The 63,485-nt window shown below is 51.3% G+C and overlaps 1 long non-coding RNA gene and 1 pseudogene across 2 annotated transcripts; one reads left to right on the plus strand and one right to left on the minus strand.

Moving 5' to 3' along the window:
- Positions 1-3,822: 3,822 nt before the first annotated feature.
- On the minus strand, positions 3,823-6,937 carry LOC140456882 (cyclic AMP-responsive element-binding protein 1 pseudogene; annotated as a pseudogene).
- A 3,298-nt stretch (positions 6,938-10,235) lies between these two features.
- Positions 10,236-55,374, plus strand: LOC140456833 (uncharacterized). 2 transcript variants are annotated; one of them, XR_011953171.1, is made up of 4 exons: positions 10,236-10,484; positions 10,940-11,073; positions 13,604-13,726; positions 55,251-55,374. It is a non-coding gene; the product is annotated as an uncharacterized lncRNA (long non-coding RNA). The 2 variants fall into 2 exon arrangements; XR_011953170.1 differs by lacking the exon at positions 55,251-55,374 and adding an exon at positions 19,012-19,032.
- Positions 55,375-63,485: the final 8,111 nt, after the last annotated feature.

A 63,485-nucleotide genomic window follows, 5' to 3' on the forward strand; every position in this document is an offset into this window, starting at 1 on the left:
CAATTAATAATCACACAACACCAGGTTATAGTCCATCAGGTTTATTTGGAAGCACACTAGCTTTCAGAGCACCGCTCCTTCATCAGGTGATTGTGGAGGGCACAATTCTAAGGCACGGAATTTGTAGCAAACATTTACAGTGTGATGTAACTGAAATTATCCATTGAAAAATACCTTGATTGTCTGTTCAGTCTTTCATTTGTTCGAATACCATGATAGTTTCACTTCTTTCATGTGTAAATTACAAATCCTTTTTTTTTTAAAGTTGCATTCCTGACAGTGGCCCACCAAATCACTCATTGTATTAGTCACTGCACAGACTCAACAAAGAAATGAAACTGGATGGACCACATTGTATTTTCTCGTGCACTGGAAAATACAACCACACAATCAGCCCTCTTGACCCTGCAACTTCTGTCTCACTGTGGTCCAACAGCAGCAGCAGAACTGTACTCCAGCCCAATCTGAAATCTCATGGCCTGGTATATCCCCCACTCAACCATTAACATCAAGTCAGGGGAATCAACCCTGGTTCAATGGAGAGTTCCGCAGGGCATGCCAGGAGCAATACCAGGCATACCTAAAAATGTGGTGCCAACCTGGTGAAGCTACAGTGCAAGCAACACCAAATAGAACTATGTGATCAAACAACCAATGGATCAGATCTGAGTTCTGCCACACCTAGTCAGGAATGGTGATGGACAATTAAACAACTCACTGCAGGAAGCATCACAATATCCCTACCCTTACTAATGGAGGAGCCTCACACATTCATGCAACAGATAAGACAACAGCATTTGCAGCAATCTTCAGCCAGCAGTGCCAAGTGGATGAGCCTTCTCTATTGGTCCCTGACTTCACAGATGTGAATTGAATTGGTTGAAAACTCATTTCAAATCAGATCAAGAAATTGACAAGTAGTGTAAAGGCTATGGGCCCTGCCGCATTGTGGCAATAATACTGATGGCTGTGCTCCAGAACTTGCTGTAAATGTGTTGCTGGAAAAGCACAGCAGGTCAGGCAGCATCCAAGGAGGAGGAGAATCGATGTTTTGGGCATGAGCCCTTCTTCAGGAATGAATTCCGGAATGCTGCCTGACCTGCTGCTCTTTTCCAGCAACACATTTTCAGCTCTGATCTCCAGCACCTGCAGTCCTCACTTTCTCCTCCAGAACTTGCTGCCCACCAAGACAAGTTGTGCTCCAGCACTGGCATCTGGGAAACATTTCCAAATGTCAGTAGTGTTGTTCAACACAAAAACGCAGGACACATTCAACCCAGCCAATTTCCCTCCATCAGTCCACACTCCCTCAGCAGTGAAGTGTTGGAAGTTGTCATCGATAGTGCTGTCAAGCACATGCTCACAATAACCTGCTCAGTGACACCCAGTTTGGGTTCTGCCAGGGCCAATCAGCTTCTGAGCTTGTAACAGACTTGATTCACAAACTGACAAACAGCTGAATACCACAGCTGAGGGCAACAGCACAGTCCCACTCCAAGACCACGATTTCGACTTCATTGATATCACCTGACCTCACCACAGTCTCAGCTCATTTACTGAAACTCTCTTTCATTATCTAAACCCACTCCTGACCAGCATCCCACAATCACCCTCCCTATAATCTTCAGAATATTGAGAACTCTACCGCCCAAGTATTCACTTGTACTTGCTGATCCATCAAAATGCTCCCATTTATAAGCAACAGCAATTTACTTTCACACCCTTGACTTAATTCCTGGCTGTAATCATTCCTATCTTCCTGCACCACACACCCTTTCACATCTCAACAACTCATTTTAGTTCAGACTCTCAATGATGTGTTTATTTTTGGGTTCAGCTGTGTGACTGTTTCTATAGATTCCAAGGCAAAATGGTCTGGAATTCCTACCCTCTAAGATCTGCTTTCTTCCTTGAAGTCATTCCTGAAAAATTGCTTATTTGGTAATGGTTTTGGTCACCGGATATAATATTCTCCATCTGTGGTCTTATGTCAAAAGTTCTCAATATGTTTGTGAAATTAAAAATGTGTTGATTTGTACAGATATCTTCTACTCTTCACTATCTCTGAGTGAATAATCTGTAATATCTCCTACCCAACCACGTCGTGGGAGCACCTTCACCATACAAACTGCAGCAGTACAAATAAGTCAAACATCACCTTCTCAACAGGCAAGAGAGCTTTGGCCTTGATCACTGGTATCTGTGGAAGGAGAAATACACATGATGTTTCAGGGAGTGCAATATGAATTATAGGGAATGAAAATGGTGCAGAATTTGACTGGCAGAAATGGAAGGAAAATCCACTCACTTATTGGAAAAAAGAACTCTTGACTGTCAAAGATATTGTGGAAAAAATAACCTGATAATGGGGCATATGGTCAGGAGCCGGGCAGCAGTGGACAATTCATTTACAAAGAGGTCTGTGAACGTAATAGTAAAATACTACACAGAACAAAAATACACACGAGAGACTAAGGAAGCTAACAAACAAGTGGACATCAAAGAGCCCAGAGATGAATCAGAGCAATGTTCACTTTTATGATCCCAAAGTCAGAGATGTCTAGCACAGAAACAGACTCTTCAGTCCAACCCATCTGTGCCAATCAAGTATTCTAACCTAACGTATTCGCATTTGCCAGCACTTGGCCAACATCCCTCTGAACACTTCCTATTCAAATGCCTTTGAAATGTTACAATTTTAGTTGCCCTTTAGGCTCCTTTTAAATTCCCCCCCACCCCCCACCCTAAACCTCTATCCTCTAGTTCTATGCTCCACCAACCCGTGTCTAGTTACGGTATCCATGTCCCTCACGATTTTTGTAAGCCTCTAAAACATCACACCTCAGCCTATAACACTGCAGCGAAAATGGCCCCAGCCTATCATGCCTCTCCCTGCAACTCAAATCCTCCAACGCTGGCAACATCCTTGAAAATCAATTCTCAAACCTTTCAAGTTTCAGTGCCTCCTTCTGAAAGGAGGGAGACCAGAACCGCACACAATATTCCAAAAGTGACCTAACCAATGTCCTGTCCAGCTCCTTTACTCAATGCTCTGACCAATAATGGGAAGCATACGAAATGCCTTTTTCGCTATCCTATCGACCTGCGACGCTACTTTCAAGGAACTATGAACCTGCATTCCAAGGTCTCTTTGTTCAGCAAGACTCTCCATGACCTTACAATTCAATGTGTGAGTCCCGCTCTGATTTGCTTTTCTAAAATGCAGCACCTCACATTTATCTAAATTAAACCCTATCTGCCACTCCTAGCCCATTGTTCCATCCGATCAATATCCCATTGTACTCTGAAATACCCGTTATCACTGTCCACAATACCTCCAATTTTGGTGTCACCTGCAAACTTACTAACTATACCGCCTCTGTTCACATCCAAATCATTTCAACGAATGACAAAACAAATCCAGAAAAAGATCCATTTCTCTGTGTGTGAATATGCTCTGTGTAAATCCTTTCCTTTGTCTCTCTACCAGAGAAGGCTGCACATGCCTCCCACTGAACTTTGCCCCCTACAAAGCTGGCGGCTGCACAAGTCCAGTTAATCGTTGCCCCGAATAAAGATGGTGGCACTTACTCGAGTCAATCGCGAGATGAGGCATTGTCCCGTTTACTGCAAAAACGGGACTAAGTTTCAAATTTGTATTTTCCGATGTGCACCAAATGACTATAAACCCTCTCAACCCATACCAACACCATTTCCCTCCCGCTTGCTGCTGTTTATTTCTATCTTTACCAACGGCTCTCCGTCCACACATCCCGAACCGATTGCGAGGATGATCACGTGGTATAGTCTAGTCCCGCCCCCTCATTCATCCTGATTGATCGGAGGACCAACTGCCTCGCAGGTCCTCCAGCGCTGTCTCTGCCTTTCCATTGGTCCGCCTCTGACATCAATCACCCGGGGCCCATTGTTGGCTGGAACATGCGGATTGCTTCGTGGCTTTTGTTGCTGTTCATGAATTACAAGAGTTAAATATGAAAACACCATCTCAAAACCACCTGATGAAGAACCAGCAAATCTAGTGCTTCCAAAGAATATTGTTGACCAATAACCTGGTGTTCTGTGAATTTTACTTTTGTCCATCCCAATCCAACACCTCCAAGTCACGAATGAGGGAGAGATAACGTAAGAAGTAGGAACAGTAGAAGGCCGTCCTGCCCTTCGAGCCTGCTCTGCCATTTAATAAGATCATGGCTGATCATTTCGTGGACACAGAACCATTTACCTACGTTCTCACCGTGTCCATGAATTAATTACGTTTTTAAAAATCTAACGTAGCTTTAAAAACGTTTTCTGAACTAGCATCAACTACTTCCCTGGGCAATGAATTCCATAGAGGTCAAGAAGTTCCAGCTCAATTCAGTCTTAAATTTGCTGCCTCTAATTTTGAGGTGATGCCCTCTTGTCCTGGCTTCACCTGCCAATCGAAACATCTCTCTACTTCTGTTTTATCCATTGCATTAATTATTTTATATGTTTTCCATTCTTCTGAATTCTGATGAATATAATCCCAATCTACTCAGTCTCTCTTAAACTAAACCCCTCAACTCCGGAATCAACCTAGTTAACCTCCTCTGCACCACTTCTAGTGCCGGTACATCCTTTCTCAAGTAAGAAGACAAAAACTACATGCAGTACTCCAGGTGTGGCCTCACCAGCACTCAAATACAGCTGGAACATAACCTCTGCCTTTAAACACATTCCTTTCAGCAACGAAGGACAAAATTTCATTTGCTTTCTGAACTGATTGTTGTACCTAGTGACCAACCTTCATGCAGAAGGATGCTCAGGTCACTCTGCAAAGCAAATGATGCAACTTTTTAAACATTCAAGTTATTTTATTTTTAAATGTTACTACAAAAAAAGAGTATAAATTTTATATTTACAATCATTCTACTTAATTTGACAGACCATTACCCACTCAATGTATCTACGTTGCTCTGCAAAGTTTCACAGTCCTCCGCTCACTTTGTCCTGCTAATCATCTTAGTGTCACATGCAAACTTTGACACCCTACATGTAGTTCCAACTCCAAATCATCTGTATCAGTTGTAAATAATTGCAGTCCCAACACTGATCCCTGAGGCACACGACTTGTCAATGATTGTCAGCCAGAATAATACTCATTTGTCCCCAACGGTTTGCTTCCTATTAGTTTACCAATCTTCTATCCATGCTAATACTCTACCGCTAATGCCATGCACCCTTATATTGTGCAACAGCTTCTTGCACAGCACCTTGTTGATGGTCTTTTGGAAATCCAGGTACACCACATCCACTGGGTCCCCGTTGTCCACCTTGCTTGAAATGTCTTCATAGAATTCCAAAAGATTGGTCAAGCATGACCTGCCCTTCATGAACCCATACTGCATCTGTACAATGGGACAATTTCTATTGAAATTCTCTGTTATTTCTTCCTTGATAATAGACCCAAGCATCTTTCCCACTACAGAGAATAAACTAACTGGTATATAATTCCCCACTTTTTGTCCACCTCCTTTTTAAAACAGTGGTGTAACTTTTGCTGTTTTCCAATCTGCTGGGACTGCCACAGAGTCCAGTGAATTTTAGAAGATTACTGCCAGTGCATTTGCTATTTTTCCTGGCATCTCTTTTCGTACCCTGGGAGGCATTCCATCAGGGTCAGAAGACTTTTCTATCATTAGCTCAATTACCTCCAAACAGTCTAAAACTAGCTGTTCCGTAATAATGATAGTTTCCAAATCCTCACCTACCTTTGTCTCTTTGCTAGTTACTGGAAAGATATTAGCATCCTCCACTGTGATATCCCATAACTAAATGCTTCTTCTCATTTTCCAAAGGACCAACATTTAATTTAGCCACTCTTTTCTCATTATATATATTTATATAAACTTTTGCTCTCTGTCTTTATAGTCTGTGCTAGTTTATTTTTCTCATGTTCTATATTAGTTTTCTTTATAGCTCTTTTGTGGCTTTCAGTTGACCTTTAACGTTTTCCCAGTTCTAGTTTCACGCTGTTTTTGGCCACTTTGTACACCTTCTCTTTCAATTTGATTTTCCAGAATAGCAACCCGATTCTCCAAGCATTTCACATACTCTTTCTTCTTGCGACGGCACTCTCGAGCTGCTTCCCTGTTTTTCATGAGGCAGATTTCACATTTATGAGTGGTTTCTTCAGCATTCTGGGACTGGCTTTGCAGGACTGGTGAAGATGCCATAACCATTCCCTGGCCAGCAGTGGAGTTAGGAGTTGTACGGATCTTATAGTTTTGGACATCTTCAGCAGCACCTCGTACAAGCACTTGGCTGCCTGGCACAGAAGGGCTTATGCCCGAAACGTCGATTCTCCTGTTCCTTGGATGCTACCTGACCTGCTGCGCTTTTCCAGCAACACATTTTCAACAAAGATTTGCTGTCCATCAGGGCTTGTGCATACAGTACAATGGCTGCTCCAACCTTGGCTGTAGCTGCGTTGGTCATTGTTAGTGTCTGCAGTCCTTGCACTCCATCTGAACCATTGTTGGCCAGCTGAATTACTCCCCCGCTGTGTGATAGCAATGTATTGACTGCTGATAGTCTGATAGATGGGTGTCTGCATCGTCATTGTAGTAACAGTTGAGACAGACTCTTCTTCTGATTTTTCCTCATCAATTTCTTGGCATACCGGGGGATCAGAAGAAAGTTCATTCAGGATTTTCCTGAATGAAGGCCGTCTCGATAGAATTTCTCTATGTTTCTGAGAGTCAGTCATGCTATCCACAGATTCCTGGGAGTCCTCACATTCAGATATAGTAGAGATCTGAACAGTCTAAACTTGAGGGGACTGTATGACTGAGGACTGAGCTGCTTCGATAACTCCTTGCACTTTAACAGTCTTCCCATTCAGCAAATGCACTGAAGTTACTGCTGGACATGTCGTTGATTGGATCCCAGGCATGGTTACCTGCGTGGTCATGTTATATATTAATTATTCGGATGAAGGGACTTGGGGCATTCTAGCGAAGTTTGCCAATGATACAAAGTTAGGTGGACAGGCAGGTAGTACTGAGGAAGTGGGGAGGCTGCAGAATGATCTAGACAGTTTGGGAGAGTGGTCCAGGAAATGGCTGATGAAATTCAATGTGAGCAAATGCGAGGTCTTGCACTTTGGAAAAAAAGAATACAAGCATGGACTACCTTGTAAACGGTGAGAAAATTCATAAAGCCAAAGTACAAAGGGATCTGGGAGTGCTAGTCGAGGCTTCTCTAAAGGTAAACATGCAGGTTGAGTCCATGATTAAGAAAGCGAATGCAATGTTGTCATTTATCTCAAGAGGGTTGGAATACAAAAGCAGCGATGCGCTACTGAGACTTTACAAAGCTCTGGTTCGGCGCCATTTGGCGTACTGTGTCCAGTTTTGGTCCCCATACCTCAGGAAGGACATACTGGCACTGGAGCATGTCCAGCGGAGATTCACATGGATGATCCCTGGAATGGGAGGTCTAACATACGAGGAAAGGCTGAGGATCCTGGGATTATATTCATTGGAGTTTAGAAGGTTAAGGGGAGATCTAATAGAAACTTTCAAGATAATACATGTTTTGGAAAGGGTGGATGCTAGGAAATTGTTTCCGTTAGGTGAGGAGATTAGGACTGGTGGGCACAGCCTTACAATTAGCGGGGGTAAATTCAGAACAGAAATGCGGAGACATTTCTTCAGCCAGAGAGTTGTGGGCCTGTGGAATTCATTGACATGGAGTGCAGTGGATACTGGGATGCTAAATGTCTTCAAGGCAGAGATTGATATATTCTTGATGTCACAAGGAATTAAGGGCTACGGGGAGAATGCGGGTGAGTGGAGTTGAAATGCCCATCAGCCATGATTAAATGGCGGAGTGGACTTGATGGGCCAAATGGCCTTACTTCCACTCCTATGTCTGATGTTCTTCGGGTCTAATTTGATCACTTTCCTTAGATACCCATTGCCGAGTATACCTTTTCATCCAGTCCTTCCGTTTCACTGGAATATATCTTTGCTGAGCACTTTGTAAAATGTCTTTGAAAATCTTCCACTGCTCATCAACTTCCCACCATAAATTTTTTGTTTACAGTCTACTTTATCCAGATTCTCTCTCATTCAATTGTAGTTCCAGGTGTTCAAGCACAGGACTCAGTTATTAGATTTTATCTTCACACTCTCCATCGGTATTCTAATTCAACCATACGGTGATCGCTTCTTCCCAGGGGATCCCGAACTCTGAAGTCATTAATTATTCCTGCCTCATTGCACAGGGGCCAGATCTTGGATAGCTTGCTCCCTTGTAAGTTCCATTTCATACTGTTCAATAAAACTATCATGAATACACTTAGTGAACTCCTCAAGGCTACCTTGACTGAGCTGGTTTGACCAATCTACATGTAGATTAAAATCACCTACGATAATAGCTGTACCATTTGTACAGGCATTAGTTATTTATTTGTTTATTGCCCATGCCAATGGGATGTAATTATTTGGTGGCCTATACATTGCACCTATCGGTGACTTTCTTGTTAGAATTTTGACTGCATCATTCCTGTTTCTCCTAATGTATGGCAATACCAACAACTACTTGCATTGTATGGAACTTTCACAATGGCAAATCTCCTAAGGTGCTTCATGGATGATCAAAACATTGATTAAAGAGAATGTTTTTAAAATACATCTTAAAAGGAAGATAGAGAAGGTTAGGGAGGCTATTCCACAGACTTCTGCCCTTGACAGCTCCAACTGTGGAATGATACAGGTGGGGTGGGTTGGAAAGGGAACGTGCAAAGGGGAAATGGATAAGTGCAAGCAGTGCATAAAGTCTTAAGGATAGAGGAGGTTCCAGACCGAGTCTGTCATGGAGTTTGAAGCACTGCAACAGGTTCATGTATGTCATGACTATAGTGTTAAAAGAGATTTCTGCTGTCTTAAACAGAGTGACGGATCTTGTGTTGTGAGTTTATGAAATGACAGTGATCTCTACCAAACACGTACGAGGTAGAGTTAGCGCAGTAATGAGATGCTGCAGCAGGAGGGGAACAGGTAACTCCATACAAAACCCTACTCTTTCTCACCCATTTTAAACTCCAAAACCGAGTGAGTTCTAGAAAAGCACCTTTATATCCCACTACAACACTTTACCCCACAATCGTGGTATATGTGCACAAGGAGGAGTGGTACAGACTGTATTGGGACTCTGAAACAGTTGGTAAAGACTAAAATCATCTGACTATTGAGAACACCACCACATTGTATGGGTTTTCTATTGTTTTTACTCGGTTCCTGACTTCCCTTATTTTCCCTCACGAACTGTTCAAAGTTGTTTTTACACACACCTGCACTACCTGTGAATTGAACGCCGGTCTCTCGGTCCAAGATTCGGGATATTTTCCCTGCATCACAAGGCATCGACTCCAACTTCCCTTGTCCCTTAATGTTTCTGTTGCTTAACTGCTGAGTCGCACCTATCACCTCTGCTTTTGGAAGGAAGGGGCGGAACTGGAGGACCGAGCAGAGTGAGTGAGATTAGATTAGATTAGATTACTTACAGTGTGGAAACAGGCCCTTTGGCCCAACAAGTCCACACCGCCCCGCCGAAGCGCATCCCACCCATGCCCCTACATCTTCCCCTTACCTGACGGAGCGGGGCCAATGCATTCTCGGGAGTGAACGCTTCAGGATTGGTCAGAAGGCAAACTGCTTTGCAGGATTGATCATTGTCACGGCATAGCGGAGCATTAAACACCTCTCATAAACCAATGTGTTTTTTTAAAGAAATAATTAAGATGAAAATCTGACAATGAACATATTTCCATTCGATTTACACAACTCGACTAACAAACTTATTTGCAAACTCCCAGAACGATTGGTAATTTAGATACCTGGCCGGTATGGTAAAGTTAGACCGAACAATCTATTTACATATTAACCATCTCAATGACTGTAACTCGACAGAGCAATTGTTAATGTCGAATATTTCCCCCGTGATTATGTGCAGATATGAATATTCTCTATGAACTCACTGACAACCTCCGACGCACGCGCAGTTTGGTTTCTATGAAGGGCATGCGCAGTGTCACATTAACCAGGACACGGCGAGTCATGGAACAGCTTTCTCTGGGTGCGGTTACGATCGGCTTCAGAGAGCGGCGTGTGGGAGATTCACTGGGAGAAAGGAGCGGAGAGAATTCACAAGACGCGGATATAGGTGAAAAAAATCCCAAAAAGACCCTGCAGACCCGGATAAGGAGATGATGGTCTCTGTCGGGAAAGCGGCCCAGGGTCAAGGCCGCCATTTGTTTGAGGGAAGAGGGAGCGCGGGCTTCAGAGCCGCCATCTTGAGAAGGTCAATGAGCAGGAGGGCGGGGCTATCGGGGTCGAGGACAATCGGAGGATAGACCCACCTGAGATCACTTCACTAAAGACATGAATGCACACGGTGGATTTTTCTTAACATCAACAATTGTTTAATACTCACAGGTTTTTAATTACATCTTCTTTGAAGCATTTAATTCTCATTTTCTCATTTGCAATGGTGGGATTTGTACCTGTGTCCAGTGAACATTTGCTGAGTTTCTGGATAAATTGTCTCACTTAATGCCACTGGACCATCACTTTGCCTGCTCACAGGTTGCCCATCCCAGTGCAACATGAATCAAAACCCTTTCTTCCTGCACAATTGTTTGATCTTGCACTCTGGTGATATCACTTAGTATCTCTCCATGTGGTATCCCTCACTGTGTGGGTCTAATTGCTGCATCTGTCAATGTCCCTCGCTCTTGCAGCTACTCCAGATCCTGAGCAAACAGAATTCTCCACTCCAGATAGACGATGGAGACTGGGATGTTCCAGATTTCTGTGGGAGTCAGTGTCATTTGACATTTGTAGCCCTCACTGCATCAGCCTAATTTCCCATTCTGTCTATCTGTCTGTAGGTACTCAGGAAGGTCCTGACCTAATAGACATCCCAGCTGCTGGGTGTCTCATACATCCCTCATTGAAGATGGTTTGTCAGCCAGAGAGACACAGGGCAGGGAGATCTGGAGCCTTCAATAAATCCTGCAGTGAGGTAAGATCACACTCAGTGCACAGAACAGAGAGCAATGAGAGGGCTCCAAACATCAGCTAACAGGACATGACATAGCTGCCGTGCTGGAGGGGGAGCACAGTACAGACACACCCCAGGTCCAGTCACCGCCTTTACTTCAAGTTTTGTTGTACGAAGACAACATCGGGAGTGTCACAGTTTTCAATCCAAGCCTGTGCTGTCTTAGTGAGCATCAGTACAAAAGAGGGGAAAGCAGGCTTTCCACGAGCGGGTGGGAATGCTGTCTGGGAATGTTCCATTCTGTGTTCCCTCTCCCACACTGTATCTATGGCTTGTCTTGTGGATCAGTGTCTTCAATCATTCTAATGCCAAAAACAGTTCCTATCTCTGTACTTTCCTCCCCTCTCACCAATCACTTCACACATTTGAAACCTGCTCCAGTCCAGAAGACCATCCATATCTCTCTAACTTCAGTCTCGACAACATGCCCTGTCACGATAGTCCACTCCCCCAATAACCCAAGACTTAGGGTCTGTTTCTGTGCTGCATGACTCTCTGGCCGAAGTCATCAATGCTTACCAGGTTTCCAGAACTGAATGAGTTGCATTTCCGTGTTTGGCCCATGGCCCTTCAAACCTTCACTCCTCCATGTTCCTGCCCAAATGTCTTTTCCATGTTGTAATTGTTCTTGGTTCTCCCATGTGCCACAGAACCGTCCTCTGTGGAAAATGTTGCCCCTCAGCTCTCTAAGTAAATCTTTGCTCTCAGTCACTCCTCAGGCCTTACCCATTCTGCTGTGGGACACAACCCTTCCCCAACATAGACTCCCCTCGGACATTACCCCCTTCTGTGGGACACCCCTCCTCAGTTCAGATTCCCCTCGAGCCTTACCCATCCTGCTGTGGGACCGAACCCCTCCCCGGTACAGACTCCCTTCGGGCCTTGCCCATCCTGCTGTGGGTCACATCCCCTCTGAGGTACAGACTCCCCTCGGGCCTTAACCGTCTGGCTGGGGGATACAACCCCTCCCCGGTACAGTCTACCCTTGAGCCTTACCTGTCCTGCTTTGGGTCGCATACCCTCCCTGGTACAGAGTACCCTCGGGCCTCACCCTTCCTGCTGTGAGGCACAACCCCTCCCCAGTACAGACTCTTGACTGGCCTTAACCATCCTGCTGTGGGGTACAACCCCTCCCTGGTGCAATCTGCCCTCGGGCCTTACCCATCCTGCTTGGGATACAACCCCTCCACGGTACAACTCACCTCAGGCCTTACCAATCCTGCTGTGGGACACAGACCCCTTACCCATCCTGCTGTGGGACACAGACCCCTTACCCATCCTGCTGTGGGACACAGACCCCTTACCCATCCTGCTGTGGGACACAGACCCCTTAACCATTCTGCTGAGGGACACAGACTCCTTACCCATCCTGCTGAGGGACACAACCACATGTGTACAGAGTCCCCTTGGGTCTTACTCATCCTTAATCCCTCCCCAGTACAGACTCCCCTCAGGCCTTACACATCCTGCTGAGGGACACAATCCCTCCCCGGTACAGACTCCCCTCAGGCCTTAACTATCCTGCCATGGGACACAACCCCTCCCCAGTACAGACCCCCCTTGGGTCTTACCTATCCTGCTGCGGGATACAGCCACTCCCCGGTACAGACTCCCCTCGAGCCTTACCCATCCTGTTGTGAGACACAACCCCTCTACGGGTTGGACTCCCCTCTGGTCTTACCCATCCTGCTGTGGGACACAACCCCTCCCCAGTACAGACTCCCCTTGGGCCTTACCCATCCTGCTGAGGGACACAACCCCTCCCCGGTACAAACTCCCCTCTGGTCTTACCCATCCTGCCATGGGACACAACCCCTCCCCAGTACAGACTCCCCTCGGGCCTTACCCATCCTGCTGTGGGGGACACGGTCCCCTGTACAGATTCCCGTCCGGCCTCACCACCCTAACGTGGGACACAATGCCTCCCCGGTACAGATTTCCCTCGTACATTACCCATCCCCGGTCCAGACTTGTCCAAGACCTTGCCCATCCTGCTGTGGGACATGACCATTTCCCGGTACAGAGTCCGCTCGGTCCTTACCCATCCTGCTTGGGACACAACCCCTGTCCGGTACAGAGTCCCCTTGGACCTTACCCATCCTGCTGTGGGACAGGTTGACAATTGTATTGAATAGAATCCCTCCAGTGTGGAAACAGGCCCTTGGTCCAGCAAGTCCACACCGACCCCTGATACATACCCTGCTCAAAATAGCTTCAAAGTACATAGAAAAAGTGATCACTGAATTGGTTAAAATCTCCTCAGTTACATTGGGCAGTTTAAAAGTCTCTCTGTATTGGTGATATGTTCCTTTTCTTCAAACAGGTAACATTTTTATTAAAGCAGCAGATGTTCATTGTGAGAGTGTCTCTGTTAAACTAGAATCTGTTCTGTTCTCTGTGTAACAGGCTGTTGTTGTGTGCGATGGACTGTCACTAACAGTGTAATTGACCTGTGAGTCCTTGATCAGGTTTCCTTTGTCTGTAAATCTAGTGATCAGTGAACTACACATCCGCTCTTCTTAGCGAAAACAAAGAATCATTTCTCAACGAAAAAATGGCACATCACAAAGCTATTTCATGGATTTCTGGCACACCCCACCGACCAGTGTATCTGGTAAGTCTGTTTCCTGAATAATTCTGAACTCGATCTGTAACTCTGACAGTATCTGTATTGCTTGTCAGTTGGATGAGAATTCAGCCTCTTTGGTCTGAGCTGTTGTGATGCAGGCGGTGGCTTCATTCTGTCTCTGCCAAGCTTGTTTTCTCCTTCTGCTGTGATTCTGGGAGTATCCTTTCGGCAGGTTAGAATATTCAGTGACTGAACGTTGAATGATTTTGACTCTAACAGAGCAGTGGCCTTGTTTTCAGCTAATTATTCACTTTCCATTTCCTGGTTGTGTTGAATGTTACAGAAACAGGCTCTGAGCAATGTTTCCATTCCCTTGTGTTGGAGTCACTGTCAGCCACGTGGTCAGTCAGTTTCAGGCTGATGGATCAGTTTCTCTGTCCTATTAGATGGTGGTCACTTGCTCAGTTTCCGATGGCTCACCTCAGTGTCAGTCCATCAGCTGCTGAAACCCTCCATCCAGCATTTGTTCCCTCTCACCGTGACTACTCCAATACAATCCCAGCTTGTCTCCCACATTCTACCTCCACATACTCATGATCACCTCAGATTCTCCTGTCTGTGTCCTTACAGCAAGTCACGTAAGTCATCCACCTCCATTTCACACTGCTCTACATTACATTCAGTACAAATGTTATTTCAGAATTCCATTCATTGCGTTTAAATACACCCCTGATCTTGTCCAGTCCAAACATCCAGGTTCCATCAGGTAGGTGGGTGTCCGCGTGGTCGTGTCGGAGCAACAGCAGGACACACTGAGGATCATACAGGGGATAAAGATGGGGTTGGATGCGGATGTTTAAGAAGAGAGAGCTGGTGTATTGTTGGGGATAGCTTCTCAGGGGAGTAGCACAGCGGTAGCCAGGTCTATAACACCACAACTCAATGGCCTGAGTTATCGGGAGAGGTTGGACAAGCTTGGACATTTTTCTTCAGAGCATAGGAGACATAAGGAAGATCTTATAGAAATGTATATGATCATGAGAAGCATGGATAGGGTGAATGCATTCAGTCTTTTTCCCAGGGTTGAAGAATTGAGGACTAGAGGGCATCAGTTTAAGGTTAGAGGGGAAAGAATAAAAGGGAACGTTAGCAGCAACTTTCTTACACAGATGCTAATTCTCATACGGAATGAGCTGTCAGTGGAAGTGGCTGAGGCAGGTACATTAACAACATCTAAAAGGCATTTGGACAAATACATGGGTAGGAAAGGATTAGAAGGATATGGGGCATGGGCAGGGAAATGGGGTTGCCACGGATGGACATTATGGTTGCCAGGGATCAGTTTGGCTCCTGGGGCCTCTCTCTGTGCTGTAGGATTCTATGACTCTATAACTGACTCTGCTGTAGAACAAGGTCGGGCAAAATCCAAGGGAGCGAAAATAGGAGAGCCGCTAGTTGGGGGCATATACAGGTGGTACTGTGGCTGCGTCCGAGACTCCAGGATGGGGTGTTGTATCCCTGGTGCCTGGGTCAAGGACATCTCTGAGCATTTGCATGAAATTCTGAATTGGGAGAATGGGAGACCAGAGGTCATGGTGCACATTGCTACCAACGACACGGGTAGAAAGAGGGATGAGATCCTGAGCAGTAAGCACAGGAAGTAGGGAACGACTGAAAAGCAGGACCTTGAGGGTAGTAATCACTGCGTTACCACCAGTCCCGTGTGCTTGTGAGATAAGGAATTGAAAGATAGCAGAGATGAATGCATGGCTGAAGAGCTGGTAGAGGGGGAGAGTTTCAGGATCTTGGATCCTCTTCTGGAGCAGGGGTGACCTGAACTAGAGGGGAAACGATATCCTCACAGGGAAGATCGCTCCTGCTACATGTGAGGGTTTAAACTAGAATGGCAAGGGCATGAGAACTACAGTAGCAGGGCAGCACGTTGGGGTGGGGGGGGGGGGGATGAAGAAGGAAGGAAGGAAGATGTAAACGAGTCAATCAGAAAGGGAATACAGAGAAATGAACACCATAGTACGAATGGGCTGAAGTGTGTTAATTTCAACACAAGGAGCAACGTAGCTAAGGTAGATAAACTCGGATCCGATATTGTGGCCATTCCAGAAATTTGGTTGGGAGAAGCACAGGCCTGGCTGCTCAACACTTCAGGGTTTCATTGTTTCAGAATGAGCCTGGCCAGGTGACTGACCTTTTAGTGGGAGACCATTTTGGAAACAGTGATCACAACTTAAGTTTTTTTAAGGTAGCTACGAATAAGGATACGGACAGGACCCTGAGGGATGTTTCTAAATTATGGGATTGAAAATGATGGCAGTATTAGACAGGAGCGAGGCAGTGTTAACTGGGAGCAGCTGTCATCAGACAATGCCACATTGGGAACGTGGGAGTTAATTAAAGGCTTTCTGATCGGAGTTCATGACCAGCATGTTTCAGGAGGGAGGAGAAACAAGGTTGGCAATGTAAGGGCGCCTTGGATAACGAGGGAGGCTGGGAATTTAGTCAGAAGGGAGAAAAAAACAAGCCTATGCAAATTTTGGGAAGCTAGAATTGGCATGGCATGTGAGAAATGTTTAAAACAAAAGCTCAAAGGAACCCAAACAGGGAATGAGCAGAGCAAGGAGGAGCCATGCCCTTCACAAGTAGGGTTAAAGTGAATCCCAAATCGTTCTGGAGATAATTACCCACAAGAGGATATGAACATGGATCGTTACAGCACAGTACAGGCCTTTTGACCCTCAGTGTGGGACCGACCTGTGAAAATAATCTGATGCCTATCTAACCGACACCCTTCCAATATTACCCATATGGATGTCCAATGCCCATTTAAATGCCCTTTGCGTCGGCGATTCTACTACTGTTGCAGGCAGGCGTTCCACGTGCCTACTGCACTCTGAGTGAAGAAAGTACCCTTAATATCTGTCCTTAATCTATCCGCCCTCAATTTAAACAATGTCCTCTCATGTTAGCCTTCACCATTCACGGAAAAAATAGCTACCCGATCTAACCCTCTGATTATCTTATACATCTCAATTAAGTCACCTCTCAACCTTCTTCTCTCCAACTAAAATAGCCTCCATTCCCTCAGCCTTTCCTTGTAAGACCTTCCTTTCATACCAGGCCATATCCCAGTAAATCTCCTCTGAACCCTTCCCACAGCTTCCACAGAACCAGGAAGAAGGTCAGGCCAGTCAAGTCTAAAGGAAGGAGCTTGTGCTTGAAGTCACTGGAAGTGGGCGAGATCCTAAATAATTCCTTTGCATCGGCATTCACCCAGGAAAAAGATATAGAGGATACTGAGATTTGTGTGGAGCAGGCTAATGTGCTCGGGCAATTTTGAGGTCGAGAAAAAAGCGTTGGATTTCTTGAAGAGCATTAAAGTGGATTAATCCCGAGGGCCAGATGGTAGCTACCCCAGGTTATTGAGAGAGGCAAGACAGGAGATTTTTGGGGCCCTGGCCAAGATTTTTGAGTCCTCGCTAGCCACTGGAAAGGTCGTAGAGGACTGGTGTTCCTCTCTTCAAGAAGGGAAATAGGGACAATCCAGGAAATTATAGCCCGGTGAGTCTCATCTCAGTGGTTGGGAAGCTTTGGACAGAATTCTTATGGATAGGATTTATGCGCATTTGGGAAAGAATGGCCTAATTAGGGACAGTCAGCGCAGCATCATGAGATGCACAGGGTTAACGGTCAAAATGTTCTACCCAGAGCTGAAATATCTTTACTACGGAACATGCATTTAAGGTGAAAGAGGGAGAGCTCAAAGGAGATGTGAGGGCTAATATGTTTTCCTCAGAGAGTGGTAGGAATCTGGAACATGCTGCCAGGGATGGTATAGGAGGCAGATATGAGACGGGGTGTTGAAGGGATTTTTGGGTAAGCATGTGGATATGCAAGGATGTGGAACAAAGATAGGCAGAAAGGATGAGTTTAATTTGGTGTCACATTCAGCATAACATTACGGGCTGAAGGGCCCGTTCCTGTGCTGTACTTTGTTGTGTTTCTTTTGTTACAACATGACGGTGAACCCCTCTGTTAATTAAACCAAACACCCAGAAAAGTTCACCTCACCACGTAATCTGTTAAAGTCTGAGTGACAGAAAACTCAGAAATTCCACTATTTAAAGAAAATAGCATCAAATTATTTTTAACTTGAAAAGTGAATATTAAACAACTAATCATAAATCTAAGCTCCCTCTTTCTCTTCACTGTTTATTATCTGCCTCCAGCTATATAACAATATGTTATTTCAATAAGACACTTATTAAAATTACATCAACTTAATTTCAAAAGTACATAGCGCCTCTTGTCTTTTGTGTCTTTCTTCGTCTGTCTGAGGATCTCCCTGGGCCGTTGTCTTCTTTTATTCTGAGTATGTTTCACATGAAAAGGTACCCTTTGATTGAGAGACTTTCCTAATTTCTTGGCGAGCAAGATGTTAACTCTCCCAGACAGCAGTTACTCTCTGACCAATTTTTAAAAGGTCTGCACTTTATATGCTCCCAACAGATCATCTCATTGGCTTGATGCTGGCAAAACAATAAATACAAATTCAATTGGGTTTTGGAATCTTGGGGTATAATTTAAACTGATAGATTAAATTTGAATTATTGTCAAAACAGCAACCAACTCAGGTCTATATTTCACAGCCAAAAGTTACATTTGTTTGCTTTCCCAGTACACTCTGGGATTGCTGGCCAGTCATATACGGTACACAGGTAGTTATAAGCTCTCAGTTCAGAAGAGTGTTCTCTCCCTCTTAAAGATACAGTACACACCTTCAACTTTATAACACTTTGAGTATTATCTTATCAGCAAGTTCATTTATTAAAGTGACAAGCAGCAGATTGTTTACATGACCTTTTTGGCTTCACATTTCAATTTCAACATAGAACAATGGCTTGTGTTTGTGAGAAGATCATGTTGCTGTGTGCAACAGACTGTCACTAATAAGATTATGCTCCCGATAACACAGATTTCCTTTGTCTGTAAATTCTGCATGAAGTGATTTGAACACCTGGAAAGGGATTTGGTTTTCCAATGTGATTTCCATCAATGCACTTATTGGAACCTCAGGCAGACAGACGGACACAGATGGTTGCAAATTTGTTTTCCTCACTGAAGGAAGCACACATTGCCATCAGAGTGTTTGTAACAGAGGGGCACCGGCTTATTCCTGGTTCTGGAGATTGTTCACTAAGTGGGTGAGATTCAGAGATCCTGTACTGCATGTGATAAGAGCTGTTTTCATGGAACTGGATGTTATGACCAAAGAGATTGGCAGGATTGATGTTGGCAGCTGTCTCTGCTGATAGGAATCTAGAACAATGGGTCACAGTCTCCGAAATGGAGAGCAGCCTGAGTGACTGAGATAAGAAGAAATGACTTCACTCAAACACCCGGGAATCTGTGATCATTTCCACTTCAAGAACGGAATCACTGACTACATTCCAGAGAATAATTTGCAATGTTTGCAATACAAAGTGGATCAAAAGATGTTGCAGAAACTGGGTGAGTTCTGAAAAGTTAACGATGATGCTACTAAAATGAACACAAATGCTGTGGCTGCTGGAAATTTGAAACAGACTGGCAGGTAATGTAGAGAGAGAGAGAAGCAGAGTTAATGTTTTCCATTTGATTAGATTAGTTTATTTACAGTATGGATTCAGGTCCTTCAGCCCAACAAGTCCACACCGACCCGCCGAAGCGCAACCCACACAGCCCCATTCTCCTACATTTAACACTACAGCCAATTTAGCATGGCCAATTCAGCTAACCTGCACATCTTTGTGACTGTGGGAAGAAACCGGAGCACCCGGAGGAAACCCATGCAGACACAGGGAGAATGTGCAAACTCCACCCAGTCAGTCGCCTAAGGCGGGAAATGAACCCGGGTCTCTGGCGCTGAGAGACAGCAGTGCTAACCACTGTGCCACCGTGCTGCCTACAAACTTTTAATCAGAACAAAAAATGTTATAAAGCTGCAGTCAGGCTCCTGGGGCTAAATTGTAACGTTCTGTCTGTGTTGCTAAAGTTTTTTTTGGGAGAAACAATCCCCTCATTTGCTTGACTGTGGCGCTGTGATTATGCTATTGAAACAGCAAGGACTATTTTTCTATGTCTCATTGATGGCTGGGTGTAAATTAGGGTCCGTTGTTCATCACTGACTCTGGAGGTAGTTCTGATACGTGGGAATATTCAATTTAAAATGCTGATCTTGCAAAACAGGAAGATTTTCTCCCAGACAGGGAATCAGACGTCCATTACTGATCCTCACTGACCATGACAAGACTCAAACCGAGAGATTTATTTTTGTGACTGACACACTCAGATGTGGTATACACTAGCTCACACAGTCCTGTCCTTCCACACACCCCAGTTTCTGGACTCTGAATCAGAGGATCTCGATGGAGAAACACTTCCAGCCATTGGGACAATTCAGGAGATACCCACGATACACATTCTCCCTCAGGGGGAATCCCTGAAAGGTGGTCTGTCAGGTTCACAATGGATATTTCTTTAATATTTGCTCAGTGAATTCCGAGAATAGAGAGATTGATTGGAGGCCCAGATTGTCAGCTTGAAGAGTAGTCACTGCTTTGATGTAGGGAATGGAAGGGTATCATTTGGATTGTTCATTTCACCCATTTGTAGAGGGGGCTATAGCTTTCATTGTGAATGGGAGCTTGAGAGAAGCTGATTGATCGTGGTTGTGGGGATGTTTATACAACTTTCAGGAACGGATTAATACACCAGAGGAATGTGTCAGTGTTTCCAGGGGGATCCGAGGTGGGGGGGGTGAGGTGGGGGTAATGTGTCAATGTGTACAGGGGGCTCTCAGAGGCTGGGTGGGATGTACATCAATTTACAGGGGGCTCCTGTCCCCCCACCCACCCCCAACCGCGTCCAACGCTGCGCCCATCAACCACGTCTGACACCATCCCCCCAACCCCGCCCCCACAACGCCGTACCCCCAACCCCGTGCAACGACGTCCCCGCCCAACCCCGTGCAACGCCGTTCGCCACAACCCCGTTCCCCCAACTCCGTACCCGCCTCAACCCATTCCCCCCAACCCCGTGCAACACCGTCCCCCCAACCCCGTTCCCCCAACACCGTGCAACGCCATTCCCCCCAAGCCCATTCCCCCAACCCTGTGCAAACCCATTCCCCCCAACCCCGTACCCGTCCAACCCCGTGCAACGCCGTTCCCGCCCAAACCCATTCCCACAACCCCGTCCCCGCCCAACCCCACCCAAATCCGTCCCCAACCCTGTGCAATGCACCTTCCCCAACCCCGTTCCCTCAACCTCGTGAAACGCCGTCCCCCAACCCGTGCAATGCCGTCCCCAACCCAAACCTGTTCCCCCCCAACCCCGTCCCCCCAGCCTTGTGCAATGCCATTCCCCCAACCCCGTTTCCCCTCAACCCCGTCCGCCCAACCTCGTGCAACGCCGTTCCCCCCAACCTCGTGCAACGCCGTTCCCCCTAACCCAGAATAAAGCTGTCCCCCAACCCCGTCCCCCCAGCCTTGTGCAATGCCATTCCCCCAACCCCGTTTCCCATCAACCCCGTCCGCCCAACCTCGTGCAACGCCATTCCCCCCCAACCCCGTGCAACACCGTCCCCTCCCAAAACCGTTCCCCAAACCCATTCAACACCGTCCCCGCAACCCCGAGCAACGCCGTTCCCCCCAACCCCATGTAGCACCGTCCCCCCAACCCCGTGCAAAGCGGTTCCTCCAACCCCGTGCAACGCTGTACCCTCCAACCAAGTTCCCCCAACCCTGTGCAACATCGTACCCCCCAACGCCGTTCCCCCAACGCCATCCCCCCAACCATGTGCAACACTGTCCTCTCTAACACCGTACCCCAACCCTGTGCAATGCCGTTCCTCCCCAACCCCATTCCCCCCAACCATGTCCCCCCAACCCTGTGCAACACCGTTCCCCCCAACCCCGTGCAATGCTGTTCCCCCCACAACGCCGTTCCCCTAACCCCATGCAACACTGTCCCCCCCAACACCGTCCCACCAACCCTGTGCAACACTGTTACCCCCAACGGTGTGCAACGCTGTTCCCGTCAACCCTCTCCAACACTGTTCCCCCAATGCCATTCCCCCAACCCAGTGCAATGCCGTTCCCCACAACGCCGTTCCCCCCCCAACCCCGTGCAACGCCGTTCCCCCCAACCCTATGCAACGCTGTTCCCATTAACCCCGTTCAACTCAGTTCCCCCAATGCCATTCCCCCCAACCCCGTGCAACACCATTCCCCCCCAACCCCGTGCAACGCCGTTTCCCCAACCCTGTGCAACGCCATTGCCCCCAACCCCATGCAATGCCAACTGTCCGACCCCATTCCCCCAACCCCGTGCAACACCGTTCCCCCCCACTCCGTGCAACGCCGTTCCCCCTCACTCCGTGCAACGCCGTCCCCCCAACCCCATGCAATGCCATCCCCACAATGCCGTCCCCAACCCCGTGCAATGCCGCCCCCCCACAACGTGCAACGCCATTCCCCCCCAACCCCGTGCAACGCGGTTCCCCCCCAACCCCGTGCAACATGGTTCCCCCCCAACACCGTGCAAAGCGGTTCCCCCCCAACCCCGTGCAACGCGGTTCCCCCCAACCCCGTACAACGCGGTTTCCCCCAACTCCGTGCAACGCGGTTCCCCCCCAACCCCGTGCAAAGCGGTTCCCCCCCAACCCCGTGCAACGCGGTTCCCCGCCAACCCCGTGCAACGCGGCACCCCCCCAACCCCGTGCAACGCGGCACCCCCCCAACCCCGTGCAACGCGGTTCCCCCCCAACCCCGTGCAACGCGGTTTCCCCCAACCCCGTGCAACGCGGTTTCCCCCAACCCCGTGCAACGCGGTTTCCCCCAACCCCGTGCAACGCGGTTTCCCCCAACCCCGTGCAACGCGGTTTCCCCCAACCCCGTGCAACGCGGTTTCCCCAACCCCGTGCAACGCGGTTTCCCCCAACCCCGTGCAACGCGGTTTCCCCCAACCCCGTGCAACGCGGTTTTCCCCAACCCCGTGCAACGCGGTTTCCCCCAACCCCGTGCAACGCGGTTTCCCCCAACCCCGTGCAACGCGGTTTCCCCCAACCCCATGCAACGCGGTTTCCCCCAACCCCGTGCAACGCGTTTTCCCCCAACCCCGTGCAACGCGGTTTCCCCCAACCCCGTGCAACGCGGTTTCCCCCAACCCCGTGCAACGCGGTTCCCCCCCAACGCAGTGCAACGCGGCACTCCCCAACCCCGTGCAATGCGGTTCCCCCCCAACCCCGTGCAACGCGGATCCCCCCCAACGCCGTGCAACGCGGCACCCCCCAACCCCGTGTAACGCGGTTGCCCCCCAAACCCGTGCAACGCGGTTCCCCCCAACCCCGTGCAACGCGGTTTCCCCCCAACGCCGTGCAACGCGGCACCCCCCCAACCCCGTGCAACGCGGTTCCCCCCAACCCCGTGCAACGCGGATCCCCCTCCAACGCCGTGCAACGCGGCACCCCCCCAACCCCGTGCAACGCGGCACCCCCCCCAACCCCGTGCAACGCGGCACGCCCCCAACCCCGTGCAACGCGGTTCCCCTCCAACCCCGTGCAACGCGGTTCCCCCCCAACCCCGTGCAACGCGGTTCCCCCCCAACCCCGTGCAACGCGGCTCCCCCCCAACCCCGTGCAACGCGGCTCCCCCCCAACCCCGTGCAACGCGGTTCCCCCCAACCCCGTGCAACGCGGTTCCCCCCCAACCCCGTGCAAAGCGGTTCCCCCCCCAACCCCGTGCAACGCGGTTCCCCCCCAACCCCGTGCAACATGGCACCCCCCCAACCCCGTGCAACGCGGCTCCCCCCAACCACGTGCAACGCCATCCCCCCAATGCCGTTTCCCCCCACCCCGTGCAACGCCATTCTCCCCCATCCCGTGCAACGCCATTTTCGTGTGTGAGAGAATCCCAGAGTGTGTGTGTTTCCCAGAGTGTGTGAGAGAGAGCCAATCCCAGAGTGTGTGTGAGTGGGACGGAATCCCAGAGTATGCGTGCGAGTTTCCCAGAGTGTGTGTTGAGAGAGGGAATCCCAGCGCGTGTGTTGAGAGAATGAATCCCAGCGCGTGTGTCAGACTTGGAATCCCAGAGAGTCCCAGAGTGTGTGTGAGAGAATCCCAGAGTGTGTGAGAGAGAGTGAATGCCAGAGTACGAATGAGAGAATCCCAAAGTATGCGTGCGAGTTTCCCAGAGTCTGTATGTGAGAGGGAATGCCAGAGTGAGTGTTGAGAGAGGGAATCCCAGAGTGTGTGTGGGTTTCCACTAGTGTGTGAGAGAGATGGAATCCCAGAGTGTGAGAGAGAGAGGGAATCCCAGAGAGTCCCAGAGTGTGTGTGTGAGAGAATCCCAGAGTGTGTGTGAGAGTCAAATCCCAGAGTGTGTGCGAGTTGCACAGAGTGTTTATGCGAGAGAGAATCCCAGAGTGTGTGTGAGAGAGGGCATCCCAGAGAGTCCCAGAGTGTGTGTGTGAGAGAGAATCCCAGAGAGTCCCAGAGTGTGTGTGAGAGAGGGAATTCCAGAGTGTGTGTGAGAGAGGGAATCCCAGAGAGTCCCAGAGTGTGTGTGAGAGAGGGAATTCCAGAGTGTGTGTGAGAGAGGGAATCCACGAGTATGTGTGTGAGAGCGAGGCCCAGGGTGTGTGTGTGTGAGAGGGAGTCCCAGAGAGTGTGTGATAGAGGGAATCCAAGAGTGTATGAATCCGAGGGAGAGAGAAAATCTGAGGGAGTCCCAGCACGCGTGAGAGCGTGGGAGTCCCAGCGCGCGTGAGAGCATGGGAGTCCCAGCGCGCGTGAGAGCGTGGGAGTCCCAGCGCGCGTAAGAGCGTGGGAGTCCCAGCGCGCGTGAGAGCGTGGGAGTCCCAGCGCGCGTGAGAGCGTGGGAGTCCCAGCGCGCGTGAGAGCGTGGGAGTCCCAGCGCGCGTGAGAGCGTGGGAGTCCCAGCGTACCCCAGAGTGTAAGAGAGAGAGCCAATCCCAGCGCGCCCCAGAGTATGTGAGAGGGAGAGCTAATCCCAGCGCGCCCCAGAGTATGTGAGAGGGAGAGCCAATCCCAGCGCGCCCCAGAGTATGTGAGAGGGAGAGACAATCCCAGCGCGCCCCAGAGTATGTGAGAGGGAGAGCCAATCCCAGCGAGCCCCAGAGTATGTGAGAGGGAGTCCCCGTGTGTGTGGGAGAGAAGGAATCCCAGAGAGTCCCAGAGTGTGTATCAGAGAATCTCAGAGTGTGTGTGAGAGAATCCCAGAGTGTGTGTGAGAGAGGGCATCCCAGAGAGTCCCCGAGAGTGTGTGAAAGAGGGAATCCAAGAATGTGTGTGAGAGAGAGAGAGAATCCGAGAGAGTCCCAGAGTGTGTGAGAGAGAGGGAATCCCAGATGTGTGTGAGAGAGGGAATCCCAGAGAATCCCAGAGTTTGTGTGCGAGTTTCCCAGAGTGTGTATGTGAGAGGGAATCCCAGCGTGAGTGTTGAGAGTGGGAATCCCAGCGTGTGTGTGTGTGAGTGGGAATCCCAGCGTGTGTGTGTGTGTGAGTGAGAATCCCAGCGTGTGTGTGTGTGAGTGTGAATCCCAGCGTGTGTGTGTGTGAGTGGGAATCCCAGCGTGTCCCAGAGTGTAAGAGAGAGAGCCAATCCCAGAGTGTGTGTGAGAGAGGGCATCCCTGAGAGCCCCAGAGTGTAAGAGAGAGAGCCAATCCCAGAGTGTGTGTGAGAGAGGTCATCCCTGAGAGTTCCAGAGTATGTGAGAGGGAGTCCCCGTGTGTGTGGGAGAGAAGGAATCCCAGAGAGTCCCAGAGTGTGTGAGAGAGAGTGAATCCCAGAGTGTGTGTGAGAGAATCCCAGAGTGAGAGAGAGAGAGGGAATCCCAGAGTGTGTTGGTGTGCGAGAATCCCAGAGTGTATGTGTGAGAGGGAATCCCAGAGTGTGTGTGTGAGAGGGAATCCCAGAGAGTCCCCGAGAGTTTGTGATAGAGGGAATCCAAGAGTGTGTGTGAGAGAGGGAATCCCAGAGAGTCCCAGAGTGTGTGTGAGTGAGGGAATCCCAGAGAGCCCCAGAGTGTGTGTGAGAGAGGGAATCCCAGAGTGTGTTTGAGAGAGGAAATCCCAGAGTGTGTAAGGAAATCCCACAGTGAGTAAGAGAGAGTCCCAGAGTATGTAAGACAGTCCCAGAAGCCTATGGTGTGTAAGGGAATCCCAAATGTAAGAGAGATTCCCTGAGTGTGCCAGAGTATGCGAGAGAATTCCAGTGTGTGTGTAAGAGAATCACAGTGTCCCAGATTGTGTGTGAGAGAGAGAGGGGATCCCAGAGAGTCCCAGAGTGTGTGAGAGAGTGGGAATCCCAGAGGGTTTCTGAGAGAGGGAATCCCAGATTGTGCGTGAGAGAGGGAATTCCAGCGAGTCCCTGTGTGTGAGAGGGAATCGCAGAGTGTGTGTGAGGGAATCCCAGAGTATGTGTGAGAGTGTCCCAGAGTGGGAATCCCAGAATGTGTGAGAGAGAGGGAATGCCAGAGTGTGTGTGTGAGAGGGAATTCCAGAGAGTTCCTGGTTGTGTGTGAGAGAATCCCAGCGTGTGTGAGAGAGAGGGTATCCCAGAGTGTGTGTGAGAGAATCCCAGAGTGTGTGTGATTGAGGGAATCCAAGAGTGTGTGTGAGACAGAGAGAGAATCCGAGAGAGTGGGAATCCCAGAGTGTGTGAGAGAGATGTAATCCCAGAGTGTGTGAGAGAGTAAACCCCAGAGTGTGTGTGAGTGAGGGAATCCCAGAGAGCCCCCGAGTGTGTGTGAGAGAGGGAATCCCAGAGAGCCCCCGAGTGTGTGTGAGAGAGCCAATCCCCGAGTGTGTGTGAGAGAGGGAGTCCCCGAGTGTGTGTGAGAGAGGGAGTCCCCGAGTGTGTGTGAGAGAGGGAGTCCCCGAGTGTGTGTGAGAGGGGGGTCCCCGAGTGTGTGTGAGAGAGGGAGTCTCCGAGTGTGTGTGAGAGAGGGCGTCCCAGAAAACCCCAGAGTGTGTGTGAGGGAGGGAATCCCACAGAGCCCCAGAGTGTGTGTGAGGGAGGGAATCCCAGAGAGCCCCAGAGTGTGTGTGAGAGAGGGCATCCCAGAGTGTGTGTGAGAGAGGGCATCCCAGAGTGTGTGTAAGAGAGGGAGTCCCAGAGTGTGTGTGAGAGAGGGCATCCCAGAGTGTCCCAGAGTGTGTGTGAGAGAGGGCATCCCAGAGTGTGTGTGAGAGAGGGCATCCCAGAGTGTGTGTGTGAGAGAGGGCATCCCAGAGAGCCCGGGAGTATGTGTGTGAGAGGGAATCCCAGAGAGCCCCAGAGTGTGTGTGAGAGAGGGCACCCCAGAGTGTGTGTGAGAGAGAGGGCATCCCAGAGAGCCCCAGAGTGTGTGTGTGAGAGGGAATCCCAGAGAGCCCCAGAGTGTGTGTGAGAGAGGGCATCCCAGAGTGTGTGTGAGAGAGGGAATCCCAGACTGTGTGTGAGAGAGGGCACCCCAGAGTGTGTGCGTGAGAGAGGGCATCCCAGAGAGCCCCAGAGTGTGTGTGAGGGAGGGAATCCCAGAGAGCCCCAGAGTGTGTGTGAGAGAGGGCATCACAGAGTGTGTGTGAGAGAGGGCATCCCAGAGAGTGTGTGTGAGGGAGGGCACCCCAGAGAGTGTGTGTGTGAGGGAGGGCACCCCAGTGAGCCCCAGAGTGTGTGTGCGGGAGGGAATCCCAGAGTCTGTGTGTGCGGGAGGGAATCACCGAGTGTGTGGGATAGAAGGAATCCCCGAGTGTGTGGGATAGAAGGAATCCCCGAGTGTATGTGAGAGGGAATCCCAGAGAGTCCCCGAGAGTGTGTGCTAGAGGGAATCCAAGAGTGTGTGTGAGCGAGAGAGAATCCGAGAGAGTCCCAGATTGTGTGAGAGAGTGGGAATTCCAGTGTGTGTGCGAGTTTCCCAGAGTGTGTGTGAGAGAGGGAATCCCTGAGTGTGTGTGTGAGAGAATCCCAAAGTGTGTGAGGTAGGGAATCTCAGAGTGTGTGCGTGAGCGAATCCCAGACTGTGTGTGAGAGTCGGAATCCCAGAGTGTGTGACATTTTCCCGAGTGTGTGTGAGAGAGGGAATCCCAGAGAGACACAGATTGTGTTTGAGAGAATCCCAGCGTGTGTGTGAGAGAGGGAATCCCTGTGTGTGTGTGAGAGAGAATCCCAAAGTGTGTGAGAGAGAGGGAATCCCAGAGTGTGTGCGTGAGCGAATCCTAGACTGTGTGTGAGAGTCGGAATCCCAGAGTGTTTATGAGAGAGGGAATCCCAGAGTATGAATGAGAGAATCCCAAGGTGTGTGTGGTGAGTTTCCCAGAGTGTGTATATGAGAGGGAATGCCAGAGTGAGTGTTGAGAGAGGGAATCCCAGAGAGTGTGTGTGAGAGAGGAAATCCCAGAGAGTGTGTGTGAGAGAGGGAATCTCAGAGTGTGTGTGTGAGAGAGGGAATCCCAGAGAGTGTGTGTGAGAGAGGGAATCCCAGAGTGTCAGAGGGAATCCCAGAGTGCGTGTGAGAGAGGTCAAATCCCAGAGTGTGTGAGAGAGAGGGAATCCCAGAGAGTCCCAGAGTGTGGGTAAGAGTGGAAAACCCGGAGTGTTTGAGGGAATTCCCAGAGTGTGTGAGAGAAACCCAGGGTGTTTGGGCGAGGGTCCTAGCGTCCCAGATTGTGTAAGGGAATCCCAGAGAGTCCCAGAATGTGAGAGAGGGAATTCCAAATTGTGTGTGTGTGTGTGTGAGAGAGAATCCCAGAGTGTGTGTGTGGATTTCCCAGAATGTGTTTGGGAGAGGGGATCCCAGAGTGTGTGTGAGCTGAAGGGAATCTCAGAGAGTCCCTGAGTGTGTGTGATAGTGGGAATCCCAAAGTGTGAGAGAAAGTTAGAATCCCAGAGTGTGTGTGTGAGTTTCCCAGAGTGTGTGTGTGAGAGGGCATCCCAGAATGTGTGTGAGAGCGGGAATCCCAGAGTGTGTGTCAGAGTGGAAATCCCAGAGTGTGTGAGAGCGGGAATCCCAGAGTGTGTAAGAGAACCTCAGAGCGTGTAACGAAGTCCCACAGTGAGTAAGAGAGAGTCCTAGAGTAAGTGAGAGAGTCCCAGAAGCCTGTGGTGTGGAAGGGCATCCCAAATGTAAGAGAGATTTCCTGAGTGTGCCAGAGTATGCGAGAGAATTCCAGTGTGTGTAAGAGAATCACAGTGTCTGTGAGTGTGTCTGTGAGTGTCCCAGATTGTTTGTGAGAGAGAGAGGGGATCCCTGAGAGTCCCAGAGTGTGTGTGAGAATGGGAATCCCAGAGGGTGTCTGAGAGAGGGAATCCCAGATTGTGTGTGAGAGAGGGAATTCCAGCGAGTCTCTGTGTGTGAGAGGGAATCCCAGAGTATGTGTGAGAGTGTCCCAGAGTGGGAATCCCAGAGTGTGTGAGAGAGAGGGAATGCCAGAGTGTGTGTGTGAGAGGGAATTCCAGAGAGTTCCAGGTTGTGTGTGAGAGAATCCCAGCGTGTGTGAGAGAGAGGGTATCCCAGAGTGTGTGAGAGAGAGTGAATCCCAGAGAGTCCCAGAGTGTGTGTGTGAGCGAATCCCAGACTCTGTGAGTGCCGGAATCCCAGAGTGTGTATGTGAGTTCCACAGAGCGTTTGTGCGAGAGGGAGTCCCAGGGTGTGTGAGAGAGGGAATCCCAGAAGTGTGTGAGAGAGGGCATCCCAGGGTGTGTGGGAGAGAGGGCATCCCACAGAATCCAGGAGTGTGTTTGTGTGTGAGAGAATCCCAGAATGTGTGTGTGAGAGAGGGAATCCCAGAGTGCGTTTGAGTGAGGGAATCCCAGAGAGTGTGTGAGAGAGGGATTCCCAGAGGGTGTGTGTGAGAGAGGGAATCCCAGAGTGTGTGAGAGAAAGGGAATCCCAGAGTATGATTGAGAGAATCCCAAAGTATGCGTGTGAGTTTCCCAGAGTGTGTATGTGAGAGGGAATTCCAGAGAGTCCCGAGAATGTGTGATAGAGGGACTCCAAGGGTGTATGTGAGCGAGAGAGAATCCGGGAGAGTCCCAGATTGTGTGAGAGAGTGGGAAATCCAGTGTGTGTGCGAGTTTCCCAGAGTGTGTGTGTGTGAGAGGGAATCCCTGAGTGTGTGAGAGAGGGAATACCATAGTTTGTGAGAGAGACGGAATCCCAGAGTGCGTGTGAGAGAGGGAATCCCAGAGAGTCCCAGAGTATGTATGAGAGAATACCAGCGTGTGTGTGAGAGTGGGAATCCCAGAATGTGTGTGAGAGAGGGAATCCCAGAGTGTGTGAGAGAGCAGAAATCCCAAATTGTGTGTGAGAGGGAATCCCAGACTGTGTGAGAGAGTCGGAATCCCAAAGTGTGTATGAGAGGGGGAATCCCAGAGTACGAATGGGAGAATCCCAAAGCGTGTGTGCGAGTTTCCCAGAGTGTGTATGTGAGAGGAATGCCAGAGTGAGTTTGTGTGAGAGAGGGAATCCCAGAGTTTGTGTGAGAGAGGGAATCCCTGAGTGTGCGTGAGAGAGGGAATCCCCGGGTGTGTGTGAGACGGGGAATCCCCGGGTGTGCGTGAGAGGGGGAATCCCCGAGTGTGCGTGAGAGAGGGAATCCCCGAGTGTGCGTGAGAGGGGGAATCCCCGACTGTGCATGAGATTATTCCAGAGTGTGGGAGAGAGAGGGAATCCCAGAGAGTCCCAGAGTGTGTGTGAGAGAGGGGGAATCCCAGAGTATGTCAGAGAGAGAGAATCCCAGAGAGTCCCAGTGTGTGAGAGAGGGAATCCCAGAGCGTGTGAGAGAGGGAATCCCAGAGTGTGTGTGAGAAGGCAAATCCCAGAGTGTGTGTGAGAGAGGGAATCCCAGAGTGTGTGTGAGAGAGAGGGAGTCCCAGAGTGTGGGTAAGAGTGGCAATCCCAGAAGGTTTGAGGGAATTCCCAGAGTGTGTGAGAGAAACCCAGGGTGTGTGGGCGAGGGTCCTAGCGTCCCAGGTTGTGTAAGGGAATCTGAGAGAGAGAATCCCAGAGTGTGTGTGTGGGTTTCCCAGAGTGTGTTTGAGAGAGGGGATCCTAGAGTGTGTGTGAGCTGAAGGGAATCTCAGAGTCCCTGAGTGTGTGTGAGAGTGGGAATCTCAAAAAGAGAGAGAAAGTTAGAATCCCAGAGTGTGTGTGTGAGTTTCCCAGTGTGTATGTCAGAGAGAATCCGAGATTGTGTGTGAGAGAATCCCAGAGTGTGTGTGAGAGAGAGAATCCCAGAGTGTGTGTGAGAGAGGGCATCCCAGAGTGTGTGTGAGAGCGGGAATCCCAGAGTGTGTAAGGGAATCTCAGTGTGTCCCGGAGTTTGTTAGGGATTCCTAGAGTGTGTGAGAGAGTCCCAGAGTGTGAGAGAGAATTGTAGAGCATATAAGGGAATCCCACAGTGAGTAAGAGAGAGTACCAAAGTAAGTGAGAGAGTCCCAGAAGCCTATGGTGTGTAAGGGAATCCCAAATGTAAGAGAGATTCCCTGAGTGTGCCAGAGTGTGCGAGAGAATTCCAGTGTGTGTAAGAGAAGCACAGTGTCCCAGAGTGTGTCTGTGAGTGTCCCAGAGTGTGTCTGTGAGTGTCCCAGAGTGTGTCTGTGAGTGTCCCAGTGTGTGTGTGAGAGAGTCCCAGAGTGTGTGTGAGAGAGCCAATCCCAGAGTGTGCGTGAGAGAGGAAATCCCAGACAGTCCCAGAGTGTGTGTGAGAGAGGGAATCCCAGACAGTCCCAGAGTGTGTGTGTAGGGAATCCAAGAGTGTGTGTGAGAGAGGGGGTCCCAGAGTGTGTGTGAGAGAGGGAGTACCAGACTCTGTGAGTGTCGGAATCCCAGAGTGTGTATGCGAGTTTCACAGAGCGTTTGTGAGTGAGGCAGTCCAAGCGTGTGTGTGAGAGAGGGAATCCCCGAGTGTGTGTGAGGGAGGGAATCCCAGAGAGCCCCAGAGTGTGTGTGAGGGAGGGCACCCCAGAGTGTGTGTGTGAGAGGGAATCCCAGAGACCCCAGAGTGTGTGTGAGGGAGGGAATCCCAGAGAGCCCCAGAGTGTGTGTGTGAGAGGGAATCCCAGAGAACCCCAGAGTGTGTGTGAGGGAGGGAATCCCAGAGAGCCCCAGAGTGTGTGTGTGAGAGGGAATCCCAGAGCGCCCCAGAGTGTGTGTGAGGGAGGGAATCCCAGAGAGCCCCAGTGTGTGTGAGGGAGGGAATCCCCGAGTGTGTGGGATAGAAGGAATCCCAGAGTGTGTGTGAGAGAGGGAATCCCAGAGTATGAATGAGAGGATCCCAAAGTATGCGTGTGAGTTTCCCAGAGTGTGTATGTGAGAGGGAATCCCAGAGAGTCCCCGAGAGTGTGTGCTAGAGGGAATCCAAGAGTGTGTGTGAGCGAGAGAGAATCCGAGAGAGTCCCAGATTGTGTGAGAGTGTGGGAAATCCAGTGTGTGTGCGAGTTTCCCAGAGTGTGTGTGTGAGAGAGGTAATCCCTGAGTGGGTGTATGAGAGAATCCAAAGAGAGATAGGGAATCCCATAGTATGTGAGAGAGACGGAATCCCAAAGTGTGTGTGAGAGAGGGAATCCCAGAGAGTCCCAGAGTGTGTATGAGAGAATCCCAGAGCGTCTGTGACATTTTCCCGAGTGTGTGTGACAAAGGGAATCCCAGAGAGACCCAGATCGTGTTTGAGAGAATCCCAGCGTGTGTGTGAGAGAGGGAATCCCTGAGTGTGTGTGTGAGAGAATCCCAAAGTGTGTGAGAGAGAGGGAATCCCAGTGTGTGTGAGAGAGCTGGAATCCCAGAGTGTGTGCGTGAGCGAATCCAAGACTGTGTGTGAGAGTCGGAATCCCAGAGTGTGTATGAGAGAGGGAATCCCAGAGTATGAAGGAGACAATCCCAAGGAGTGTGTGCGAGTTTCACAGAGTGTGTATGTGAGACGGAATGCCAGAGTGAGTGTTGAGAGTGGGAATCCCAGAGAGTGTGTGTGAGAGAGGGATCCCAGAGAGTGTGTGAGAGAGGGAATCCCAGAGAGTGTGTGTGAGAGAGGGAATCCCAGAGAGAGTGTGTGAGAGAGGGAATCTCAGAGAGAGTGTGAGTCAGAGGGAATCCCAGAGAGTGTGTGAGAGAGGGAATCCCAGAGTGTGTGTGAGAGAGAGAAAACCAGAGTGTGTGTGCGAGAGAGAGAAAACCAGAGTGTGTTTGTGAGAGAGAATCCAAGAGAGTCCCAGAGTGTCAGAGGGAATCCCAGAGTGCGTGTGAGAGAGGGCAAATCCCAGAGTGTGTGAGAGAGAGGGAATCCCAGAGAGTCGCAGAGTGTGGGTAAGAGTGGAAATCCCAGAGTGTTTGAGGGAATTCCCAGAGTGTGTGAGAGAAACCCAGGGTGTTTGGGCGAGGGACCTAGCGTCCCAGATTGTGTAAGGGAATCCCAGAGAGTCCCAGAATATGAGAGATGGAATTCCAGTGTGTGTGTGTGTGTGTGTGTGTGTGTGTTTGTGAGAGAATCCCAGAGTGTGTGTGAGGGTTTCCCAGAGTGTGTTTGAGAGAGGGGATCTCAGAGTGTGTGTGAGCTGAAGGGAATTTCAGAGAGTCCCTGAGTGTGTGTGAGAGTGGGAATCCCAAAGTGTGAGAGAAAGTTAGAATCCCAGAGTGTGTGTGTGAGTTTCCCAGTGTGTTTGTGAGAGAGGGCATCCCAGAATGTGTGTGAGAGCGGGAATCCCAGAGTGTGTAAGAGAACCTCAGAGCGTGTAAGAAAATCCCACAGTGAGTAAGAGAGAGTCCCAGAGTAAGTGAGAGAGTCCCAGAAGCCTATGGTGTGTAAGGGAATCCCAAATGTAAGAGAGATTCCCTGAGTGTGCCAGAGTATGCGAGAGAATTCCAGTGTGTGTAAGAGAATCACAGTGTCCCAGAGTGTGTCTGTGAGTGTCCCAGATTGTGTATGAGAGTCCCAGAGGGTGAGAGAGAGAGGTAATCCCAGAGAGTCCCAGTGTGTCAGAGAGGGAATCCCAGAGTGTGTGTGTGATAGTGAATCCCAGAGCGTGCGAGAGAGGGAATCCCAGAGTGTGTGTGAGATAGCAAATCCCAGAGTGTGTGTGAGAGAGGGAATCCCAGAGTGTGTGTGAGAGAGGGAATCCCAGAGTGTGTGTGAGTGAGGGAATCCCAGAGTGTGTTTGAGAGAGGGAATCCCCGAGTGTGCGTGAGAGAGGGAATCCCCGAGTGTGCGTGAGAGGGGGAATCCCCGAATGTGCGTGAGATTATTCCAGAGTGTGGGAGAGAGAGGGAATCCCAGAGAGTCCCAGAGTGTGTGTGAGAGAGGGGGAATCCCAGAGTGTGTGAGAGAGAGAGAATCCCAGAGAGTCCCAGAGTTTCAGAGGGAATCCCAGAGTGCGTGTGTGATAGTGAATCCCAGAGCGTGTGAGAGAGGGCAAATCCCAGAGTGTGTGAGAGAGAGGGAATCCCAGAGAGTCCCAGAGTGTGGGTAAGAGTGGAAATCCCAGAGTGTTTGAGGGAATTCCCAGAGTGTGTGAGAGAAACCCATGGTGTTTGGGCTAGGGTCCTACCGTCCCAGATTGTGTAAGGGAATCCCAGAGAGTCCCAGAATGTGAGAGAGGGAATTCCAGTGTGTGTGTGTGTGTGTGTGTGTGAGAGAGAGAATCCCAGAGTGTGTATGTGGGTTCCCCAGAGTGTGTTTGAGAGGGGGCATCCCAGAGTGTGTGTGAGCTGAAGGGAATCTCAGAGAGTCCCTGAGTGTGTGTGAGAGTGGGAATCCCAAAGTGTGAGAGAAAGTTAGAATCCCAGAGTGTGTGTGTGAGTTTCCCAGTGTGTTTGTGAGAGAGGGCATCCAGAGTGTGTGTGTAAGAGGGCATCCCAGAATGTGTGTGAGTGAGGGAATCCCAGAGTGTGTGTCAGAGTGGAAATCCCAGTGTGTGTGAGAGCGGGAAGCCCAGAGTGTGTAAGAGAACCTCAGAGCGTGTAAGGAAATCCCACAGTGAGTAAGAGAGAGTCCCAGAGTAAGTGAGAGAGTCCCAGAAGCCTATGGTGTGTAAGGGAATCCCAAATGTAAGAGAGATTCCCTGAGTATGCCAGAGTATACGAGAGAATTCCTGTGTGTGTAAGAGAATCACAGTGTCCCAGAGTGTGTCTGTGAGTGTCCCAGATTGTGTGTGAGAGAGTCCCAGAGTGTGAGAGAGAGAGGGGATCCCAGAGAGTCCCAGAGTGATGGTGAGAGAGAGAATCCCAGAGTGTGCGTGAGAGAGAGAATCCCAGAGTGTGCGTGAGAGAGAGAATCCCAGAGTGTGTGTGAGAGAGAGAATCCCAGAGTGTGCGTGAGAGAGAGAATCCCAGAGTGATGGTGCGAGAGAGTATCCCAGAGTGTGTGTGAGAGAGTGAATCCCAGATTGTGCGTGATACAGGGAATCCCAGATTGTGCATGAGAGATGGAATCCCAGAGATTGTGTGAGAGAGGTAGTCCCAAGTTGTGTGGGAGAGAGGGCATCCCACAGAATTCAGGAGTGTGTTTGTGTGTGAGAAATTCCCAGAGTGTGTGTAAGAGAGGGAAACCTAGAGTGAGTGTGAGAGAACCCCAGAATGTGTGTGTGTGAGAGAATCCCAGAGTGTGTTTGTGAGAGGGAATCCCAGAGAGCCCCAGAGTGTGTGTGAGAGAGGGAATCCCAGAGTGCGTTTGAGTGAGGGAATCTCAGAGTGTGTGAGAGAGAGGGAATGCCAGAGAGTGTGTGAGAGAGGGCATCCCAGAGAGTGTGTGAGAGAGGGCATCCCAGAGTGTTTGTGAGAGAGGTAGTCCCAGGGTGTGAGGGAGAAAGGGCATCCCACAGAATCCAGGAGAGTGTTTTTGTGTGAGATTCCCAGAGTGCTTGTGAGAGAGGGAAACCCAGAGTGAGTGTGAGAGAATCCCAGAATGTGTGTGTGTGAGAGAATCCCAGAATGTGTGTGTGCGTGAGAGGGAATCCCAGAGAGCCCCAGAGTGTGTGTGAGAGAGGGAATCCCCGAGTGTGTGTGAGAGAGGGAATCCCAGAGAGTGTGTGTGAGAGAGGGATTCCCAGAGGGTGTGTGTGAGAGAGGGATTCCCAGAGGGTGTGTGTGAGAGAGGGATTCCCAGAGGGTGTGTGTGAGAGAAAGGGAATCCCAGAGTATGAATGACAGAATCCCAAAGTATGCGTGTGAGTTTCCCAGAGTGTGTATGTGAGAGGGAATTCCAGAAAGTCCCCGAGAATGTGAGATAGAGGGACTCCAAGGGTGTGTGTGAGCGAGAGAGAATCCGGGAGAATTCCAGATTGTGTGAGAGAGTGGGAATTCCAGTGTGTGTGCGAGTTTCTCAGAGTGTGTGTGAGAGAGGGAATCCCTGAGTGTGCGAGAGAGGGAATCCCATAGTGTGTGAGAGAGACGGAATCCCAGAATGTGTGTGAGAGAGCAGAAAACGCAGATTGTGTGTGAGAGGTAATCCCAGTGCTTCCCAGAGTGTGTGTGTGAGCGAATCCCAGACTGTGTGTGAGAGTCGGATTCCCAGAGTGTATATGATAAAGTGAATCCCAGAGTATGAATGAGAGAATCCCAAGGCGTGTGCGCGAGTTTCCCAGAGTGTGTATGTGAGAGGGAATGCCAGAGTGAGTGTGTGTGAGAGAGGGAATGCCAGAGTGTGTTTGAGAGAGGGAATCCCAGAGTGTGTTTGAGAGAGGGAATCCCCGAGTGTGCGTGAGAGAGGGAATCCCCGAGTGTACGTGAGAGGGGGAATCCCTGAATGTGCGTGAGATAATTCCAGAGTGTGGGAGAGAGAGGGAATTCCAGAGAGTCCCAGAGTGTCTATGAGAGAGGGGGAATCCCAGAGTGTGTGAGAGAGAGAGAATCCCAGAGAGTCCCAGTGTGTCAGAGAGGGAATCCCAGAGTGTGTGTGTGATAGTGAATCCCAGAGTGTGTGTGAGAGAGGGAATCCCAGAGTGTGTGAGAGAGGGAATCCCAGAGTGTGTGAGAGATGGCAAATCCCAGAGTGTATGTGTGACAGCGAATCCCAGAGTGTGTGTGTGATAGTGAATGCCAGAGTGTGTGTGAGAGAGGGAATCCCAGAGTGTGTGTAAGAGAGGGAATCCCAGAGTGTGTGAGAGAGAGGTAGTCCCAGGGTGTGTGGGAGAGAGGGCATCCCACAGAATTCAGGAGTGTGTTTGTGTGTGAGAAATTCCCAGAGTGTGTGTGAGAGAGGGAAACCCAGATTGTGCGTGATAGAGGGAATCCCAGAGTGTGCGTGAGAGAGGGAATCCCAGAGAGTGTGTGAGAGAGGTAGTCCCAGGGTGTGTGGGAGAGAGGGCATCCCACAGAATTCAGGAGTGTGTTTGTGTGTGAGAAATTCCCAGAGTGTGTGTGAGAGAGGAAAACCCAGAGTGAGTGTGAGAGAATCCCAGAATGTGTGTGTGTGAGAGAATCCCAGAGTGTGTTTGTGAGAGGGAATCCCAGAGAGCCCCAGAGTGTTTGTGAGAGAGGGAATCCCAGAGTGCGTTTGAGTGAGGGAATCCCAGAGTGTGTGAGAGAGAGGGAATGCCAGAGAGTGTGTGAGAGAGGGCATCCCAGAGTGTGTTTGAGAGAGGGAATCCCCGAGTGTGCGTGAGAGAGGGAATCCCCGAGTGTGTGTGAGAGAGGGAATCCCTGAGTGTGTGTGTGAGAGAATCCCAAAGTGTGTGAGATAGGGATTCCCATAGTATGTGAGAGAGATGGAATCCCAAAGTGTGTGTGAGAGAGGGAATCCCAGAGAGTCCCAGAGTGTGTATGAGAGAATCCCAGAGCGTCTGTGACATTTTCCCGAGTGTGTGTGACAGAGGGAATCCCAGAGAGACCCAGATCGTGTTTGAGAGAATCCCAGCGTGTGTGTGAGAGAGGGAAACCCTGAGTATGTGTGTGAGAGAATCCCAAAGTGTGTGAGAGAGAGGGAATCCCAGTGTGTGTGAGAGAGCTGGAATCCCAGAGTGTGTGCGTGAGCGAATCCAAGACTGTGTGTGAGAGTCGGAATCCCAGAGTGTGTATGAGAGAGGGAATCCCAGAGTATGAAGGAGACAATCCCAAGGAGTGTGTGCGAGTTTCACAGAGTGTGTATGTGATACGGAATGCCAGAGTGAGTGTTGAGAGTGGGAATCCCAGAGAGTGTGTGTGAGAGAGGGATCCCAGAGAGTGTGTGAGAGAGGGAATCCCAGAGAGTGTGTGTGAGAGAGGGAATCTCAGAGAGAGTGTGTGAGAGAGGGAATCTCAGAGAGAGTGTGTGAGAGAGGGAATCCCAGAGAGTGTGTGAGAGAGGGAATCCCAGAGTGTGTGTGAGAGAGAGAAAACCAGAGTGTGTTTGTGAGAGAGAATCCAAGAGAGTCCCAGAGTGTCAGAGGGAATCCCAGAGTGCGTGTGAGAGAGGGCAAAACCCAGAATGTGTGAGAGAGAGGGAATCCCAGAGAGTCGCAGAGTGTGGGTAAGAGTGGAAATCCCAGAGTGTTTGAGGGAATTCCCAGAGTGTGTGAGAGAAACCCAGCGTGTTTGGGCGAGGGTCCTAGCGTCCCAGATTGTGTAAGGGAATCCCAGAGACTCCCAGAATATGAGAGAGGGAATTCCAGTGTGTGTGTGTGTGTGTGTGTGTTTGTGAGAGAATCCCAGAGTGTGTGTGAGGGTTTCCCAGAGTGTGTTTGAGAGAGGGGATCTCAGAGAGTGTGTGAGCTGAAGGGAATTTCAGAGAGTCCCTGAGTGTGTGTGAGAGTGGGAATCCCAAAGTGTGAGAGAAAGTTAGAATCCCAGAGTGTGTGTGTGAGTTTCCCAGAGTGTGTTTGTGAGAGAGGGCATCCCAGAATGTGTGTGAGAGAGGGAAACCCAGAGTGTGTGTCAGAGTGGAAATCCCAGTGTGTGTGAGAGCGGGAATCCCAGAGTGTGTAAGAGAACCTCAGAGCGTGTAAGAAAATCCCACAGTGAGTAAGAGAGAGTCACAGAGTAAGTGAGAGAGTCCCAGAAGCCTATGGTGTGTAAGGGAATCCCAAATGTAAGAGAGATTCCCTGAGTGTGCCAGAGTATGCGAGAGAATTCCAGTGTGTGTTAGAGAATCACAGTGTCCCAGAGTGTGTCTGTGAGTGTCCCAGATTGTGTGTGAGAGAGTCCCAGAGGGTGAGAGAGAGAGGTAATCCCAGAGAGTCCCAGTGTGTCAGAGAGGGAATCCCAGAGTGTGTGTGTGATAGTGAATCCCAGAGCGTGCGAGAGAGGGAATCCCAGAGTGTGTGTGAGATAGCAAATCCCAGAGTGTGTGTGAGAGAGGGAATCCCAGAGTGTGTGTGAGAGAGGGAATCCCCGAGTGTGTTTGAGAGAGGGAATCCCCGAGTGTGCGTGAGAGAGGGAATCGCCGAGTGTGCGTGAGAGGAGGAATCCCCAAATGTGCGTGAGATTATTCCAGAGTGTGGGAGAGAGAGGGAATCCCAGAGAATCCCAGAGTGTGTGTGAGAGAGGGGGAATCCCAGAGTGTGTGAGAGAGAGAGAATCCCAGAGAGTCCCAGAGTTTCAGTGGGAATCCCAGAGTGCTTGTGTGATAGTGAATCCCAGAGCGTGTGAGAGAGGGCAAATCCCAGAGTGTGTGAGAGAGAGGGAATCCCAGAGAGTCCCAGAGTGTGGGTAAGAGTGGAAATCCCAGAGTGTTTGAGGGAATTCCCAGAGTGTGTGAGAGAAACCCATGGTGTTTGGGCGAGGGTCCTACCGTCCCAGATTGTGTAAGGGAATCCCAGAGAGTCCCAGAATGTGAGAGAGGGAATTCCAGTGTCTGTGTGTGTGTGTGTGTGAGAGAGAGAGAATCCCAGAGTGTGTGTGCGTGTTCCCCAGAGTGTGTTTGAGAGAGGGGATCCCAGAGTGTGTGTGAGCTGAAGGGAATCTCAGAGAGTCCCTGAGTGTGTGTGAGAGTGGGAATCCCAAAGTGTGAGAGAAAGTTAGAATCCCAGAGTGTGTGTGTGAGTTTCCCAGTGTGTTTGTGAGAGAGGGCATCCCAGAGTGTGTGTGTGAGAGGGCATCCCAGAATGTGTGTGAGTGAGGGAATCCCAGAGTGTGTGTCAGGGTGGAAATCCCAGTGTGTGTGAGAGCGGGAAGCCCAGAGTGTGTAAGAGAACCTCAGAGCGTGTAAGGAAATCCCACAGTGAGTAAGAGAGAGTCCCAGAGTAAGTGAGAGAGTCCCAGAAGCCTATGGTGTGTAAGGGAATCCCAAATGTAAGAGAGATTCCCTGAGTATGCCAGAGTATACGAGAGAATTCCTGTGTGTGTAAGAGAATCACAGTGTCCCAGAGTGTGTCTGTGAGTGTCCCAGATTGTGTGTGAGAGAGTCCCAGAGTGTGAGAGAGAGAGGGGATCCCAGAGAGTCCCAGCGTGATGGTGAGAGAGAGAGTCCCAGAGTGATGGTGAGAGAGAGTATCCCAGAGTGTGTGTGAGAGAGAGAATCCCAGAGTGTGCGTGAGAGAGAGAATCCCAGAGTGATGGTGCGAGAGAGTATCCCAGAGAGTGTGTGAGAGAGTGAATCCCAGATTGTGCGTGATAGAGGGAATCCCAGATTGTGCGTGAGAGATGGAATCCCAGAGAGTGTGTGAGAGAGGTAGTCCCAGGTTGTGTGGGAGTGAGGGCATCCCACAGAATTCAGGAGTGTGTTTGTGTGTGAGAAATTCCCAGAGTGTGTGTGAGAGAGGGAAACCCAGAGTGAGTGTGAGAGAACCCCAGAATGTGTGTGTGTGAGAGAATCCCAGAGTGTGTTTGTGAGAGGGAATCCCAGAGAGCCCCAGAGTGTGTGTGAGAGAGGGAATCCCAGAGTGCGTTTGAGTGAGGGAATCCCAGAGTGTGTGAGAGAGAGGGAATGCCAGAGAGTGTGTGAGAGAGGGCATCCCAGAGTGTGCGTGAGAGAGGGAATCCCCGAGTGTGTGTGTGATAGTGAATCCCAGAGTGTGTGTGTGATAGTGAATCCCAGAGTGTGTGTGAGAGAGGGAATCCCAGAGTGTGTGTGAGAGAGGGAATCCCAGAGTGTGTGTGAGGGAGGGAATCCCAGAGTGTGTGTGAGAGAGGGAATCCCAGAGTGTGTGTGAGAGAGGGAATCCCCGAGTGTGTTTGAGAGAGGGAATCCCCGAGTGTGCGTGAGAGAGGGAATCCCCGAATGTGCGTGAGATTATTCCAGAGTGTGGGAGAGAGAGGGAATCCCAGAGAGACCCAGAGTGTGTGTGAGAGAGGGGGAATCCCAGAGTGTGTGAGAGAGAGAGAATCCCAGAGAGTCCCAGAGTTTTAGAGGGAATCCCAGAGTGCGTGTGTGATAGTGAATCCCAGAGCGTGTGAGAGAGGGCAAATCCCAGAGTGTGTGAGAGAGAGGGAATCCCAGAGAGTCCCAGAGTGTGGGTAAGAGTGGAAATCCCAGAGTGTTTGAGGGAATTCCCAGAGTGTGTGAGAGAAACCCATGGTGTTTGGGCGAGGGTCCTAGCGTCCCAGATTGTGTAAGGGAATCCCAGAGAGTCCCAGAATGTGAGAGAGGGAATTCCAGTGTGTGTGTGTGTGAGAGAATCCCAGAGTGTGTGTGTGGGTTCCCCAGAGTGTGTTTGAGAGAGGGGATCCCAGAGTGTGTGTGTGCTGAAGGGAATCTCAGAGAGTCCCTGAGTGTGTGTGAGAGTGGGAATCCCAAAGTGTGAGAGAAAGTTAGAATCCCAGAGTGTGTGTGTGAGTTTCCCAGTGTGTTTGTGAGAGAGGGCATCCCAGAGTGTGTGTGTGAGAGCGCATCCCAGAATGTGTGTGAGTGAGGGAATCCCAGAGTGTGTGTCAGAGAGGAAATCCCAGTGTGTGTGAGAGCGGGAATCCCAGAGTGTGTAAGAGAGAGTCCCAGAGTAAGTGAGAGAGTCCTAGAAGCCTATGGTGTGTAAGGGAATCCCAAATGTAAGAGAGATTCCCTGAGTGTGCCAGAGTATGCGAGAGAATTCCAGCGTGTGTACGAGAATCACAGTGTCCCAGAGTGTGTCTGTGAGTGTCCCAGATTGTGTGTGAGAGAGTCCCAGAGTGTGAGAGAGAGAGGTAATCCCAGAGAGTCCCAGTGTGTCAGAGAGGGAATCCCAGAGTGTGTGTGTGATAGTGAATCCCAGAGCGTGCGAGAGAGTGAATCCCAGAGTGTGTGTGAGATAGCAAATCCCAGAGTGTGTGTGAGAGAGGGAATCCCAGAGTGTGTGTGAGAGAGGGAATCCCAGAGTGTGTGTGAGAGAGGGAATCCCAGAGTGTGTTTGAGAGAGGGAATCCCCGAGTGTGCGTGAGAGAGGGAATCCCCGAGTGTGCGTGACAGGGGGTATCCCCGAATGTGCGTGAGATTATTCCAGAGTGTGGGAGAGAGAGGGAATCCCAGAGAGTCCCAGAGTGTGTGTGAGAGAGGGGGAATCCCAGAGTGTGTGAGAGAGAGAGTATCCCAGAGAGTCCCAAAGTTTCAGAGGGAATCCCAGAGTGCGTGTGTGATAGTGAATCCCAGAGCGTGTGAGAGAGGGCAAATCCCAGAGTGTGTGAGAGAGAAGGAATCCCAGAGAGTCCCAGAGTGTGGGTAAGAGTGGAAATCCCAGAGTGTTTGAGGGAATTCCCAGAGTGTGTGAGAGAAACCCATGGTGTTTGGGCGAGGGTCCTACCGTCCCAGATTGTGTAAGGGAATCCCAGAGAGTCCCAGAATGTGAGAGAGGGAATTCCAGTGTGTGTGTGTGTGTGTGTGTGAGAGAGAGAATCCCAGAGTGTGTGTGTGGGTTCCCCAGAGTGTGTTTGAGAGAGGGGATCCCAGAGTGTGTGTGTGCTGAAGGGAATCTCAGAGAGTCCCTGAGTGTGTGTGAGAGTGTGAATCCCAAAGTGTGAGAGAAAGTTAGAATCCCAGAGTGTGTGTGTGAGTTTCCCAGTGTGTTTGTGAGAGAGGGCATCCCAGAGTGTGTTTGTGAGAGGGCATCCCAGAATGTGTGTGAGTGAGGGAATCCCAGAGTGTGTGTCAGAGTGGAAATCCCAGTGTGTGTGAGAGCGGGAAGCCCAGAGTGTGTAAGAGAACCTCAGAGCGTGTAAGGAAATCCCACAGTGAGTAAGAGAGAGTCCCAGAGTAAGTGAGAGAGTCCCAGAAGCCTATGGTGTGTAAGGGAATCCCAAATGTAAGAGAGATTCCCTGAGTATGCCAGAGTATACGAGAGAATTCCTGTGTGTGTAAGAGAATCACAGTGTCCCAGAGTGTGTCTGTGAGTGTCCCAGATTGTGTGTGAGAGAGTCCCAGAGTGTGAGAGAGAGAGGGGATCCCAGAGAGTCCCAGAGTGATTGTGAGAGAGAGAGTCCCAGAGTGATGGTGAGAGAGAGTATCCCAGAGTGTGCGTGAGAGAGAGAATCCCAGAGTGATGGTGCGAGAGAGTATCCCAGAGTGTGTGTGAGAGAGTGAATCCCAGATTGTGCGTGATAGAGGGAATCCCAGATTGTGCGTGAGAGATGGAATCCCAGAGAGTGTGTGAGAGAGGTAGTCCCAGGTTGTGTGGGAGAGAGGGCATCCCACAGAATTCAGGAGTGTGTTTGTGTGTGAGAAATTCCCAGAGTGTGTGTGAGAGAGGGAAACCCAGAGTGAGTGTGAGAGAACCCCAGAATGTGTGTGTGTGGGAGAATCCCAGAGTGTGTTTGTGAGAGGGAATCCCAGAGAGCCCCAGAGTGTTTGTGAGAGAGGGAATCCCAGAGTGCGTTTGAGTAAGGGATTCCCAGAGTGTGTGAGAGAGAGGGAATGCCAGAGAGTGTGTGAGAGAGGGCATCCCAGAGTGTGTTTGAGAAAGGGAATCCCCGAGTGTGCGTGAGAGAGGGAATCCCCGAGTGTGTGTGAGAGAGGGAATCCCTGAGTGTGTGTGTGAGAGAATCCCAAAGTGTGTGAGATAGGGAATCCCATAGTATGTGAGAGAGACGGAATCCCAAAGTGTGTGTGAGAGAGGGAATCCCAGAGAGTCCCAGAGTGTGTATGAGAGAATCCCAGAGCGTCTGTGACATTTTCCCGAGTGTGTGTGACAGAGGGAATCCCAGAGAGACCCAGATCGTGTTTGAGAGAATCCCAGCGTGTGTGTGAGAGAGGGAATCCCTGAGTGTGTGTGTGAGAGAATCCCAAAGTGTGTGAGAGAGAGGGAATCCCAGTGTGTGTGAGAGAGCTGGAATCCCAGAGTGTGTGCGTGAGCGAATCCAAGACTGTGTGTGAGAGTCGGAATCCCAGAGTGTGTATGAGAGAGGGAATCCCAGAGTATGAAGGAGACAATCCCAAGGAGTGTGTGCGAGTTTCACAGAGTGTGTATGTGAGACGGAATGCCAGAGTGAGTGTTGAGAGTGGGAATCCCAGAGAGTGTGTGTGAGAGAGGGATCCCAGAGAGTGTGTGAGAGAGGGAATCCCAGAGAGTGTGTGTGAGAGAGGGAATCCCAGAGAGAGTGTGTGAGAGAGGGAATCCCAGAGAGAGTGTGAGAGAGAGGGAATCCCAGAGAGAGTGTGAGAGAGGGAATCCCAGAGTGTGTGTGCGAGAGAGAGAAAACCAGAGTGTGTTTGTGAGAGAGAATCCAAGAGAGTCCCAGAGTGTCAGAGGGAATCCCAGAGTGCGTGTGAGAGAGGGCAAATCCCAGAGTGTGTGAGAGAGAGGGAATCCCAGAGAGTCGCAGAGTGTGGGTAAGAGTGGAAATCCCAGAGTGTTTGAGGGAATTCCCAGAGTGTGTGAGAGAAACCCAGGGTGTTTGGGCGAGGGTCCTAGCGTCCCAGATTGTGTAAGGGAATCCCAGAGACTCCCAGAATATGAGAGAGGGAATTCCAGTGTGTGTGTGTGTGTGTGTGTGTGTGTGTTTGTGAATGAATCCCAGAGTATGTGTGAGGGTTTCCCAGAGTGTGTTTGAGAGAGGGGATCTCAGAGTGTGTGTGAGCTGAAGGGAATTTACTGAGAGTCCCTGAGTGTGTGTGAGAGTGGGAATCCCAAAGTGTGAGAGAAAGTTAGAATCCCAGAGTGTGTGTGTGAGTTTCCCAGAGTGTGTTTGTGAGAGAGGGCATCCCAGAATGTGTGTGAGAGAGGGAAACCCAGAGTGTGTGTCAGAGTGGAAATCCCAGTGTGTGTGAGAGCGGGAATCCCAGAGTGTGTAAGAGAACCTCAGAGGGTGTAAGAAAATCCCACAGTGAGTAAGAGAGAGTTCCAGAGTAAGTGAGAGAGTCCCAGAAGCCTATGGTGTGTAAGGGAATCCCAAATGTAAGAGAGATTCCCTGAGTGTGCCAGAGTATGCGAGAGAATTCCAGTGTGTGTAAGAGAATCACAGTGTCCCAGAGTGTGTCTGTGAGTGTCCCAGATTGCGTGTGAGAGAGTCCCAGAGGGTGAGAGAGAGAGGTAATCCCAGAGAGTCCCAGTGTGTCAGAGAGGGAATCCCCGAGTGTGTGCGAGAGAGGGAATCCCAGAGTGTGTGTGAGATAGCAAATCCCAGAGTGTGTGTGAGAGAGGGAATCCCAGAGTGTGTGTGAGAGAGGGAATCCCAGAGTGTGTGTGAGAGAGGGAATCCCCGAGTGTGTTTGAGAGAGGGAATCCCCCAGCGTGCGTGAGAGAGGGAATCCCCGAATGTGCGTGAGATTATTCCAGAGTGTGGGAGAGAGAGGGAATCCCAGAGAGTCCCAGAGTGTGTGTGAGAGAGGGGGAATCCCAGAGTGTGTGAGCGAGAGAGAATCCCAGAGAGTCCCAGAGTTTCAGAGGGAATCCCAGAGTGCGTGTGTGATAGTGAATCCCAGAGCGTGTGAGAGAGGGCAAATGCCAGAGTGTGTGAGAGAGAGGGAATCCCAGAGAGTCCCAGAGTGTGGGTAAGAGTGGAAATCCCAGAGTGTTTGAGGGAATTCCCAGAGTGTGTGAGAGAAACCCATGGTGTTTGGGCGAGGGTCCTTGCGTCCCAGATTGTGTAAGGGAATCCCAGACAGTCCCAGAATGTGAGAGAGGGAATTCCAGTGTGTGTGTGTGTGTGTGTGTGTGTATGAGAGAATCCCAGAGTGTGTGTGTGTGGGTTCCCCAGAGTGTGTTTGAGAGAGGGGATCCCAGAGTGTGTGTGAGCTGAAGCGAATCTCAGAGAGTCCCTGAGTGTGTGTGAGAGTGTGAATCCCAAAGTGTGAGAGAAAGTTAGAATCCCAGAGTGTGTGTGTGAGTTTCCCAGTGTGTTTGTGAGAGAGGGCATCCCAGAGTGTGTGTGTGAGAGGGCATCCCAGAATGTGTGTGAGTGAGGGAATCCCAGAGTGTGTGTCAGAGTGGAAATCCCAGTGTGTGTGAGAGCGGGAAGCCCAGAGTGTGTAAGAGAACCTCAGAGCGTGTAAGGAAATCCCACAGTGAGTAAGAGAGAGTCCCAGAGTAAGTGAGAGAGTCCCAGAAGCCTATGGTGTGCAAGGGAATCCCAAATATAAGAGAGATTCCCTGAGTATGCCAGAGTATACGAGAGAATTCCTGTGTGTGTAAGAGAATCACAGTGTCCCAGAGTGTGTCTGTGAGTGTCCCAGATTGTGTGTGAGAGAGTCCCAGAGTGTGAGAGAGAGAGCGGATCCCAGAGAGTCCCAGAGTGATGGTGAGAGAGAGAATCCCAGAGTGATGGTGAGAGAGAGTATCCCAGAGTGTGTGTGAGAGAGAGAATCCCAGAATGTGTTTGAGAGAGGGCATCCCAGAGAGTTTGTGAGCTGAAGGGAATCTCAGAGTTCCTGAGTGTGTGTGAGAGTGGGAATCCCAAAGTGAGAGAGAAAGTTAGAATCCCAGAGTGTGTGTGTGAGTTTCCCAGTGTGTTTGTAAGAGAGAATCCGAGATTGTGTGTGGGGGAGAGAATCCCAGAGTGTGTGTGAGAGAATCCCAGAGTGTGTGTGAGAGAGGGAATCCCAGAGTGTGTGTGAGAGAGGCAATCCCAGATTGTGTAAGGGAATCTCAGTGTGTCCTAGAGTGTGTGAGAGAGTCCTAGAGTGTGAGAGAGAATTGCAGAGCATGTAAGGAAATCCCACAGTGAGTAAGAGAGAGTCCCAAATTAAGTGAGAGAGTCCCAGAAACCTATGGTTTGTAAGGGAATCCCAAATGTAAGAGAGATTCCCTGAGTGTGCCAGAGTGTGCGAGAGAATTCCAGTGTGTGTAAGAGAATCAGTGTCCCAGAGTGTGTCTGTGAGTGTCCCAGAGTGTTTGTGAGAGACCCAGAGTGTGTGTGAGAGAGCCAATCCCAGAGTGTGTGTGAGAGAGGGAATCCCAGACAGTCCCAGAGTGTGTGTGCAGGGAATCCCAGAGTGTGCGTGAGAGAGGGAATCCCAGACAGTCCCAGAGTGTGTGTGAGGGAATCCCAGAGTGTGTGTGAGAGAGGGAGTCCAAGGGTGTGTGTGAGAGAGGGAATCCCCGAGTGTGTAGGAGGGAGGGAATCCCAGAGTGTGTGTGTGAGAGGGAATCCCAGAGAGCCCCAGAGTGTGTGTGAGGGAGGGAATCCCAGAGAGCCCCAGAGTGTGTGTGAGGGAGGGCACCCCAGAGTGTGTGTGAGGGAGGGCACCCCAGAGTGTGTGTGAGGGAGGGCACCCCAGAGAGTGTGTGAGAGAGGGAATCCCGAGTGTGTGTGTGGGAACGAATCCCAGAGAGCCCCAGAGTGTGTGTGTGAGAGGGAATCCCAGAGAGGCCCAGAGTGTGTGTGTGAGAGGGAATCCCAGAGAGCCCCAGAGTGTGTGTGTGAGAGGGAATCCCAGAGAGGCCCAGAGTGTGTGTGTGAGAGGGAATCCCAGAGACCCCCAGAGTGTGTGTGAGGGAGGGAAAGCCAGAGAGCCCCAGAGTGTGTGTGAGGGAGGGAATCCCCGAGTGTGTGGGATAGAAGGAATCCCAGAGAGTGTGTGAGAGAGGTAGTCCCAGGGTGTGTGGTAGAGAGGGCATCCCACAGAATCCAGGAGTGTGTTTGTGTGTGAGAAATTCCCAGAGTGTGTGTGAGAGAGGGAAACCCAGAGTGAGTGTGAGAGAATCCCAGAATGTGTGTGTGTGAGAGAATCCCAGAGTGTGTTTGTGAGAGGGAATCCCAGAGAGTGTGTGAGAGAGGGAATCCCAGAGTGCGTTTGAGTGAGGGAATCCCAGAGTGTGTGTGAGAGAGGGAATCCCAGAGTGCGTTTGAGTGAGGGAATCCCAGAGTGTGTGAGAGAGAGGGAATGCCAGAGAGTATGTGAGAGAGGGCATCCCGGAGAGTGCGTGAGAGAGGGCATCCCAGAGTGTTTGTGTGAGAGGTAGTCCCAGGGTGTGTGGGAGAAAGGGCATCCCACAGAATCCAGGAGTGTGTTTGTGTGTGAGATTCCCAGAGTGTTTGTGAGAGAGGGAAACCCAGAGTGAGTGTGAGAGAATCCCAGAATGTGTTTGAGGGAGGGAATCCCAGAGTGTGTTTGTAAGTTTCCCAGAGTGTTTGTGAGAGAGGGAATCCCAGAGAGTGTGTGAGAGAGGGATTCCCAGAGAGTGTGTGAGAGAGGGAATCCCAGAGTGTGAGTGAGAGAGGGAATCCCAGATCTTCCCAGAGTGTGTGTCTGTGATTGAGGGAATCCTAGAGTGCGTGAGAGAGAGGGGATCCCAGAGTGTGTGTGAGTTACATTGACAGAGTGGGGTCAGTCTGCTCTTCGCTGTGTGAGTTACATTGACAGAGTGGGGTCAGTCTGCTCTTCTCTGGGTGTGTTACATTGACAGAGTGGGGTCAGTCTGATCTTCCCTGGGTGTGTTACATTGACAGAGTGGGGTCAGTCTGATCTTCCCTGCGTGGGATCCATTGACAGAGTGGGGACAATCTGCTCTTCCCTGGTGTGTTATATTGACAGAGTGGGGTCAGTCTGCTCTTCCCTGGGTGAGTTACATTCACAGATTGGAGACAGTCTGCGCTTGACTGTGCGAGTTACATTGACAGAGTGGGGTCAGTCTGCACTTCCCTGGGTGTGTTACATTTACAGAGTGGGGTCAGTCTGCTCTTCCCTGGGTGTGTTACATTGACAGAGTGGGGTCAGTCTGCACTTCCCTGGGTGTGTTACATTTACAGAGTGGGGTCAGTCTGCTCTTCCCTGGGTGTGTTACATTGACAGAGTGAGGTCAGTGTGCCCTTCCCTGGGTGTGTTACATTGACAGAGTGGGGTCAGTCTGCTATTCCCTGGATATGTTACATTGACAGAGTGGTGTCAGTCTGCTCCTCCCTGTGTGAGTTACATTGACAGAGTGGGGTCACTCTGCTCTTCCCTGGGTGTGTTACATTGACAGAGATGGGTCAGTCTGCTCTACCCTGGGTGTGTTACGTTTACAGAGTGGGGTCAGTCTGCTCTTCCCTGCGTGTGTTACATTGACAGATTGGGGTTGTCTGCTCTTCCCTGGGTGTGTTACATTGACAGAGTTGGATCAGTCTGCTCTTCCCTGCGTGTGTTATATTCACAGAGTGGGGTCAGTCTGCTCTTCCCTGTGTGAGTTACATTGACAGAGTGGGGTCAGTGTGCTCTTCCCAGGGTGGGTTACATTTACAGAGTGTGGTCAGTCTGCTCTTCCCCGGGTGGGTTACATTGACTGAGTGGGGTCAGTCTGCTCTTCCCTGGGTGAGTTATATTGACAGAGTGGGGTCAGTCTGCTCTTCCCTGGGTGTGTTACATTGACAGAGTGGGGTCAGTCTGCTCTTCCCTGGGTGTGTTACTTTGACAGAGTGGGGTCAGTCTGCTCTTCCCTGGGTGTGTTACTTTGACAGAGTGGGGTCAGTCTGCTCTTCCCTGGGTGTGTTACATTGACAGAGTGGGGTCAGTCTGCTCTTCCCTGGGTGTGTTGCATTGACAGAGTGGGCTTCAATCTGTTCTTCCCTTGTTGTGTTACATTGACAGAGAAGGGGTCTGTCTCCTCTTCCCTGGGTGTGTTACATTGACAGAGTGGTGTCAGTCTGATCTTCCCTGGGTGTTTTGCATTGACAGAGTGGGGTCAATCTGGTCTTCCCATGTTGTGTTACATTGACAGAGAAGGCGTCTGTCTCCTCTTACGTGAGTGTGTTTCATTGACAGAGTGGTGTCCGTCTGCTCTTCCCTGGGTGGGTTATATTGACAGAGTGGGGTCAGTCTGCTCTTCCCTGGGTGTGTTACATTGTCAGAGGAGGGTCAGTCTGCGCTTGACTCTGTGAGTAATTTTGCAGAGTGGGGTCAGTCTGCTCTTCCCTGGCTGTGTTATATTGACAGAGTGAGGTCAGTCTGCACTTGCCTGGGTGGGTTACATTGACAGAGTGGATTCCGTCTGCTATTTCCTGGCTGTGTTACATCGACAGAGTGGGGTCAGTCTGCTCTTCCCTGGCTGTGTTACATTGACAGAGTGGGGTCAGTCTGCACTTGCCTGGGTGGGTTACATGGACAGAGTGAGGTCAGTCTGCTCTTCCCAGGGTGTGTTACATTGACAGAGTGGGGTCAGTCTGCTCTACCCTGGGTGTGTTAGATTGACAGAGTGGGGTCAGTCTCTTCTTCCCTGGGTGTGTTACATTGACAGAGTGGGGTCAGTCTGCTCTTCCCTGGGTGGGTTACATTGGCAGAATGGGGTCAGTCTGCTATTCCCTGGGTGTGTTACATTGACAGAGTGTGGTCAGTGTGCACTTCCCTGGGTGTGTTACAATAACAGAGTGGGGTCAGTGTGCTCTTCCCAGCGCGTGTCACATTGACAGAGTGGAGTCAGTCTGCTCTTCCCTGGGTGGGTTACATTGACAGAGAGGGGTAAGTCTGCAGTTGACTGTGTGAGTAATTTTGCAGATTGAGGTCAGTCTGCTCTTCTCTGGGTGGGTTACATTGACAGAGTGAGGTCAGTCTGCTCTTCGCTGGGCGTGTTATATTGACTGAGTCGGGTCAGTCTGCTCTTCCCTGGGTGTGTTACATTGACAGGTTGGTGTCAGTCTGATCTTCCCTGGGTGTGTTACATTTACAGAGTGGGGTCAGTCTGCTCTTTCCTGGGTGTGTTACATTGACAGGTTGGTGTCAGTCTGATCTTCCCTGGGTGGGTTACATTGACAGTATGGGGTCAGCCTGCTCTTCCCTGGGTGTGTTACATTGACAGAGTTGGGTCAGTCTACTCTTCCGTGGGTGTGTTACATTGACAGAGTGGTGTCAGTCTATTCTTCCCTGGGTGGGTTACATTGAGAGAGTGGGGACAGTCTGCTCTTCGCTGCGATGGTACATTTACAGAGAGGGGTCAGTCTGCTCTTCCCTGTGTGTGATACATTGACAGAGTGGGGTCAGTCTGCTCTTCTGTGGGTGAGTTACATTGACAGAGTGGGGTCAGTCTGCTCTTCCCTGGGTGTGTTAGATTGACAGAGTGGGGTCAGTCTCTTCTTCCCTGGGTGTGTTACATTGACAGAGTGGGGTCAGTCTGCTCTTCCCTGGGTGGGTTACATTGACAGAATCGGGTCAGTCTGCTATTACCTGGGTGTGTTACATTGACAGAGTGTGGTCAGTGAGCACTTCCCTGGGTGTGTTACAATAACAGAGTGGGGTCAGTCTGCTCTTCCCTGGGTGGGTTACATTGACAGAGACGGGTAAGTCTGCAGTTGACTGTGTGAGTAATTTTGCAGAGTGAGGTCAGTCTGCTCTTCTCTGGGTGGGTTACATTGACAGAGTGGGGTCAGTCTGCTCTTCCCTGGGTGTGTTACATTGACAGAGAGGGGTCAGTCTGCTCTTCCCTGGGCGTGTTACATGGACAGAGTGAGGTCAGTCTGCTCTTCCCTGGGTGTGTCACATTGACAGTATGGGGTAGGTCTGCTCTTGCGTGGGTGTGTTACATTGACAGAGTGGGGTCAGTCTGCTCTTCCCTGGGTGGGTTACATTCACAGGTTGGTGTCAGTCTGATCTTCCCTGGGTGTGTTACATTGACAGAGTGGGGTCAGTCTGCTCTTCCCTGGGTGTGTTACATTGACAGAGTGGGGTCAGTCTGCTCTTCCCTGGGTGTGTTACATTGACAGTATGGGGTCAGTCTGCTCTTCACTGGGTGTGTTACACTGACAGAGTTGGGTCAGTCTACTCTTCCGTGGGTGTGTTACATTGACAGAGTGGGGTCAGTCTGTTGTTCCCTGGGTGGGTTACATTGACCGAGTGGGGTCAGTCTGCTATTCCCTGGATGTGTTACATTAACAGAGTGGGGTCAGTGTGCACTTCCCTGGGTGTGTTACATTGACAGAGGGAGGTCAGTCTGCTCTTCACTGGGTGGGTTACATTGACAGAGTGGGGTCAGTCTGCTCTTCCCTGGGTGTGTTACATTCACAGAGTGGGGTCAGTCTGCTCTCCCAGGGTGTGTTACATTGACAGAGTTGGGTCATCTGCTCTTCCCTGGGTGTGTTACATTGACAGAGTGGGGTCATCTGCTCTTCCCTGGGTGTGTTACATTGACAGAGTGGGGTCAGTCTGCTCTTCCCTGGGTGGATTACATTGACAGAGTTGGGTCATCTGCTCTTCCCTGGGTGTGTTACATTGACAGAGTGGGGTCAGTCTGCTCTTCCATGGGTGGATTACATTGACAGAATTGGGTCATCTGCTCTTCCCTGAGTGTGTTACATTGACAGAGTGGGGTCAGTCTGCTCTTCCCTGGGTGCGTTACATTGACAGTATGGGGTCAGTCTGCTCTTCCCTGGGTGTGTTACATTGACTGAGTGGGGTCAATCTGCTCTTCCCTGGGTGGTTTACATTGACAGAGTGGGGTCAGTCTGCTCTTCCCAGGGTGTGTTACATTGACAGAGTGGTGTCAGTCTGCACTTGCCTGGGTGTGTTACATTGACAGAGTGGGGGTCAGTCTGCTCTTCCCAGGGAGTGTTACATTGACAGATTTGGTTCAGTCTGCTCTTCCCAGGGTGTATTACATTGACCGAGTGGGGTCAGTCTGCTCTTCCCTAGGTGTGTTACATTGACAGAGTGGGGTCAGTCTGCTCTTCCCTGGGTGTGTTACATTGACAGAGTGGGGGTCAGTCTGCTCTTCCCAGGGTGTGTTACATTGACAGATTTGGTTCAGTCTGCTCTTCCCAGGGTGTATTACATTGACAGAATGGGGTCAGTCTGCACTTCCCTGGGTGTGTTACATTGAAGGAGTGAGGTCAGTCTGCTCTTCCCTGGGTGTGTTACATTGACAGAGTGGGGTCAGTGTGCACTTCCCTGGGTGCGTTACATTGACAGAGTGGGGTCATTCTGCTCTTCCCTTGGTGTGTTACATTGACAGAGTGGGGTTAGTCTGCACTTCCCGGGGTGTGTTACATTGACAGAATGGGGTCAGTCTGCTCTTCCCTGGGTGTGTTACATTGACAGAGTGGGGTCAGTCTGCACTTCCCTGCGTGTGTTACATTGACAGAGTGGGGTCAGTCTGCTCTTCACCGGGTGTGTTACATTGACAGAGTGGGGTCAGTCTGCTCTTCACTGGGGGGGTCAGGTGACGGTCTACCTCATTCATTGGGGCGGATGTCAAGGAGCATCTTAAACCGGAGAGGGATCGGGGGGAATTGGAGCCATTTAGAGAGACAGTACAGAAGATAAGACAGCTCAGCTCAAAGCACGGCAACTAATGCTGCCCCGATTAAAATATTGAAGATGGCAGAGGGGCAGATGAGCTGAGACAGGGTGGGAGCTGGGCGATATTGATGATGTGGAAGGACAGTGTGTGTATCTGATCACATTCTGTCAGTCTGACTAATAGCAGTCATTCCTGGCACTGGATTCACTGAGGGGTGAAGGGTCAGTGAACAGAGCGGACTGTCCCTGCTGTTCTGTTCCTGACTCTCCAGCTCCCACTCTGTTAGTGACCTCTCAGTCTCCCGGGAAATGGGCTGTTTCCCAATTGTGCCGGATTCCTGGCCTTTATCCTTGACCGAGCTGAGAGTTGATGGTCTGAGGAATATCATTCCCAAATGACTTCTGTCCAAGATAATACCGATTAATGTGTCTGTGTATCCTCCATTAATCTGTAAACATCATTGCTCAGGGCTGGACGGACATGAATTGATGACATTGAGGATGTTATGAACCAGACCAAACTCCTCTGCCGTAACACAAACATAAGGAAGAAAGATTGGACAAACCGAACTCGATTGGAAACCTGAATTAAATGAACATTATTTAACTATAAACAGCAACTGTTCGGATATCGTAACATTCCATAAACAACACAATTCTGGTCTTTCTGCTATCGGGAGAATGGTGTGAAACTTGTAAAGATTCAGAAAAGATTTACAAGAATGTTTGCAGAGTCAGGATTTCTGATTGTTTTGAGGCTGGAGTTTATTTTATCCTTGTGGAGATTTGACACATTAATCCTCCCTCCCCACCACTACAGAAGCTGTTGGAACTGTTCAGTTTTTCCAGCGGCTTCTGTAATTATTTCAGGTTCCTGACGGGAGCAGTCTCTCACTTTTCGAACAAAACAAACCCATCCTTGTGCAGCAACCAATATTTCAATAAGAAATGGGAAGCAGCAGAGGGGAAAGCTTCCGAGATGCAGAGCAATGCTGCCCGGTTCCACACTTCAATTCACAGGAACCATCGCCAGGAAAAGCAAGGAGCACTCTGACGGATCCGTTTTACCACAGAATGAAAGATTTATTTCCTCGATTTATCCCAGTGCATTACCTTTAAAAGGCTGTTTACAAACCACAACACTGCGATGGCTGGGAATCGGACCCGGGTCAACTGCTTGGAAGGCAGCTATTCTCCCCACTATCCCACCATCACCCTGCTCGCAGCTCCCTCCTCATTCCCAAACACACTTAACAAGACCGTGATTATCACCAACTGGATTGGGGCTGAAATCCAAACAGACACATCCTCTGTATCTAACCCAGTGATGGAGCTCTCCTGATTGAGTTTGATGTGAACAGGATGGGGGAAGTGGGAGATTTAATCAGTACCTAACGCCAAGCTCAAAATGGCCTGGGAATTTGAAAAGCTGCAGTGTAGAGGGAGATTTACTCTGTATCTGACTCCATTCTCTACCTGCCCTGGGGATTTAAATGGAGACAGTTTCATGGGAGCTTTACGTTGTCTGGAACCCTGTGCTCCCTCTGCCCTGGGAGTGTTTGCTGGGAACACTGTCTAACCTCTGTGATATGGATCCTATGAAGATTGATTGGAGACAGTGTAAATGGAATTGTCAGGGTCCAATTCCTTCACGTGGATGAGAGAAGGTGAGAAAAAATGATCTCAGTGGGACTGAAGGGTCAGTAACAGAATGAATACACCATTGGCTCAGAGAGAGGAGACAGGATATACGGTAATGAGGGTTTCAGACTGGAGGGAGCTACAGGCACATACAAGTTGGGAACTGTTTTCAGTAAAAGGCATTTGATCCCAGGTCACTGCAGAGTGTAAGAATCTGATGCCTTTCCCTCACTATCCCCCTCCAATCCCTGCGAAGATCTGCTCCCACACCATGTTCCCTCCTAACTGCTGACTGTGTTACATATATTAATACATTGGAGCTGGGCAGAGGTGCTTTTAAACTTGGGATCTTGCTGTGTAACTTGCCTCCAAAATGCTCTTGCTCTCCCTTTCAACTAATCTTTTCCCTCTTTTATCCTGAAGAACATTTGTTTGGAAAGCTGCAACGTGAAGATCCAAAATGTTCGAAGCCAGGAAAGAACAACCTCCAGAGGGGGAGCACGGGCCTGAGGCCTGAGGCCTGGTCGACAGGCTGCACCCCGTGGGGGCCCACGTGAGTTGTGTGTTTATTTACCCCAAGGTTTAATCTCCTCTGAGGGACCCTGTGTTTTAGGGGCCTCTGGGTAACTCGCTCCTGTCAGATTGTGGCCCTGTCATTTTTAAAACAGGTTTGAAGCCTGGGGTTAAAGTTTGTCAATCCCCAGGATCTGAGAGGTAGGACTCTCTTAGGGTGGAATTAAAACCCAAATGCTGTGACCCTTTCTAAAGACTCCCTCTCTCACCCTTCTCTCTCACCCCTCTCTCTCTCACACCCCTCTCTCTCACCCTCCCTCTCTCATCCCGTCTCTCTTTCCTCCTCCCACTCTCATCCCTCCTATCTCACACTCTCCCTTTCTCACCCCTCTCTCACAGCCCCTCCTGCTCTCTTGCACCCCCTATCTCTCTCACCCCCTTCTCTCTCACTGCCTCTCTCTTTCACACCCCCTTTCTCTCTCACCTTGTTATCTCTCTCTCTCTCCCTCACTCTCTCTCACCCCCTCTCTCTCCACCCTGCTCTCTCACTCTCACCCCTCCCTCTGTCATCCCTCACCCTCTCTCCCCTTTACACCCTCTCTTTCCCCCGCCCTGTCTCTCATCCCCTCCTGTCTCTCGTTCCCTTTTTCTCTCTCTCATTCCCCTTCCCTCTCGCGCTCTGTCTCACACTCCCGCTCTCTTTCTCTCTGTATACCCCCTCTCTCGCACCCTCTTTCTCTCGTTCACCCCATTTCTCTATCTCTTTTGACCCCTTTCTTCCTCCCTCCTCCTTGCTCTCGCTCTGTCTCTCTCTAGCGCCCACTCTCTCATCCCATCTCCCTCACACCCCTCTAACTGTCTCATCTGTTCACTCGCTCTCTCTCTGTCTCTCTCTCTCTCAACCCATCATTCACTGTCTATCTCACCCTCCCTCTCACCTCTTTAACTCTCTCTCCCTCGCGTCCCATCTTTCTCATCCCTCTTTATCTCGCTGTCCCCCTTTCTCTCTCACCCTTTCTCTATCTCTCCTCCTTTCTCTCAATCCCTCTCTCTCACCCCCTCTCTCTCCCACCTCCTCTCTCTCACCCCCTCACATTCACTCTTTCTCTGACCTTCTCTCTCTCTCTCTCTCTTCCCCCTCTCTCCTTTTCTCAGACCTCTCTCCCTTTCTCACCCCTCTCTCCCTCACCCCTTTCTCTCTTACCCCCTCTCTCTCAACTCCTCTCTCTCACCCTCTCTCTCTCACCCCCCTCATCCCCCTCTTTGCCCCCTCTATCCCCCCCTCTCCCCCGCTCTCTCACCCCCTCTCTCCCCCTCTCCTCCATCTCTCCCCCTCTCTCCGCCATCTGTCTACCCCCTCTCTGTGCCCTCTCTCTGCCCCCAATCCCACCCCCTCTCCCTCTCCCCCTCCCTCCCCCTCCCTCGCCCCCTCTCTCTCGTCCTCTCTCCCCTCCTCTCTCGCCCCTCTGTCTCGCACCCCTCTCTCACCCCCTCTCTCTCTCTCACATTCTCTCTCTCTGTCTCACTCTTCCGCTCGCTCTCTTCCTCTTGCGGTCTCTCTCTCTCACTCTCTCACCCTCTTCTCACGCTCTCTCTCTCTCCCTGCCTCTCTCCCTCTCTCTTGCCTCCCGCTCTCTTATCTCACGGTCTCTCTCGTTCGCTCTCTCTCGCTCGTGCTCTCTCTCTCTGTCGCTCATGCTCTCTCTGTCTGTCACTCTCACTCTTGCTCTATCTCTCTCTGTCACTCTCTCTCTCCATCTCTCTCTCTCAGTCCTCCCCCTCACCTCCTTTCTCTTGCATCCCATCTTTCTCAACCCCTCTCTCTCCCGTCTCTCTCTAACCCTCTCTCTCTCTCACCCCCTCTTTCCCCAGTGTCTCTCTCAACCTCTCTCTCTCAACACCTCTCTCACCCCCTCTCTATCTCAACCTCTCTCTCTCCCCCCCTCAACCCCCCTCTCTCAACTGCTCTCTCACCCCTCTCACTCTCACCCTCTCTCTCTCTCTTCCCTTCTCTCCCACCCTCTCTCTCTCACTCCCGTCGCTCTCTCTCTCAACCCCCCCTCTCTCTCACCCTCCACTCTCTCTCATTCCCCATCTCTCACCAACCTCTCTCTCACCTTCACTCTGTCTCTCTCACCCACCTTTCTCTCTCTCAGCCCCCCACACCCCCTCTCACCCAGCTCTCTCTCACACACCTCTCTCTCTCCTAACCCCCACACCCCCTCTATCTCCCCCCCACCTCCCTCACCCCCCTCCCACCCCCTCTCCCACCCCCATCCCCACACACCCCCTCACCCAACTCACCCCTCTCTCACACCCCCTCTCTCTCTCAAACCCCTCTCTCTGTCACCCATATCTTTCTCTCACCACTCTAACTCTCTTATCTTCTCTCCCCCTCTCTCTCCCCCTCTCTCACTTCTCTCTCTCATCCTCTCTCTCACCTCTCTCTCTCACACACACCCCTCTCTCACCCCGTCCCTCTCTCACACCCTCCCACTCTCACACCCTCCCTCTCTCCCTCCTCTCTCTCCCTCTCCCCCTCTCTCACCCCTCTCCCCCCACACTCACTCCGCTCTCTCACCCCCTCTCTCTCACCCTCCCTCTCTCATCCCGTCCCTCATTGTCCCCACTCTCATCCCTCCTCTCTCACACTCTCCCTATCTCACCCCCTCTCTCTCACAGCCCATCGCTCTCTCATCCCCTCCCACTCTCACCCACCCTCTCTTGCACCCCCGTCTCTCTCAGCCCCCCTCTCTCACCCCCTCTCTCATTCCGCTCTCTCTCCACCTTTCTATTACACCCTCTCTCTCACACCCTACTAACTCTCTCTCACCCCCCTTCATTCTCTCACCCCCTTCTCTCTCTCAACCCCTCTCTATCTCAAACCCGATCTCTCACCCCTCTCTCTCTCTCACCCCCTCTCTCTCTAGTCCCCCCTCACCAACCCCTCGCTCAACACCCCCTCACTCTCTCATCCCCTCACTCTGTCACCCCCTCACTGACCCCTCTCTCTCCTCCTCTCTCTCTCACCCCTCTATTTCTCCCTCTTCCCCTCTCTCTCTCTCTCACCCCTCCCTTTATCTCTCTTCCCCTCTCTCTCTCACCCCTCTCTTTCTCTCTCAACCCCCTCTCTCTCAACCCCTCGCTCTCTTACCCCCCTCTCTCTCACCCCCCTCTCTCTCACTCCACATCTCTCTCACCACCCCCTCTCTCAACCCCCCTCACTCTCTCACCCCCCTCAGACTCTCACCCCCTCTCTCTCAACCCCTCGTCTCTCTCACATTCACTACTCTCACCCCCTGTCTCTCTGTCACCCCTCTCTCACCCACCCCAATCTCTTTCACAACCCCCCCTCTCTCACACACTTTCACAGACCCTCGCACTCTCACCCCCTCCCTCTCTCCCATCATCACTCTGCCTCTTTCTCATCCCCTTTCTCTCCTTCTCACTCCCTCTCTCTCACCCCCGCTCACTCTCACCCCTCTCTCTCCCACCCCTTCTCTGTCACTCACTCCCACCTATCCCTCTCACCGCCCTCTCACCCAGCTCTCTCTCTCTTTCACCCCCCACTCTTTCCCAAACCCCTCTCCTCCACCCTCTCACTCTCTCACCCCTCTCTCTCGCCCCCTCTCTCTCCCACCCCCCTCTCTCAACCCTCTCTCACTCACCTTTCTCTCTCTCACCCTCCACCCCCTCTCTCTCTCAACACACCTCTCTCTCTTACCCCTCTCTCTCACTCCCCCTCTCTCTCACCATCCCCTCTCTCCAACCCCCTCACTCTCTCATCCCCTCAATCTCTCATCCACTCACTCTCTCAACCCCTCTCTCTCTCACACTTCCATCTCTCTCTCACCCCCCTCTCTCACTCCCCTCTCTCTCTGTCACCCCTCTCTCTCCCACCCCAATCTCTTTCACATCCCCCTCTCTCGTACACGCACTCTCACAAACCCTCGGTCTTTCACCCCCTCCCTCTCTCCCACCATCTCTCTGCCTTTTTCTTATCCCCTCTCTCTCCTTCTCGTCCCTCTCTCTAAACCCCCCTCTCTCTCACCCCTCTGTCTCCCACGCCCTCTCTGTCACTCACTCCCACCTCTCCCTCTCACCGCCCTCTCACCCAGCTCTGTCTCTCACACCCTCTCTCTCCCGCACCCCTCTCTTCCACCCTCTCACTCTCTCATCCCCCTCTCTCTCACCCCCCAAGCCCTCTCCTTCTCACCCCCATCCCTCTCACTCTCAACCCCCCTCTCTCTCTCACCCCCTCTCTCGCACACCTCTCTCTCACCCCTGTGTCTCTCACCACGCCCTCTCGCAACCCCTCTCTCTGTCACCCCCTCTCAACCCTCCTCCCTCTCTCACCCCCTCACCCCTCTCCCTTTCTCTCTTACCCCGCACTCTCTCTCTAACCCGTCCCCCTCACCCTTCTCCTTCACATCCTCTGTCTCTTCCCCTCTCTCTCTCTCACCCCTCTCTTTCTCTCTCAACCCCTCTCTCACCACACTCTCTCACACTCTCACTCTCACCCTTCTCTCTCACACACACCTCTCTTTCTCTGTAAACCCCTCTCTCTCGCTCTCTCTCTCTCACTCCCCCTCTCTCTCACTCCCCCTCTCTCTCACTCCCCCTCTCTCTCACCACCCCCTCTCTCTCACCCCCACTCCCTCACCCCTCTGTCTCACCCCTCTCTCTTCCCCCTGCTCTCTCCCCTCTCTCGCTCTTCCCTCTCTCACACTCCCCTCTCACTCGCTCTCCCCTCACTCGCTCTCCCCTCTCTCCCACACCCCCTCTCTTCGACCCCCTCACTCTCTCACCCCTCTCTCTCTCACCCCCACCCCTCTCTCTCACCCCCACCCCTCTCACTCTCAACCCCCTCTCTCTCTCTCACCCCTGTCTCTCTCAGACCTCTCTTTATCTGTCATCCCCTCTCTCTCACCCCTCTCTCTCACTCCATCTCTCTCTCACCGCCCCCTCTCACCACCACCTCTCTCAACACACCTCAATCTCTCATCCCCTCACTCTTCTACCCCCTCAGTCTCTCACCCCACTCTCTCTCAACCCCTCTCTCTCTCACATATACATCTCTCTCTCACTCCCCTCTCTCTCCGTCACCCCTCTCTCTCCCACCCCAATCTCTTTCGCATCCCCCTCTCTCGCACACACTCTCACACACCCTCGCTCTCTCACCCCTCCCTCTCTCCCACCATCTCTCTCCCTCTCTCTCACCTCCTCTTTCTCTCTCACCCCCTCTCTCTCCCACCCCCTCTCTTCCATCCTCTCACTCTCTCACCCCTCTCTCTCTCCCACCTCCCTCTCTCTCAACCCTGTCTCTCTCACCCCCTTCTCTCTCTCAACCCCCTCTCTCACCCCTCGCTCTCTCACCCCTCTCTGCCACACTCCCTCTCTCTCACTCCCTCTCTCTCTCACCACCCCCTCTCTCAAACCCCCTCATTCTCTCATCCCCTCACTCTCTCATCCACTCACTCTCTCACGCCCTCAATCGCTCACGCCCTCTCTCTTTCTCAAACCCTCTCTCTCTATCACCAACCTCTCTCAGCCCTCTCTCTCATGCCCTCTCACACGCTTTCGCTCTTACCAACGCTCTCTCTAACCCCTCGCCACCACCCCTCTCTTTCACCCCCTCTCTCTCACACCCTCTCTCAATCACACCCTCTCCTTCTCACTCCACTCTCTCTCTTACTCCCTCCCCACTTTCTCTCTCTCAATCACTCATTGTCTCTCACCCCTCTCTCTCTCTCACCCCCTCGCACCCCCCTCACCACCTCACCCCCCTCCCTATCTCACACCCGTTCTGTCTTACCCCTCGCTCTCTCTCTAACCCCTCCCCCTCTTGCTCACCCCTCTCTCTCACCCACTCTCTCTCTCACACCCTCTCCTACTCACGCCACTCTCTCTCCTACCCTCCACTTTCTCTCTCAATGACCCCTTCTCTCTCAACCCCTTCTTACACCCACCCCCTCTCTCTCCCCCTCTCTGCCCCCCCTCTCTCCCTCTCCATCTCCCTCTGTCTCTCACACCCCCTCTCTCTCCATCCCATCTCACTCTCTCACATCCACTCTCTCTCACACACCCCTCTCTCTCGCCCCCACTCCCTCACCCCCTCTGTCTCACCCATCTCTCCCCCCTCCCGCTTCTCCCCTCTCTCGCCCTCCCCTCTCTCTCACCCCTCTCTCACTCACCCCCTCTAACCCCCCCACCACCTCACCCCCTTCCCTCTCTCACACCCGCTCTCTCTTACCCCTCGCTCTCTCTCTCTAACCCCTCCCCCTCTCGCTCACCCTTCTCTCTCACCCACTCTCTCTCTCACACCCTCTCCTACTCACGCTACTCTCTCTCTCCTACCCTCCACTTTCTCTCTTAATAACCCCTTCTCTCTCAACCCCTTCTTACCCCCAACCCCCTCTCTCTCCCCCTCTCTGCCCCCCTCTCTCTCCCTCTCCATCTCCCTCTGTCTCTCACACCCCCCTCTCTCTCAATCCCATCTCACTCTCACATCCACTCTCTCTCACACACCCCCTCTCTCTCACCCCACTCCCTCACCCCCTCTGTCTCACCCATCTCTCTCCCCCCTCCCGCTCTCTCCCCTCTCTCGCTCCCCCCTCTCTCGCCCTCCCATCTCTCTCGCCCTCCCCTCTCTCTCGCCCTCCCCCCTCTCTCGCCCTCCCCTCTCTCTCGCCCTCCTCTCTCTCTCGCCCTCCCCTCTCTCTCGCCATCCCCACTCTCTCTCCCTCCCCTCTTTTGCCCTCCCCTCTCTCTCTCCCTCCCCTCTCTGGCCCTCCCATCTCTCTCTCCCTCCCCCTCACTCTCCTTCCCCTCTCTTGCCCTCCCCTCCCTCTCACTCTCCTCCCCTCTCACTCTCCCTCCCCTCTTACTCTCACTCCCCCTCCACCCGCTCAGCCTCCCCTCTCTCTCCCACCCTCTCTCTCCCACGCTCTCTCCCCTCTTCTCTCTACCCCCTCCCCCTCTCACCTGTCTCGCGCCTTCCTCTCCCCCTCCTCTCTCTTCCTTCCTCTCTGACCCTCCTCTCTCCCCTCCTCTCTCTTTCCTCCTCTCGCTACCCCTCCTCTCTCCCCCTCCTCTCTCCCCTCCTCTCTCTTCGCGCCTCTCTCTTCCCTCCTCTCCCCTCCTCTCTCTCCCACTCTCTCTCTCTCTCTCGCTCTCTCGCTCTCTCTTCCCTCTCTCTCTGCGCTCTCTCCCCTCTCTCTTCTTCCCCTCTTTCTCTCCCCGAACTTTCTCTCCCCCCACTCTCTCTCTCTGCCCACACTCTCTCCCCCTCTCTTCCCCCCTGTCTCACCCTCCCTCTCTCGCCCCTAACTCTTGCCCCTCTCATTATCTCCTCCCCTGTCTCTCTCTCTCTCTCTCACTCTCACACTCTCTCTCTCTTGCCCCTCTCTCTCTCCCTGCTCCTTCACTGTCTCTCCACCTTCTCTCACTCTCGATCCCCTCCCTCGGTGTCTCTCTCTCTCTCTCTCCCCACCTCCCATCGTTTCTCTTTGACTGAATCTCTCTCCTTCCCTCCCTCTCTCTCTGACACACTCTGTCTCCCTGGTTCTTCCCTCTCCCTCTGACCCAGAGTCTGGGGGGTTTGTGGTGGTGAGGCTGCGTGTGGGGGGTGGGGGTGGGATGTGAGAGGTGGGAGTACGGAAAATTGGGTAGAGACGGAATTGTGGGAAGGAGACAGACACGGCGGGGGGGGGGGGGGGGGAGGGGGACAGGGAGGAGTGAAGCCAGGTGGAGAGACCGGGGTTGGGGGGGGGGGGGGTTGTGAGAGAGAGGGAGATGAGGGAGAGTAAAAGGGCGAGGTGGTGAGAAAGAGAGAGTGTGCAGAACGAGAGAGAGGGAGAAAAGTGAGGAGGAAGATTAGGAGAGAGGAAATGGGGAGGCCAGGTTGGAATGGTGGTGGGGGGGTGGTCAGAGGGAGTTAAACCCAGCTCCTGAGCTCAGGGCGCGGTGCCCTCCCCTTCCCTGAGGACCTGGACGTGGGGCTGAGTCTGTCTCTCTCCAGTTCAGCTTCTCCAACACAAAGACACACAACAACATCGGTCGCTCTGCTGCTCGGCACGATTTAATCAACATTTTTATTGGTTACAAATGGAAGTGATGGATACAGTCAGTGGGATGGTGCCTTTT

The sequence above is a fragment of the Chiloscyllium punctatum genome, chromosome 31 (assembly GCF_047496795.1).
Source record: "Chiloscyllium punctatum isolate Juve2018m chromosome 31, sChiPun1.3, whole genome shotgun sequence".
NCBI classification, from domain to species: domain Eukaryota; kingdom Metazoa; phylum Chordata; class Chondrichthyes; order Orectolobiformes; family Hemiscylliidae; genus Chiloscyllium; species Chiloscyllium punctatum.